Source organism: Heteronotia binoei, chromosome 3, assembly GCF_032191835.1.
Source record: "Heteronotia binoei isolate CCM8104 ecotype False Entrance Well chromosome 3, APGP_CSIRO_Hbin_v1, whole genome shotgun sequence".
In the NCBI taxonomy this organism is placed as follows: domain Eukaryota; kingdom Metazoa; phylum Chordata; class Lepidosauria; order Squamata; family Gekkonidae; genus Heteronotia; species Heteronotia binoei.
In genome coordinates, this window is record NC_083225.1 from 188,166,202 (window position 1) to 188,226,724 (window position 60,523).

General features: G+C 50.0%; 2 protein-coding genes and 1 non-coding gene across 3 annotated transcripts; 2 read left to right on the plus strand and 1 right to left on the minus strand.

Moving 5' to 3' along the window:
- Nucleotides 1-6,653: 6,653 nt before the first annotated feature.
- TRNAM-CAU (transfer RNA methionine (anticodon CAU)) lies at nucleotides 6,654-6,726 on the minus strand. The gene has a single exon. It is a non-coding gene; the product is annotated as a tRNA-Met (tRNA).
- A 9,122-nt stretch (nucleotides 6,727-15,848) lies between these two features.
- KCTD21 (potassium channel tetramerization domain containing 21) lies at nucleotides 15,849-44,219 on the plus strand. Its single transcript, XM_060235011.1, has 2 exons — nucleotides 15,849-16,018; nucleotides 40,483-44,219. The coding sequence occupies exon 2, from the start codon at nucleotides 40,515-40,517 to the stop codon at nucleotides 41,295-41,297; it is 783 nt and encodes a 260-aa protein (XP_060090994.1). The 5' UTR covers nucleotides 15,849-16,018; nucleotides 40,483-40,514; the 3' UTR covers nucleotides 41,298-44,219.
- Nucleotides 44,220-48,507: 4,288 nt separating this feature from the next.
- Nucleotides 48,508-57,868, plus strand: LOC132568868 (probable dolichyl pyrophosphate Glc1Man9GlcNAc2 alpha-1,3-glucosyltransferase). Its single transcript, XM_060235054.1, has 4 exons — nucleotides 48,508-48,608; nucleotides 55,269-55,347; nucleotides 56,526-56,717; nucleotides 57,860-57,868. Exons 1-4 carry the CDS (start codon nucleotides 48,514-48,516, stop codon nucleotides 57,866-57,868), a joined length of 375 nt encoding a protein of 124 aa, XP_060091037.1. The 5' UTR covers nucleotides 48,508-48,513.
- Nucleotides 57,869-60,523: the final 2,655 nt, after the last annotated feature.

Sequence of the window (60,523 nt, forward strand, 5' to 3'; positions counted from 1 at the left end):
GAGATCAATTCCCATAGGTATAATAGAGAATTGATCTGCGGGTATCTGGGGCTCGGGAGGGGGGCTGTATTTTGAGGTAGAGGCACCAAATTTTCAGCACAGCATCCAGTGCCTCTCCCCAAAGTACCCTCCAAGTTTCAAAAGGATTGAGCCAGGGGCCCCAAAAGAAGATGGCCTTATCCTTCATTATTTCCAACGGAGGGAAGGCATTTAAAAGGTGTGCGGTCCCTTTCAATGTGATGGCCAGAACTCCCTTGGAGTTCAATTCTGCTTATCACACCCTTGCTCCTGGCTCCGCCCCCAATGTCTCCTGGCTCCACCCCCAAAGTCCCCAGATATTTCTTGAATTGGACTTGGCAACCCTACACAGGACGGGGTCACTAGATTGGCTGCGTATTTGGGACTTGCATGACACAGTCCATTATCTGCAACCCGTTGACTGGGGGTAGGGACTGTTGGAAGGGCTGCAGCTCAGTGGCAGAGCATCTGCTTGGCATGCCGAAGACCCCAGGTTTGGAATTATTAGGAAGGGAATTGAAAACAAATCAGCCAGTATCATAATGCCCCTGTATAAATCGATGCTGTGGCCTCATTTGGTATACTGCGTACATGGGGAGGGACGGTGGCTCAGTGGCAGAGCATCTGCTTGGGAAGCAGAAGGTCCCTCCCAGGTTCAATCCCTGGCATCTCCAAAAAAGGGTCCAGGCAAATAGGTGTGAACAACCTCAGCTTGAGACCCTGGAGAGCCACTGCCAGTCTGAGAAGACAATACTGACTTTGATGGACCAAAGGTCTGATTCAGTATAAGGCAGCTTCATATGTTCATATGTTCATGCGTACAATTCTGGTCACCGCACCTCAAAAAGGATGTTATAGCATTGCAAAAAGTCCAGAAAAGAGTGACTAGAATGATTCAAGGGCTGGAACGCTTTCCCTATGAAGAAAGGTTAAAGCACTTGGGGCTCATTAGCTTGGAGAAACGTCGACTGCGGGGTGACATAGAGGATTATTCATGGGATAGAACAGGGGTGGGGAACCTTTTTTCTGCCAAGGGCCATGTGGATATTTATAACATCGTTCGTGGGCCATAAAAAGGATCAACTTAAAAAACAGTGCTCCACTGAGGCCAGCAAAATTAATGCAAATGATTGTTTTTCTATTTGAAGTCATGTGGGGAGAGCCTAATCTCACACACACACACACACACACACGGCCCGCTGCTCTAAGCAAATGCCTACGTCCAGGGCTTTTTTGTAGAAAAAGCCTAGCAGGAACTCAGTAGCATATTAGACCACATCCCCTAATGTTAGCATATTAGGTCACACACTCATTAGCATCTTAGGCCACACTGTCTGAGATAACCAAGTGCAAACTGAACTGTGACTAACTTTTCCAGGCCCTGCAGCAATTCTGGCCGGCCAGCCTGGCCCCAGGGAGGCTGCTGCACAGCGTGGCTAGACCTCACGATCCTCGCTGGCCAGCCAGGCCCCAGGGAAGCTGCCACGTGGCTCGGTTTGGTCCAGCAATCCCCGAGGGCCACACCAAGTGACCTCAAGGGCCATATACGGCCCTCAGGAAGGAGATTCCCCACCCCTGCGATAGAGAGAGGGTAGAGAAGGAAGTACTTTTCTTGCTTTCTCACAATACAAGAACTCGTGGGCACTCCATGAAATTGCTGAGCAGTCAGTAGGGTTTCCAAGTCCAACTCAAGAAATATCTGGGGGCTTTGGGGGTGGAGCCAGGAGACATTGGAGGTGGAGCCAGGAGCAAGGCTGTGGCAAGCATAACTGAACTCCAAAGGGAGTTCTGGTCATCACACTGAAAGGGACCGCACATCTTTTAAATGCCTTCCTTCCATTGGAAATAATGAAGGATAGGGGCACCTTCTTTTGGAGCTCATAGAACTGGACCCCCTGATCTGATCTTTTTGAAACTTGGAAGGTATTTTGGAGGGAAGCACTGGATGCTATGCTGAAAATTTGGTGCACCTACCTTAAAAAACAGCCCTTCCAGAGCATCACATACCCATGGATCAATTCTCCATTATACCCTAGGAATCAGTCTCCACAGGGAATAATGGAGTGCCCGGCAGACATTTCCCTCCCACCCACCTGCTTTCTGATTACCCTGAAGCAGGGGGAACGCCTCCAAACCGGGGGATCTCCGACCCCACCTGGGAATTGGCAGCAGTCGGATTAGAACAGAAAAAAGGAAGTACTTCTTCACCAAAAGGGTGATTAACACATGGCATTCACTGCCACAGGGGGTGAGCAAAAATTCTACTTTGTGAGCTACTGGCATTAAAGTTGTGAGCGGCTGCCTAAATTAGTTTGGTCTGTGGCCATTTCTCCTGAGCGGAGACAAAAATGTGTGAGCCGGGGGCTAAAAAACTGTGAGCTAGCTCACACTAGATCAGCTAAGAGAGAACACTGCCCACAACCATTCTGCTTGCATTGTGCTGTCCGTACAGTAAACAAATCTTAACGCTCTACCAGTTGCACTGTTCAATTTTACAGAAATGCACTCTGCCGCAATGATTATTGTACGTCTCGTTTGGCTTTTACTGCATCATCTTTGACCTTTGCAGTCCACTTTATCCATTATGGTATGTCTTGCTTTAGACGATTTTTTGCCTGTGTCTATACACTAATAGCAAAGTTGGCCAAATCTAAGGATACTTAAATCCCGTGGTTGAAGTTGTGAACAGATGACCTTAAAGCCTGAACAATACCCCAGGTTTGCGGGGAAAATCTGAATTAAAAAAAACAACAACATTGAGGGGGGGTTTCAAAAACCCAAATGATAAGAGGAGCGCATATAGCAGAGATGGCTAATGTAAGAGCTGCACAGAATAAACACTGGATGTTTAAGAGCCACAAGATATGAACATCAGATGTTTCAGAGCTACAAGGAAGGAAGGGAGGAAGGAAGGAAGGAAGGAAGGAAGGGAGGAAGGAAGAAAGGAAGGAAGGAAGAAAGGAAGGAAGGGAGGGAGGAAGGACGGACGGAAGGACGGAAGGAAGGGAGGGAGGGAGGGAGGGAGGAAGGAAGGGAGGGAGGGGAGGAAGGAAGGAAGGAAGGAAGGAAGGAAGGAAGGAAGGAAGGAAGGAAGGAAGGAAGGAAGGAGGGAGGGAGGGAGGGAGGGAGGGAGGGAGGGAGGAAGGAAGGAAGGAAGGAAGGAAGGAAGGAAGGAAGAAGGAAGGAAGGAAGGAAGGAAGGAAGGAAGGAAGGAAGGAAGGAAGGAAGGAAGGAAGGAAGGAAGGAAGGAAGGAAGGAAAATAGATGGGGAAGGGAAGGAGATGTGGAAAGAAAGCAGCTTCAACTTTAAATGCATTCTCCAAGCTGTCAGCTGGCTTGGCTTGGAGAAGTGGTTTAAAGAGAGAAATGTCTTCTCCAAGCCAGCCAATGGGGCGGTGGGGGCTTCAAGAGCCACACAATATGTGTGAAAGAACCACATGTGGCTCCCAAGCCACAGTTTGGCCACCCCTGGCCTATGGCTTTAACAAATGGATCCCCACAGTAGCTATTACTAGGCAACCGCAGTATTCCAAGGCTTTGTTTCTCTGAGTCAAAGGCAGGGGCGGGGGCTGTTTTGGCCTTTGAGGGAAGCCTCATTGGAGCCAGGCCTGACAGCAACTGCCTAGTGACTTGATACCATCTGACTCACCTAGGCCGAGCTGCTTGCTACTCTTCAACGGCAGCCACCCTATGAAAGTCAGCCTGGTACAGCAGTTAGACCAGGGGTGTCAAACATGTGGCCCGGGGGCCAAATCAGCCCCCCCCTCCGAGGGTTCCTATCAGGCCCCCGAGCAACTGGCTGTCGACTGCTTCCTTCTCCCTCTCTCTTGCTTCCTTCTGCATCACAGCTTGCTTTGCAAGGCTTGGTCAATCGCACAGGAGCTACAGAACAAAACCTCTATTTCAGGGGTGGCCAACAGTAGCTCTCCAGATGCTTTTTGCCTACAACTCCTATCAGCCCCAGCCATTGGCCATACTGGCTAGGGCTGATGGGAGTTGTAGGCAAAAAACATCTGGAGAGCTACCGCGGCCAATGGTAGCTCCCAGATGTTTTTGCCTACAATTCCTATCAGCCCCAGCCATTGGCCATACTAGCTAGGGCTGATGGGAGTTGTAAGCAAAAAACATCTGGAGAGCTACCGCTGGCCACCCCTGCTCTATTTTCTCCATTGGCTAAGGCTCCTCCCGTGGGGAGGAAGGGGGGAGGCAGAGTTTGCTTTGCCAGGCTCTCTCAATTGCACACCAGAGTTATTGAGCAAGGCCTCTCCTCCTTCTATTGGGTGAGGCTCCTCCCCCTCCTCATCCCCTGGGGAAGGAAGGAAAGAGCCAGAGCTTCCTTTGCCCAGTTCCCTGGATCCCATGGGAGAAATACAAAGAAAGTACCTTTAAGACCAACGAGTGCTAATGTTTTAAGCATGTGTTAAGTTTTTAAAAAAAATCTTTGTGCTTGTCCGTGTCCTTTATAAAGTTTATATCTCTGCTACCTAATCTTAAATAGGTAACCACATGGTCAGGTCCGGCATGGCCCAGCCCGACAAGGTCTCATTTATGTCAGAGCCGGCCCTCATAACAAATCAGCCTGACACCCCTGCGTTAGAGCTTCAGAGTAAAGACTGGGAGACCCGGGTTCGAATCTCGATCTTGCTGTGGAAGCGCATTGGGCGATATGGGACCAGTCACCTGCTTCCAAGCTTAACCTACGTACCTCCCAGGATTGTTGTGAGGATAAAAAAAAGAGGATGGCAGCCTCTCGGTGGGACCCGGGGATCCCCCAGAATCACAGCTCATCCTTGCTCAAATAGAAGCCCTGGGCAAATCTTCCGGGGGACACAATGCACCCCACTGGAGCTGCTCTAAGATCGGGGAAGCCATGTGTGAAACAAGTCCTGTTTATACAGGCAGGGAATGCCCGAGAACTTTAGCAATCCACCCGCAGGTGACTATCACATGCCTCTAAACAGACGGCTCTGAACTCCCTGGCAAAGAAGCCAGACACAGGATTTGGGAAGAAATTACTTGCACAAGTTTAATTTTTTAAAAAAAAAAACTTCAAAGGGATTAACTCGGCCCGTTGGCAGCTAAATGGGAATTAGGAGGGGATTGGTGGATACATCGCATATCAACGGAAAATAGGAAAAATTGCTAAAACATGTAATAGTAATAAAACATGTAATAAAACATGTAATAGTAGGAGATTGCTAAAACATGTAATAGTAGGAGATTTCCAGCGGCCTCCTGGAGGTGGGCAACCATAATTACAGTGTTGGAGTAGGCGAGGGGTGGCCAAACCGTGGCTTGGAAGCCACATGTGTCTCTTTCACACATACTTTGTGGCTCTTGAAGCCCCCACTGCTCCACAGGCTGGGCTGGAGAAGGCATTTGTCTCTATAAATCACTTCTCAAGCCAGCCAATGGCTCAGAGAACGCATTTAAAGTTGCTTTCTTTCCACCTTATGGAAGAACATAAGAGAAGCCATGTTGGATTAGGCCAATGGCCCATCCAGTCCAACACTCTGTGTCACATAAGAACATAAGAGAAGCCATGTTGGATCAGGCCAATGGCCCATCCAGTCCAATATTCTGCATCACACAGTGGCCAAAAAAACCCAAGCACCATCAGGAAGTCCACCAGTGTAGCCAGGACACTAGAAGCCCTCTCACTGTCCCCCTCCCCAAGCACCCAGAATACAGAGCATCACTGCCACAGACAGAGAGTTCCAACGATAAGCTGTGGACCTCTGCTCCATATGCTTATCCAGTCTCCTCTTAAAGCTGTCTATGACTGCAGCCGCCGCCACCTCCTGTGGCAATGAATTTCCCGTGTTAATTACCCTTTGGGTGAAGAAGGACTTCCTTTTGTCTGTTCTAACTCGACTGCTCAACGATTTCATTGAATGTCCACAAGTTCTCATATTGTGAGAAAAGGACTTCTTCCTCGGCCTTCTCTATCCCATGCATAATCTTGTAAACCTTTACAGGGGTGGCCAAAGGTAGCTCTCCAGATGTTTTTTGCTTACCACTCCCATCAGCCCCAGCCATTGGCCATGCTGACTGGGGCTGATGAGAGTTGTAGGCAAAAACATCTGGAGAGCTACCGTTGGCCACCCCTGTATCATGTCACCCCTCAGTTGACGTTTCTCCAAGCTAAAGAGTCCCAAGTGTTTTAACTTTTCTTCATAGGGAAAGTGTTCCAACCCTTTCTTTCCCCATCCCATCTGTTTTCCTTCCTTCCTTCCTTCCTTCCTTCCTTCCTTCCTTCCTTCCTTCCTTCCTTCCTTCCTTCCTTCCTTCCTTCCTTCCTTCCTTCCTTCCTTCCTTCCCCTTCCCTTCCCTATGAACATATGAAGCTGCCTTATACTGAATCAGATCCTCGGTCCATCAAAGTCAGTATTGTCTACTCCAACTGGCAGCGGCTCTCCAGGGTCTCAAGCTGCGGTTTTTCACTCCTATTTGCCTGGACCCTTTTTAGTTGGAGATGCTGGGGATTAAACCTGGGACCTTCTGCTTAACAAGCAGATGCTCTACCACTGAGCCACCGTCCATCCCCAATCAGTATGGTCTACTCAGACTGGCAGCGGCTCTCCAGGGTCTCAAGCTGAGGTTTTTCACGCCTCTTTGCCTGGACCCTTTTTAGTTGGAGATGCCGGGGATTGAACCTGGGACCTTCTGCTTATGAAGCAGACGCTCTAGCACTGAGCCACCATCCCTTTTCTTCCATGTGGCTTTCAAATATCCGACATTCATGTCTTGCAGCTCTCAAACATCTGCCATTTATTGAAATTCCCACTCTGCCATGGAAGCTCACTTGGGGGGGGGGGGGCCTTGGGCCTGTCCCACACTCTCAGGCTAATGTACCTTTCAGGGTTGTTGTGGGGGGGGGGGAAATGAAAGAGAAGGGGGTAAAGCCGCTTTGGATCATAATGGGGTGGGTGGGAGAGAGAGAGAAAGGCGAGGTGTGCGTGCAATAACCAGGCCTGTAGCCACAGGGGGGCCTGTGGGGGCACTGCCCCCCGACTTCCAGGGGACCTCCAGCATGCCGTCTGCTCTTTTCATTTTCTTTTTGCCGTGGCTGAGCCAGTGAAGCGTCATCAGTGGCAGCCAGAGCTGGGAGAGCTGAGCAGGGCATAGGGCACTGCAGCTGCAAAAGGAACAGAGAAAGAGGCAGCGGAAGCCGTGTAGAATGGGCCGGGGGCTGGATGGAACGCCAGGCTGCAACGTGCCAGGGTGGGAGAGAGGGAGGCGGAAGAAACCCCCTCTGCTAGCACACAAGGTGCAGTACTTCACTCCCAAAATGTTAGGGTCGGCTGCTTTCACTTGGCCACTTTCAGAGCCTCCGGCTTTTGCCCCTACCCCAGAAAGCTTCTGAGAAGTGGCAAGCCCAGCCAGCAGTAGATGGAAAAGGGTGCCCCCTGACTTTTTAAAAAGCCTCCCCAACTTGTAAAATTCTGGCTACGGTCCTGGCAATAACCAAATAAATAAGAACAGTTGTTGGCCACCTCCTGGCTTTCTCAAGCTGGTTAGTGCCTGTAAGAACTGGAGAACCTCCAGTCTCAGTCAAGTCCCAGAGAGAAGAAGAAGAAGAAGATATTGGATTTATATCCCGCCCTCCACTCCGAAGAGTCTCAGAGCGGCTCACAATCTCCTTTCCCTTCCTCCCCCACAACAGACACCCTGTGAGGTAGATGAAGACATTGGATTTATATCCCGCCCTCCACTCCGAAGAGTCTCAGAGCGGCTCACAATCTCCTTTCCCTTCCTCCCCCACAACAGACACCCTGTGAGGTAGATGAAGACATTGGATTTATATCCCGCCCTCCACTCCGAAGAGTCTCAGAGCGGCTCACAATCTCCTTTCCCTTCCTCCCCCACAACAGACACCCTGTGAGGTAGATGAAGACATTGGATTTATATCCCGCCCTCCACTCCGAAGAGTCTCAGAGCGGCTCACAATCTCCTTTCCCTTCCTCCCCCACAACAGACACCCTGTGAGGTAGATGAAGACATTGGATTTATATCCCGCCCTCCACTCCAAAGAGTCTCAGAGCGGCTCACAATCTCCTTTCCCTTCCTCCCCCACAACAGACACCCTGTGAGGTAGATGAAGACATTGGATTTATATCCCGCCCTCCACTCCGAAGAGTCTCAGAGCGGCTCACAATCTCCTTTCCCTTCCTCCCCCACAACAGACACCCTGTGAGGTAGATGAAGACATTGGATTTATATCCCGCCCTCCACTCCGAAGAGTCTCAGAGCGGCTCACAATCTCCTTTCCCTTCCTCCCCCACAACAGACACCCTGTGAGGTAGATGAAGATATTGGATTTATATCCCGCCCTCCACTCCGAAGAGTCTCAGAGCGGCTCACAATCTCCTTTCCCTTCCTCCCCCACAACAGACACCCTGTGAGGTAGATGAAGATATTGGATTTATATCCCGCCCTCCACTCCGAAGAGTCTCAGAGCGGCTCACAATCTCCTTTCCCTTCCTCCCCCACAACAGACACCCTGTGAGGTAGATGAAGACATTGGATTTATATCCCACCCTCCACTCCGAAGAGTCTCAGAGCGGCTCACAATCTCCTTTCCCTTCCTCCCCCACAACAGACACCCTGTGAGGTAGATGAAGACATTGGATTTATATCCCGCCCTCCACTCCGAAGAGTCTCAGAGCGGCTCACAATCTCCTTTCCCTTCCTCCCCCACAACAGACACCCTGTGAGGTAGATGAAGACATTGGATTTATATCCCGCCCTCCACTCCGAAGAGTCTCAGAGCGGCTCACAATCTCCTTTCCCTTCCTCCCCCACAACAGACACCCTGTGAGGTAGATGAAGATATTGGATTTATATCCCGCCCTCCACTCCGAAGAGTCTCAGAGCGGCTCACAATCTCCTTTCCCTTCCTCCCCCACAACAGACACCCTGTGAGGTAGATGAAGATATTGGATTTATATCCCGCCCTCCACTCCGAAGAGTCTCAGAGCGGCTCACAATCTCCTTTCCCTTCCTCCCCCACAACAGACACCCTGTGAGGTAGATGAAGATATTGGATTTATATCCCGCCCTCCACTCCGAAGAGTCTCAGAGCGGCTCACAATCTCCTTTCCCTTCCTCCCCCACAACAGACACCCTGTGAGGTAGATGAAGACATTGGATTTATATCCCACCCTCCACTCCGAAGAGTCTCAGAGCGGCTCACAATCTCCTTTCCCTTCCTCCCCCACAACAGACACCCTGTGAGGTAGATGAAGACATTGGATTTATATCCCGCCCTCCACTCCGAAGAGTCTCAGAGCGGCTCACAATCTCCTTTCCCTTCCTCCCCCACAACAGACACCCTGTGAGGTAGATGAAGACATTGGATTTATATCCCGCCCTCCACTCCGAAGAGTCTCAGAGCGGCTCACAATCTCCTTTCCCTTCCTCCCCCACAACAGACACCCTGTGAGGTAGATGAAGATATTGGATTTATATCCCGCCCTCCACTCCGAAGAGTCTCAGAGCGGCTCACAATCTCCTTTCCCTTCCTCCCCCACAACAGACACCCTGTGAGGTAGATGAAGATATTGGATTTATATCCCGCCCTCCACTCCGAAGAGTCTCAGAGCGGCTCACAATCTCCTTTCCCTTCCTCCCCCACAACAGACACCCTGTGAGGTAGATGAAGACATTGGATTTATATCCCACCCTCCACTCCGAAGAGTCTCAGAGCGGCTCACAATCTCCTTTCCCTTCCTCCCCCACAACAGACACCCTGTGAGGTAGATGAAGACATTGGATTTATATCCCGCCCTCCACTCAGAAGAGTCTCAGAGCGGCTCACAATCTCCTTTCCCTTCCTCCCCCACAACAGACACCCTGTGAGGTAGATGAAGACATTGGATTTATATCCCACCCTCCACTCCGAAGAGTCTCAGAGCGGCTCACAATCTCCTTTCCCTTCCTCCCCCACAACAGACACCCTGTGAGGTAGATGAAGACATTGGATTTATATCCCGCCCTCCACTCCGAAGAGTCTCAGAGCGGCTCACAATCTCCTTTCCCTTCCTCCCCCACAACAGACACCCTGTGAGGTAGATGAAGACATTGGATTTATATCCCGCCCTCCACTCCGAAGAGTCTCAGAGCGGCTCACAATCTCCTTTCCCTTCCTCCCCCACAACAGACACCCTGTGAGGTAGATGAAGACATTGGATTTATATCCCACCCTCCACTCCGAAGAGTCTCAGAGCGGCTCACAATCTCCTTTCCCTTCCTCCCCCACAACAGACACCCTGTGAGGTAGATGAAGACATTGGATTTATATCCCGCCCTCCACTCCGAAGAGTCTCAGAGCGGCTCACAATCTCCTTTCCCTTCCTCCCCCACAACAGACACCCTGTGAGGTAGATGAAGACATTGGATTTATATCCCGCCCTCCACTCCGAAGAGTCTCAGAGCGGCTCACAATCTCCTTTCCCTTCCTCCCCCACAACAGACACCCTGTGAGGTAGATGAAGACATTGGATTTATATCCCGCCCTCCACTCCAAAGAGTCTCAGAGCGGCTCACAATCTCCTTTCCCTTCCTCCCCCACAACAGACACCCTGTGAGGTAGATGAAGACATTGGATTTATATCCCGCCCTCCACTCCGAAGAGTCTCAGAGCGGCTCACAATCTCCTTTACCTTCCTCCCCCACAAGAGACACCCTGTGAGGTGGGACTGGAGAAGGCTCTCACAGCAGCAGCCCTTTCAAGGACAACCTCTGCCAGAGCTATGGCTGACCCAAGGCCATGCTAGCAGCTGCAAGTGGAGGAGTGGGGAATCAAACCTGGTTCTCCCAGATAAGAGAGCTATGGCTGACCCAAGGCCATTCCAGCAGGTGCAAGTGGAGGAGTGGGGAATCAAACCCGGTTCTCCCACATAAGAGTCCGCACACTTAACCACTACACCAAACTGGCTCTCCAGATGGTATCAATAGGGTGATCTTAATTCAGTGATCTCTAGTCTTAATCAGGGCTTTTTTTTGGTAGAAAAAGCCCAGCAGGAACTCATTTGAATATTATGCTACAGCACCATTGTTTCGCACAGAAACAATGCCCAAACAGGAACTCATTTGTGCATGAGGCCACACCCCCTGACACCAAGCTACCCGGAACTGCGTTCCTGCTCAAATAAAGCCCTGGTCTTAATAAAATGGGAAGGGAGGAACAACGCTCTCATTCACAGTTCTCAAATTCAATAGAGGCATCTTTTTCCAAGGACAGCTCATTCGCGGTCCCACCTAGGAGCCAGCAAACAAACTCCACCGCAACCAGCGCAGAAGAACAACCGAATTCCCCACCCCCGGCAGAGGCTGACTAGAAAAAGAGAGGCAAGACAAGGCCAGAACGGTGACTCATGCAGAGACACAGCAGGTGGGCGGGTATTCGGGACTTGCCTATCGTTTCAATTCATTCATTCATTTGGGAATTACCACTTGAGTATTGAGAGGGTTTCACTGCTTGTACAGCTTTTGTTACACAAGGAACATGGGGGGGGGGAGCAAACAATCGCAAAGCCTTTTGGAGAAAGCCCTGGGTCTCTGTAGGTCAAGAAATCAAGTGCTAACTTTTTGTTGTTGTTCCAAGCTGGTTTTGTGTGATGGAAACAAACCATCTTTCCCCATCAGCCTCTCCCTCTCATCTAGCTCTGATCGTCCTCCGAAGAGAGGTAACACGTCAGGAACCAGAAAAGAAGCAAGAAAAGCAAAATTTAAGTCGAGCTTGGAGGCAGGTTTTTGAGTACCAGGGTGTTCAGGTTCAGAAACCGGGGGGGGGGAGAAATTCTCCCAGACAAAAGACCTTGCAGAAAGCGTCCCATACAACTAGAGCAGGGGTGGCCAAACTGTGGCTCGGGAGCCACATGTGGCTCTTTCACACATATTGTGTGGCTCTCGAAGCCCCCACCGCCCTGAAAGCTGACTTGGAGAAGGCATTTGTCTCTTGAAATCACTTCTCCAAGCCAAGCTAGTTGCCAGCTTGGAAAATGCATTTAAAGTTGCTTTCTTTCCACCTCTGCCTCACTCCCCCTCCCCCATCTCTTTATCTTCCTTCCTTCCAGTTTGGTGTAGTGGTTAAGTGCATGGGCTCTTATCTGGGAGAACTGGATTTGATTCCCCACTCCTCCTCTTGCAGCTGCTGCTGGAATGGCCTTGGGTCAGCCAGAGCTCTCGCAAGAGTTGTCCTTGAAAGGGCAGAAGAAGAAGATGATATTGGATTTATATCCCGTCCTCCACTCTGAAGAATCTCAGAGCAGCTCACAATCTCCTTTATCTTCCTCCCCCACAACAGACACCCTGTGAGGTAGATGAAGATATTGGTTTATATCCCGCCCTCCACTCCGAAGAGTCTCAGAGCGGCTCACAATTTCCTTTACCTTCCCCCCCCCCCCCCCACAACAGACACCCTGTGAGGTAGATGAAGATATTGGATTTATATCCCGCCCTCCACTCCGAAGAGTCTCAGAGCGGCTCACAATCTCCTTTATCTTCCTCCCCCACAACAGACACCCTGTGAGGTAAATGAAGATATTGGATTTATATCCCGCCCTCCACTCCGAAGAGTCTCAGAGCGGCTCACAATCTCCTTTATCTTCCTTCCCCACAACGGACACCCCGTGAGGTGGGTGGGGCTGGAAAGGGCTCTCACAGCAGCTGCCCTTTCAAGGACAACCTCTGCCAGAGCTATGGCTGACCCAAGGCCATTCCAGCAGCTGCAAGTGGAGGAGTGGGGAATCAAACCCCGTTCTCCCAGATAAGAGTCCGCACACTTAACCACTACACCAACTGACTCTCCAGGGCAGCTTCTGGGAGAGCTCTCTCAGCCTCACCCTTCTCACAGGGTGGGGAAGGTAAAGGAGACTGTGAGCTGCTTTGAGACTCTGTGATTCGGAGTGAAGGGTGGGGTATAAATCCAATATCATCATCTCCTTCCCCTCCCTCCTTCCCCTCTCGCATCTCTCAAACATCGGACAGTTATTCCACGTGGCTCTTATGTTAGGCAAGTTTGGCCGCCCCTGAGCTAGGGCAAAGACATTGGAAAGCAATTGGTCAGGATCAAACCCCGGTCCACCCAAAATGCTTGACCAGCTAGATGGCTTTGGGAAAACCTTCTCCTACCAGCTCCCCTCCTGCATCAATACACCCTGCATTGGTCACGCCCACATATGACTCAGTGATGTTATCAGTGCTGGGGTGGGGGGTGGGCACCAGAAGTTAGCCTTGCCTAGGGTGCCAGTCAGTCTAGGGCTGTCCCTGACTGAAGACGCTGGAGATTGGACCAGAGATCTTCCGGCGTGCATGCTGAACCACAGCATGCTGAAATTAGATCCTTGTTCCACCAAAGTTCTGTATCGTCTAACTCAGGCTGGCAGCCGCTCTCCAGGGTCTCAGGTTGAGGTCTTTCCCACCGCCTACTGCCTGGTCCTTTTAACTGGAGATGCCGGGGATTGAACCTGGGACCTTCTGCTTACTAAGCAGATGCTCTACCACTGAGGTACAGCCCCACTGTATGTCTCTCCGGGGTCTCAGGCTGAGGTCTTTCCCATCGCCTACTGCCTGGTTCTTTTAACTGAAGATGCTGGGGATTGAACCTAGGACCTTCTGCTTACCAAGCAGATGCTCTACCACTGAGCTAGAGCCCCACTGTATGTCTCTCCAGGGTCTCAGGCTGAGATCTTTCCCATCGCCTACTGCCTGGTCCTTTTAACTGGAAATGCCGGGGATTGAACCTGGGACCTTCTGCTTACCAAGCAGATGCTCTACCACTGAGCTACAGCCCCACTGTATGTCTCTCCAGGGTCTCAGACTGAGGTCTTTCCCATTGCCTACTGCTTGGTCCTTTTAACTGGAGATGCTGGGGATTGAACCTGGGACCTTCTGGCTACCAAGCAGATGCTCTACCACTGAGCTACAGCCCCACTGTATGTCTCTCCAGGGTCTCAGGCTGAGGTCTTTCCCATCACCTACAGCCTGGTCCTTTCCACATTTGCTAATATGGGAGCCCAGCAATTAATTCTACTACGAAAAAGATCTGAAGGTAGAAAGTGAGGTCCCGAAGCCTTCCCTAGTTTCATTTTATTAAGACTTTCTGTTTCCTGCGTAGTAACTTCGGGCCATAAAGGTAGTTCTTGAACACTAATTTGAGGTAAAGCTATTATTGGGTATGTATATAGATAAAGCTCAGAGAAACACCAAGCCCAAGTTTGGAGGCAGATGGAATTCCTCATGCTAGACTGAGAACCTGCTTTAGAAACCAGGGACCAAAACCATTTTGCATCCTTCCTCCTAGAGGCATCAAAAAGAAGATCCCATTATTTTTGTATGTGCTGGTGTGTGTGTTTTTTTCTCGTTTTTATTAGATTTCTGTATACCCTTTTAAGCTGAAGTAGAGATCTTAAATTTTCCTAATTCCCGGAGGACCTAAAACATAAGAACCTAAGAGAAGTCATGTTGGATCAGGTCAATGGCCCATCCAGTCCAACACTTGGCGTCACACGGTGGTCAAAAAAACCCAAGTGCCATCAGGAGGTCCGCCAGTGGGGCCAGGACACTAGAAGCCCTCCCACTGTGCCCCCCCCCAGCACCAAGAATACAGAGCATCATTGCCCCAGACAGAAGAATGTAAGAGAAGCCATGCTGGATCAGGCCAATGGCCCATCCAGTCCAATACTCGGTGTCACGTAGTGGCCAAAAAAACCCAAGTGCCATCAGGAGGTCCGCCAGTGGGGCCAGGACACTAGAAGCCCTCCCACTGTGCCCCCCCCCCAGCACCAAGAATACAGAGCATCACTGCCCCAGACAGAGAGTTCCAAAAATACATTGTGGCTAACAGCCCCTGATGAACCTCTGCTCCAAATGTTGATCCAATCCTCCACAGGGGTGGGGAACAGTGGCTCTCCAGAGGTTTTTTGCCTACAACTCCCATCCGCCCCAGCCATTGGCCATGCTGGCTGGGGCGGATGGGAGTTGTAGGCAAAAAAAAAACATCTGGAGAGCCACTGTTCCAAAAGTTCCCTACCGCGCCAGCACCACTCAATATTTTTTCCTAGATAAAAGTTGTCGCGGGGAGGGGAGGGGGGGCCTTCTCTAGCAGAGCCACACTGCCCCAACTCCGACCCAGTCTTTGGACAGGTAGACTGCCTCTAAAAGTGGAGGCTCCATTCCACAACCCCGCAGCCATTTCCCACGAATCTCGGGAAAAGTCGGGGGGGCGGGGGGGGGGCTTTTCTTACCAATGCATTCCTCCGGCCGGCGAGAGACCTTCGTGCACGCCCCTCTCCCCCCCTTCCTTACTCCCGAGTAAACAGGCAGGGAATCAGGCGGTGCAAGCAATTGTTGGGGCCCAAAACTCACCTCTTTTTCCTTTTTTTTTTTTTTTGCAGGCGCCGCAAAGGGGCTTGGCGGGAGGGCGAGGGAGGGGGGGGGGCGCGTTGGGATTTCTCCCCCTCTCCGATTTGCACAGCAAAGCAACGCCGCTTTCCCTCGCTCAGCCCCGCCGTCTGCAGGTCTTCGCCCTTTTTCTCCCCACGCTGCCAAAATCCCCCGAGGTTGGTGCAGAGCCAGGGGCTTGCCGCAAGCCAGCGCTCAACTGCAGGGATCACCTCCGGCTCCTCTGCTGCGAGATGCATTCGCGATTCCCCTCCTCTCCTCCTCCCCTTTGCTGCTCCCCCTCCGCCGGTCTATTCCAAAGCGGCGTCCCCTTTAACACCAGCTGATACCTTCCCCCGCCGGCCCCTCGGCCTCTTGGGAGTTGTAGTCCGAGCGCCCTTTGCCGATGATGGCAGGGAGGAAGGCTGGGGACTACAATCCCCAGCGTGCCACGCGAGGTGCCGGAGTTGCTTTGCTCCTGCCCGGGATTTCATCTCTCTCTCTCCCCCTTTACCCCACCCTTGGTCTTTTCTCTCTCTCTCTCTCTCTCTTTTTTTATTTTGCAACCCTCCCCCCCTCCTGGGGTGGTGGTGGACCCGGACCGGGCGCAGAGGTAAGCGGTGCAGTGGTTCCAGATGTGCTGGGGCCGGAGGGGCAGGCAGCACCGGTGGAGCAGGTAGAGGCGGCAGTGGGAGCCGCGGGGATGTAGGGGGGAGAAGAGATCCGGGGCCCGGAGAGCCCAAGGCTATGGATGGGCAGTGCCCCCTGGAAAAGAAGGTGGCCTTTTCAAGCCACCGTTTGCCCTTTCGAGGGGAGAAAAGGAATTAAGGGAGTTGGGTTTTTCTTTTCCTGGAAAAAAACCCTGTTTACACTTGCCGGAGCGAGAAAGCGAATTTTAGGAACCCCGGTGGCCAAAAGTTCCTTTTTTCGTTGCTTTTTTGTTAAGGAAAAACGTTAGGGCGAGGGTGGCCAAACTTGCTTAACGTAAAGCCACATAATATAAATGTCAGATGTTTGAAAGCCAGAAAGAAGGAAGAAAAATAGATTTTTTGGGGGGGAGAGGTGGAAAGAAAGCAACTTTAACTTTAAATGCATCCTCCAAGCCAACTGACGGGGCAGTGGGGGCTTTCAGAGCCACAAAATATGTGTGAAAGAGTCACAGTCTGGCCATCCCTGCATTAGGGGTTTCTTCTTTCGCTCTCTGCTACTTTTCCTTTTTCCCTCCCCATGAACAGAAATCCAAGCTGAGCTTTTTCCTATCACTGCCTGCCCATGTTTGGGAAGGGGGTAGCAGCACCTGTTGAGTTTCTGCCTGTGTTGAAGCCCGAGGGGGCCTTGCTAGGGGGAAAAGGGAGTTGGGCTTAGGAAATGCACTGTGAATCCTTTTAAATGTTGATAATATCCTTCGACATCGCTGTCTAGTCATTCTGGGGCGGGGGGGGGGGAGAGGGAGGGACCGCTGCACCTGTTGAGTTTCTGCCTGTCTGTGTTAACATCCGAAGGGCCTTGCTAGGGAAAAAAACGGGGTGGACCTAGGGAATGCCTTTCATATTTTGATCCACTTGCTAGGGGGGAAGGGAGGGATAGCAGCACCTGTTGAGTTTCTGCCTGGCTGTGTTAACATCCGAAGGGCCTTGCTAGTGGAAAAACAGGGTGGACCTAGGGAATGCCTTTGATATTTTACTCCTATTCTTCCACTTGCTAGGGGAGAAGGGAGGGATAGCAGCACCTGTTGAGTTTCTTCCTGTCACTCAAGTGTTGGAAGTCTGAGGAACCTTGGTAGCAGGTGGACCTAGGCGAATGCTCTGTGAACCTGTTATGTTCTGATAATGCCCTTCCACATCAGTGCCCCAAATCTTAACAAGGTATTTATTTACTTAGACAAGTCGTTACCCTTATGCCGCCTTTCCAACTTACAGACCAACTAGCAACGATTTGCGAATAGCTTTTTTAAAATGCAATTTTAAAAGACATTAGATTGCGTTTTCCACCCCACTGGAGAGACAGTGTCGTAGAGTGACATGGAGCGTTGTGCTTGGAATTAGGGAAAGTGTACTTTGTGTTCCTGTTTTAGAATACATCGTTCAAAGTGACCTGGGCCAGCCCAGAGTACTTTGTGTTCCTGTTTTAGAATAGAGTGTTCAAAGTGCCTTGGGTCAGCCACAGTGCTCTTCTGCGTTGCCTACCTCATAGGGATGTTGTTTACCAAAGTACTACCCTGGGCCGGTCACCCAGGCTCAGGCTGCCCTACCTTGCAGGGGTGTTGTGAGGACAAAGCGGAGGAAGGGAGAATTATGTAAGCCATTTTGGGTCCCTGTAGTGGAGAAAAAAGAGTCCCGTGGCGCAGAGTGGTAAAGCCGCAGTACTGCAGTCAGAGCCCTCTGCTCACGACCTGAGTTCGATCTCAGCGGAAGCTGGTTCAGGTAGCCGGCTCGAGGTTGACTCAGCCTTCCATCCTTCCGAGGTCGGTAAAATGAGTCCCCAGCTTGCTGGGGGGGGAAGTGTAGGTGACTGGGGAAGGCAATGGCAAACCACCCCGTAAAAAGTCTGCCGGGAAAACGTTGTGAAAGCAACGTCACCCCAGAGTCGAAAACGACTGGTGCTTGCACAGGGGACTACCTTTACCTTTTAGAGGAGAAAAGAAGGGTATAAGGGGTATAAGAGAAGTAAAGAAAAGAATAAATAAATGCTTCAAAGAAGTCCAAGTCATGAACAAAACATAAACTCTGGAAAAAGTCACTGTTATTCCTGTTTGTAGATTAATCCATGGCGGTTTGCCCCAGGCAATACAGTAAATCAGTGGCAGAGATAGTGTTAAAGCCAATTCCCCCCCCCCCCATCCAGCAGACTGCACTACTGCCATTATAATAAGAAGCAGGGGTTATTTTGTAGAAAAAGAGGTGCCGGAGCTCATTAGCACTTGCATATGCCACACACCCCAGACGTCACCGGTAGGTGTACTAATTACATCAGCTCAGCATCTACCTTAAAAGGCTTCTTGAATTAGAATTCTCATCATAAAACCTTGCTCTCCCCATACTTTTAAAATTATTTTCTACTATGCGGCCACAGTGGCGGGATGAAGATTTCCATCTGTCCTCTTGATATGTTTTGAAGACGTAAAAACTATACTTTCTGCTTCTTGAACTATAATTGTCATCATAAAACCTTACTCCCATCATACTTTTTAATTTTTTTCTCCCATGTGGCCACAGTGGCATGATGAAGATTTTCATCTGTCTGCTTTATATGTTTTGAAGAAGTAAAAACTATACTTTCTGCTCCTTGAACTATAATTGTCATAATAAAACCTTACTCCCATCGTAATTTTAAAAAAAATTTCTCCTATGCGGCCACAGTGGCAGGATGAAGATTTCCATCTGTCTGCTTTATACGTTTTGAAGAAGTAAAAACTATACTTTCTGTTTCTTGAACTATAATTGTCATAATAAAATCTTACTCCCATCGTAATTTTAAAAATTATTTTCTCCCATGTGTCCACAGTGGCATGATGAAGATCCATCTGTCTGCTTTATACGTTTTGAAGAAGTAAAAACTATACTTTCTGCTCCTTGAACTATAATTGTCATAATAAACCTTACTCCCATCGTAATTTTAAAAATTATTTCTCCTATGCGGCCACAGTGGGTGGATGAAGATTTCCATCTGTCTGCTTTATATGTTTTGAAGAAGTAGAAAATAGACTTTCTGACTGATTAGCTTTCATATAGCTCCTGGATTTGATATACTATCTTCAGATTAGCCTGAATCTAGAAAACCTGGGATCTAGAAAACCCAGGTTCAAATGTGCAGCCTGCCATGAAGACTTGCTGGGTGACCTAGGATCAGTCACACACTCTCAGCCTAACCCATTTCATTGGATTGAGAGTAGGGGAGAGTGTGCTAAACCACTTTAGACCCCCTTTGGGGTATAAATGAAGTAAAACAAAATTCTTCACAAGGCCGTTGGAAGGTAAGACAGTGCAACCCCACCCCCCATACTTCCTTGAATCTCACAACGCTAGAAGGGCCTTTACCTTAGCTAGGAGTATGTCCCTGCCATCTGCAGTTGTAGAGGGGAGGTATAAAGGAACTCCTTATGCACTTAGACTCTCTTCCTCTTCCCAGCCTGAAATAGATTCTCTGGAGCATATATTCTTTAATTGATCTTTTCATACGGCGAGTCAAAGGGAAATGGGCAATCTTCGCAGTGGAAGACGGTAAGCAGTGGGGTGCCACAGGGCTCAGTACTAGGTCCCATGTTCTTTAGTTTGGTGTGGAGAGCCAGTTTGGTGTAGTGGTTAAGTGTGTGGACTCTTATCTGGGAGAACTAGGTTTGATTCCCCTCTCCTCCACTTGCACCTGCTAGCATGGCCTTGGGTCAGCCATAGCTCTGGCAGAGGTTGTCCTTGAAAGGACAGCTGCTGTGAGAGCCCTCTCAGCCCCACCCACCTCACAGGGTGTCTGTTGTGGGGGAGGAAGGGAAAGGAGATTGTAGGCCGCTCTAAGCCTCTGCCCTTGAAAGGGCAGCTGCTGTGAGAGCCCTCTCAGCCCCACCCTCCTCACAGGGTGTCTGTTGTGGGGGAGGAAGGGAAAGGAGATTGTGAGCCGCTCTGAAACTCTTCGGAGTGGAGGGCGGGATATAAATCCAATATCATCTTCATCTTCTTATTGATTAATTATTTGGAGTTGGGAGTAAGCAGTGAAGTGGCCAAGTTTGCAGATGACACTAAATTGTTCAGGGTGGTGAGAACCAGCAAGGATTGGGAGGCACTCCAAAAGGAGCAGAGGTCCATCAGTGGCTATTAGCAACAGTGTATTGTTGGAACTGTCTGGGGCAGTGATGGTTTTGGGGGTTTTTGGCCACTGTGTGACAGAGTGTTGGACTGGATGGGCCATTGACCTGATCCAACATGGCTTCTCTTATGTTCTTATTATCAGCCCACTGTTGGAAGGGTTCCCTGGCAGATCAAATAAACTCAAATTAGATTATCTTCTATCAGGTAGGAACCACCAGACAACAACACAGGTGACTAGGTTCTGTTCCCAGATTTATAAAGAACGCAAAAAGTGAGACAAATAGGCCAAACTGTAAATCCTTTAACAAATTTTAAAGTGACTTTTTAAAAAGGTTTAAAGGTTAAACCATAATCTTTTATATTCTTTTTTACTGTTATAACCCTCAAGTCATCAAATCGTAATATGTAGACTCTTTGTGGGACTTTTTATAAGGTACTTTTAAGGTTGTTCTAAATGTCTTATATGTTCTGGTCAATGACTGTAATAATAAACTGAGTGAGTGACAGTGCAAACTTCGCTGCTCACCTGAGCGCAAGCTCTGTTATTTTGCTATCAAAACACATTAGAAAGGCATAGTTCAGTGGTACAGGGAAATTAAAGGAAGGCAGCGATCCTGTGCAAACCTACTTAGGAGCAAGTCCTATTGGATTTAGTAGGACTCCCTTCTGAGGAAACGTGACCTGGACCAGGCAGTTAAGATAAGAATTAGCAAACAGACAAGTCGTACTCCGATTCCGCAAGCGTCTTGCAACTTTTCAGTTCCAACGCCGGCGTTGGTAGATCATCTATTAATATACAGCCGGATGTCCTTATCTAGCAGCGAGAGGATGGATTATGATCTTATCTATAAAGGTAGGGCCGGCTTGTGGGACGAAAGGTAGGATGGGGTGAAGATATCATCTGAGGTCCGCGCAGGGTCACAATTAGCAATGCTTTGAGCTAGCTCTAAAAATAAAGGAAAGAAGGTTTTTCTTACATCAGCTCTTGAATATCATTATATCGTTATATACCAGGGGTGGCCAAACTGTGGCTCTTTCACACATATTGTATGGCTCTTGAAGCCCCTGCCACCCAATCTTCTGTCAGGTAGGAACCACCAGACAACAAGACAGGTGACTAGGTTCTGTTCCCAAGTTTATAAAGAACGCAAAAAGTGAGACAAATAGGCCAAACTGTAAATCCTTTAACAAATTTTAAAGTGACTTTTTTAAAAGGTTTAAGGGGTTAAACCATAATCTTTTATATTCGGCTGGCTTGGAAGGCATTTGTCTTTTTAAATCATTACACCAAGTCAAGCAAGCCGACAACTCGGAGAATGCATTTAAAGTTGCTTTCTTCTCACCTCTCCTCTCCATCTATTTGCCTGCTTGCCTTCACTCTTCCCCTCCCTCCCAGCTCTCAAACATCTGCCTTTCGTGTCTTGTGGCTCTCAAACATCTGATGTTCATCTCTTGTGGCTCTCAAACATCTGATGTTTAGTCTATGTGGCTCTTACAAGCTAGTTTGGCCACCCCTTTTATATACCCTGATCTGGGTAGCCCAGGCTAGTCTGATCTCTTCAGATCTTGGAAGCTAAGCAGGGTCACCCTGGTTAGTATTTGGATGGGAGACCACCAAGAAAGTCCAGGGCTGCTAGGTGGAGGCAGGCAACGGCAAACCACCTCTGAATGTCTCTTGTCTTGAAAACGGGGAATCGCCATAAATCACCTGATGGATTCCACCACTGTTGTTATATACATATTCTCGGTATTCCAAGCTTTTGGGGTTGGTTTTTTTAAAAATAATTATCTAGACCCTTTCCTTGTGAAGATATAAGGGGAAAGGTATATCTCCTCAATAAAATAAGACCAGGGGTGTCAGGCATGCAGCCCAGGGGCTGAATCAGGCCCTCAGAAGGCTCCTATCAGGCCCCTGAGCAATTGCTGTCATCTGCTTCCTTCTCCCTCTCTCTTGCTTCCTTCTGCATAACAGTTTGCTATGCAAGGCTTGCTCAATCGCACAGGAGCTACAGAGCAAAGTCTCTTTTTTTCTCCATTGGCTGAGGTTATTTCCTTATCTAATAGAAGAGATTTAGAAGAAGATATTGGATTTATATCCTGCCCTCCACTCCGAAGAGTCTCAGAGCGGCTCACAATCTCCTTTACCTTCCTCCCCCACAACAGACACCCTGTGAGGTGGATGGGGCTGGAGAGGGCTCTCACAGCAGCTGCCCTTTCAAGGACAACCTCTGCCAGAGCTATGGTTGACCCAAGGCCATGCTAGCAGGTGCAAGTGGAGGAGTGGCTCTCCAGTAGCGAGGGCATGGATTATAATCTTATCTATAAAGGCAGGACCGGATTGTGGGAGGGAGAGCTTGCTTTGCCAGGCTCTCTCAATTGCACAGCAGAGCTCCCGATCCAAACCTCTCTTCCTTCTATTGGCTGAGGCTCCCCCCCCTCCGGGCCCCCTGGGGAAGGAAGGCAAGAGCCAGAGCTTCCTTTGCCCAGTTCCCTGGATCCCATGGGAGAGATACAAAGAAAGCACCTTTAAGACCGAGTGGTTAATGTTTTAAGCATGTTTTATTTTATTTTATTTTTTAAAAAATCTTTAATTGTGTTTGGTCTATGTCCTTTATAAAGTTTATATCTCTTCTACCTAATCTTAAATAGGTACACACATGGCCCAGCCTGACAAGGTCTCATTTATGTCGACATCCCTGGGTTAGACATTTACTTAAAAGAAAAGAAAGCTCTGAGAATTTAGAGAACTTTATATGCATGTGGCTATAAAGTTATATCAGTATTCAGGATGGCCCAGGCAAGCCTGATGTTGTCGGATCTCAGAAGCTCAGCAGGGTCGACTCTGGCAAGTCCTTGGATAGAGAAGGAAGCCCTTTTCTCCCTTTCTCACAATATGAAAACTTGTGGACATTCAATAAAATTGCTGAGCAGTCAAGATAGAATGGATAAAAGGAAGTCCTTCTTCACCAAGGGGTGATTGACATGGGGAATTCACTGCCACAGGAGGTGGCGGCGGCTCAAGCATAGACAGCTTCAAGAGGGGATTGGATAAGCATGTGGAGCTGAGGTCCATCAGTGGCTATTGGCCACAGGATATCGTTGGAACTCTGTCTGGGGCACTGATACTTTGTATTTGGGGGGGCACAGTAGGAGGGCTTCTAGTGTCCTGGCCCCACTGGTGGACCTCCTGATGGCACTTGGGGTTTTTTAGTCACAGTGTGACACAGATTGTTGGACTGGGTGGGCCATTGGCCTGATCCAACATGGCTTCTCTTATGTTCTTATGTGACCCAGATTGTTGGACTGGGTGGGCCATTGGCCTGATCCAACATGGCTTCTCTTATGTTCTTATGTGACCCAGATTGTTGGACTGGGTGGGCCATTGGCCTGATCCAACATGGCTTCTCTTATGTTCTTATGCGACACAGATTGTTGGACTGGGTGGGCCATTGGTCCGATCCAACATGGCTTCTCTTATGTTCTTATGTGACACAGATTGTTGGACTAGGTGGGCCATTGGTCCGATCCAACATGGCTTCTCTTATGTTCTTATGTGACACAGATTGTTGGACTGGGTGGGCCACTGGTCCGATCCAACATGGCTTCTCTTATGTTCTTATGTGACACAGAGTGTTGGACTGGGTGGGCCATTGGTCTGATCCAACATGGGGCTTCTCTTATGATCTTATGTGACACCGATTGTTGGACTGGGTGGGCCATTGGTCCGATCCAACATGGCTTCTCTTATGTTCTTATGTGACACAGATTGTTGGACTGGGTGGGCCATTGGTCCGATCCAACATGGCTTCTCTTATGTTCTTATGTGACACAGATTGTTGGACTGGGTGGGCCATTGGTCCGATCCAACATGGCTTCTCTTATGTTCTTATGTGACACAGATTGTTGGACTGGGTGGGCCATTGGTCCAATCCAACATGCCTTCTCTTATGTTCTTATGTGACACAGAGTGTTGGACTGGGTGGGCCATTGGCCTGATCCAACATGGCTTCTCTTATGTTCTTGGATGGGAGACCTCATTGGAATACCGTCAGGAGGTAGGGGCAGGTTTTGGCCACCATGGGACACGAAGTGTTGGATTGGATGAGCCAGTGGCTTGATCCAACATGGCTTTTCTTACGTTCTTAACCCAGAGAACCAGGGTTACAATGTCGGACTAGGATCATCATCCGGGAGGTCCAGATTCAAATCTCCGCAAGTGTCATGAACGTTTACTGGATGACCACTCATGCCCTGTCAGCCTAGCCTACCTCACAGAGTTGTTGTGAGAAAAACAGAGAGGGAAATGATGTAGGTTGCTTTGGGTCCCCACCTTGAATTGGGAGTGGATTGGTAGCCAGTGTAATTTGCAGTAGTATTGGGGTCGCATGCTCCTGTGGCAGCTGGCCCCAACCAACAGTCTTGCCGCAGCCATTCTACACTAGCCTTCGAATACTCTTCAAAGGTAGCCCTAAGTAGACAGGATTGCAGTAGTCCAGCCAGGATGTAACTATGGCAGGGATCACTGTAGCTAGATCAGACTAAAGGGAGCCTCCGAATCCCAGTACTAGGAGACAACACCAGGGAAAAGCCTCACCTTTTAGGCCCTGTTGTTGGCCGTCCAGAGGAACTGGCTGGCCACTGTGTGAGGCAGGATGCTGGACTAGATGGACCACTGGTCTGATCAACAGGGCTCTTCTGATGTTCTTCTCAGGGGAAGGCCTCAGCCTCTGTGCCCTGTTGTTGGCCCTCCAGAGGGACTGGTTGGCCAGTGTGTGAAGCAGCATGCTGGACTAGATGGACCACTGGTCTGATCCAGCAGAGCTCTTCGGATTTTCTTCTCAGGGGAAGGCCTCAGCCTCTGTGCCCTGTTGTTGTTGGCCCTCCAGAGGAACTGGCTGTCCACTGTGTGAGACTGGATGCTGGACTAGATGGACCACTGGTCTGATCCAGCAGGGCTCTTCTGATGTTCTTCTCAGGGGAAGGCCTCAGCCTCTGTGCCCTGTTGTTGGCCCTACAGAGGAACTGGTTGGCCACTGTGTGAGGCAGGATGCTGGACTAGATGGACCACTGGTCTGATCCAGCAGGGCTCTTCTGATGTTCTTCTCAGGGGAAGGCCTCAGCCTCTGTGCCCTGTTGTTGGCCGTCCAGAGGAACTGGCTGGCCACTGTGTGAGGCAGGATGCTGGACTAGATGGACCACTGGTCTGATCCAGCAGGGCTTTTCTTATAGTCTTAGCAGGGAAAGGCCTCGCCTTTTAGTCCCTGTTGTTGGCCGTCCAGAGGGACTGGTTGGCCATTATGTGATACAAGATGCTGGACTGGATGGATCCCTGGTCTGATTCAGGAGGGCTTTTGTTATTTTTTTTTCAAGGTAAGGCCTCGGCCTCTGTGTCCTTTTGTTGGCTGTCCAGAGAAACTGGTTAGCCACTGTGCAAGTGGTTGGCTACTATGTAAGACAGGATGCCAAACTGGAGCCAGTTTGGTGTAGTGAAGTCAAGTGAGAATCGGGTTTGATTCCCCACTCACCACTTGCAGCTGCTGGAATGGCCTTGGGTCAGCCATAGCTTTCATAGGAGTTGTCCTTGAAAGGGCAGCTGCTGTAAGAGCTCTCTTAGCCCCACCTACCTCGCAGGGTGTCTGTTGTGTGGGGGGGAAGGTAAAGGAGATTGAGACTGCTCTGAGACTCTGAGATGACTTCCAGCGGCATCTGGAACGAGGTGGCGTGGCGGTGCTGATGTTGTTAGATCTGTCGGCGGCGTTCGATACGGTCGACCATCAGCTACTGACCCGCCGCCTCGCCGACATAGGGGTTAGGGGATTGGCCTTACAATGGCTTTCCTCCTTCCTCAAGGGACGGGGACAAAGGGTGGCAATCGGGGGTGAGCTGTCCCAGAGGCGCACACTAGACTGTGGGGTGCCTCAGGGAGCAGTTCTCTCCCCGATGTTATTCAATATCTACATGCGCCCCCCCTTGCCCAGATTGCCCGGAGGTATGGGCTCGGGTGTCATCAATATGCTGATGACACCCAGCTCTATCTGCTAATGGATGGCCGGCCTGACTGCGTCCCAGGGAATCTGGGCCAGGCATTGCAAGCCGTGGCAACTTGGCTTAGGCTGAGTGGGCTGAAGCTGAACCCGACAAAGACAGAGGTGCTTTGCGTGGGCCGCGGCGCTCTGGGGAGGGAAATACCTCTCCCGGTTTTTGACGGTGTGCCGCTGAAAGCGGCGCACCAGGTCAGGAGCCTGGGAGTTCTACTGGAGCCTTCGCTATCAATGGCAGCCCAGATAGCAGCCACTGCCAAGTCGGCGTTCTTTCATCTGAAGCGAGCAAGGCAGCTGGCCCCCTTTCCTAGAGCATCGAGACTTAGCAACAGTGATCCATGCGACGGTCACCTCAAGATTGGACTACTGTAATGCCCTCTACATGGGGCTGCCTCTGTGCCGAACCCGGAGGCTGCAGCTAGTGCAGAACGCGGCGGCTAGGCTATTATTAGGGCTCCCGAAGTGGGAGCACATACAGCCAGGGCTGCGCGGACTGCACTGGCTGCCAGTTACATACCGGGTTCACTACAAAGTGCTGGTTATTACTTTTAAAGCCCTATATGGTCGAGGACCCTGCCTACCTGAGGGACCGTCTTTCCCCATATGAGCCCCAGAGAGCACTGAGGTCAGCGGGGAAGAACAAGCTGACTATCCCTGGGCCAAAGGAGGCGAAACTGCAGAACACCCGCGCACGGGCCTTCTCCGTTGCAGCTCCATGCCTGTGGAACCAGCTCCCGGAAGAGGTGCGGGCCCTGCGGAGCCTCGACCAATTCCGCAGGGCCTGCAAGACCACCCTGTTCAGGATGGCCTTTGCGGACTGCTGATTGAAGGATTGATGGGTTCATCTAAGTGTGACTCTCGCCTAAGTGACTCTCGCCATATTGCTAACCGACAGATTAGCACCAGAAATGCCTATTGTTATTGCCAATTTATGTTAATTGTAAATTAGAATGGTTTTAAGACTAATGTTGATTTTAAAGTTTTGTATAAAATTACTGTATGGACATGTTGTTAGCCGCCCTGAGCCTGCCTCTGCGGGGAGGGCGGGATATAAATAAAATTTTATTATTATTATTACAGGGCAGGATATATATCTTCTCCTTCTTCTCCTCCTCCTCCTTCTCCTCTTCCTTCTTCTTCTCCTCCTCCTTCTTCTTCTCCTCCTCCTCCTCCTTCTTCTTCTGCTGCTGGTTCGATCCAGCAGGGTTATTCTGATGTTCTTATCAGGAGAAGGCCTCCGCCTCTCTGCCCTGTTGTTGGCCACTGTGTGAGACAGGATGCTGGACTAGATGAGCCACTGATCTGATCCAGCAATGGCTTGTCTTACATTCTCATGAAAAAGGCCAGCGGTTTCTTTAGCTTTGCCCACAAAATCATGCCTTGCTTTTAAGAATAAATTTGTGCAGACACTGTGTTTTGGCAGGGGTGAGGGCACCATTTCAAAACATTACTGAAATATCAGCTGAGGTAATGGTGCAGTCGTGAGGGTTCTTGCGTTTATGACCTAGAACATTGCCTTCTGACAAGGCTCAGAAGGGGAAATTTCATTAGCTTTGAGACAATCGGGCGACTGGCTGTGTTCTGTCAGGCGGGACTGCTCTGTCCTTCGCTAGGGATGATTCACAATGAGCTTTGTACTTCGCTTGATTTTTCCTCAGACCCTTGAAGGCCGAGTTTATGACTCCGTTGAAAAGTGCCACGATTTGTGGCGAAGTCGGTCACTGAGAAAGTTTTGTCTGTGGCTGCTCGTTCAAACCTTAATGCTCAGTACTGTGGTCCCTGAGTATTTGAATTAAATGCTGATTTGTGGACAAACAAAGGCTATTTCAAGGATGGCCCAAAGGATCAGACTGTCATTCTGATAAAACAGGGTTCCCCCAAGATGGTGCCCGGGGCACCACATCACCCACTGACAGTGCCACCTGCCCAAGTGCCGATTTTTAAAAAATATCGCTGCCACCCCAGGACAGATCTTCACGGTCTGATTGAAGTAAGCTGCGGCAGCCATTTTGCAGTGGCCATTTTGTGCTGCACTCATCAGGCTGTGTTGGAATTCCAGAGGTGCCTTTAGGCTCAAAAAGGCCGGGGACTGCTATGATAATATGAAAAATGGTCTTAAGGTATTCCCTAAGTCCCACATAGCATCAGTTGTCATGAGTTCTGGTTTGTGCAGTCGAGCACATGGGGTGGTTAAACGAGCTGCACATGCCAGTTTGGGCTGCAGAGGAAAGTTTCTCATTTTATAATTCCTTTGGGTTAAAATGATCCCCATCTTCAAGTACTTGAAGGGCTGCCCTATAGAGAAGTGTGTGGAATTGTTTTCTGTGGCCCCAGAAGGTAGGACCAGAACCAATGGGTTGAAATTAAATCAAAAGAATTTCTGGCTCAACATTAGGAAGAACTTCCTGACCGTTAGAGCAATTCCTCTGTGGAACAGGCTTCCTTGGGAGGTGGTGGGCTCTCCTTCCTTGAAGGTTTTTAAACAGAGGCTAGATGGCCATCTGACAGCAATGAAGATCCTGTGAATTTGGGGAGAGGTATTTGTGAGTTTCCTGCATTGTGCAGGGGGTTGGACTAGATGACCCTGGAGGTCCATTCCAACTCTATGATTCTATGATTCCATACAAATAAGAAACTTGAAAAGGAGAAAAGGTTCTAGCCCTTCAGTTGCCTTCCTTTCTAGTGCAGTAAAACTGCAGGACCTGGACCGATAGGCCATGCCCATGAGGCTGAATCAGTTATTTTTAGCTTTGTCTAGTCCTGTAACTTTGGAATTTTTAAATCATTTTAATCTGGTTTTAACTGTTTGACTGTCTGTTTCTGTGACGTAACCCACCCTGAGCCTGTTCTACAGGAAGGGCAAGCTATAAATAGAATAAAATAAATTTTAAAAGTCTGTTTGCCAGGAGTTTATACAGAAGGATTCCAAAAGATGGCTAGGGTAGGTGGTGGAAGGAGCCCCGTGGCGCAGAGTGGTAAAGCTGCAGTACTGCAGTCTGAGCTCTCTGCTCTCTGCTCATGACCTGAGTTCGATCCCGGTGGAAGCTGGGTTCAGGTAGCCGCCTCAAGGTTGACTCAGCCTTCCATCCTTCTGAGGTCGGTCAAATGAGGGCCCAGCTTGCTGGAGGGAAACTGTAGATGGCTGGGGAAGGCAATGGCAAGCCACTTCGTAAAAAGTCTGCCGTGAAAACGTCATGATACAACATTACCCCAGAGTCAGAAATGACTGGTGCTTACACAGGGGACTACCTTTTACTTTTTAGGTGGTGGAAGTTGTGTCCAGGTGGAACTGACGTAGAAGAAGAAGATATTGGATTTATATCCTGCCCTCCACTCCGAAGAGTCTCAGAGCGGCTCACAATCTCCTTTACCTTCCTCCCCCCCACAACAGACGCCCTGTGAGGTGGGTGGGGCTGAAAAGGCTCTCACAGCAGCTGCGCTTTCCAGGACAACCTCTGCCAGAGCTATGGCTGACCCAAGGCCATTCCAGCAGCTGCAAGTGGAGGAGGGGGGAATCAAACCCAGTTCTCCCAGATAAGAGAGCTATGGCTGACCCAAGGCCATTCCAGCAGGTGCAAGTGGAGGAGCGGGGAATCAAACCCGGTTCTCCCAGATAAGAGAGCTCTGGCTGACCCAAGACTGTTCCAGCAGCTGCAAGTGGAGGAGTGGGGAATCAAACCCGGTTCTCCCAGAGAAGAGAGCTCTGGCTGACCCAAGGCCATTCCAGCAGCTGTAAGTGGAGGAGTGGGGAATCAAACCCGGTTCTCCCAGATAAGAGAGCTCTGGCTGACCCAAGGCCATTCCAGCAGCTGCAAGTGGAGGAGTGGGGAATCCAACCCGGTTCTCCCAGAGAAGAGAGCTCTGGCTGACCCAAGGCCATTCCAGCAGCTGTAAGTGGAGGAGTGGGGAATCAAACCCGGTTCTCCCAGATAAGAGAGCTCTGGCTGACCCAAGGCCATTCCAGCAGCTGTAAGTGGAGGAGTGGGGAATCAAACCCGGTTCTCCCAGATAAGAGAGCTGTGGCTGACCCCAAGGCCATTCCAGCAGCTGCAAGTGGAGGAGTGGGGAATCAAACCCGGTTCTCCCAGATAAGAGAGCTATGGCTGACCCAAGGCCATTCCAGCAGCTGCAAGTGGAGGAGTGGGGGAATCAAACCCAGTTCTCCCAGATAAGAGAGCTATGGCTGACCCAAGGCCATTCCAGCAGCTGTAAGTGGAGGAGTGGGGAATCAAACCCGGTTCTCCCAGATAAGAGAGCTCTGGCTGACCCAAGGCCATTCCAGCAGCTGCAAGTGGAGGAGTGGGGAATCAAACCCAGTTCTCCCAGATAAGAGCTATGGCTGACCCAAGGCCATTCCAGCAGCTGCAAGTGGAGGAGTGGGGGAATCAAACCCAGTTCTCCCAGATAAGAGAGCTATGGCTGACCCAAGGCCATTCCTGCAGCTGCAAGTGGAGGAGTGGGGGAATCAAACCCGGTTCTCCCAGATAAGAGAGCCCTGGCTGACCCAAGGCCATTCCAGCAGCTGTAAGTGGAGGAGTGGGGAATCAAACCCGGTTCTCCCAGATAAGAGCTATGGCTGACCCAAGGCCATTCCAGCAGCTGCAAGTGGAGGAGTGGGGAATCAAACCCGGTTCTCCCAGATAAGAGCTATGGCTGACCCAAGGCCATTCCAGCAGCTGTAAGTGGAGGAGTGGGGAATCAAACCCGGTTCTCCCAGATAAGAGCTATGGCTGACCCAAGGCCATTCCAGCAGCTGTAAGTGGAGGAGTGGGGAATCAAACCCGGTTCTCCCAGATAAGAGCTATGGCTGACCCAAGGCCATTCCAGCAGCTGTAAGTGGAGGAGTGGGGAATCAAACCCGGTTCTCCCAGATAAGAGAGCTCTGGCTGACCCAAGGCCATTCCAGCAGCTGTAAGTGGAGGAGTGGGGAATCAAACCCGGTTCTCCCAGATAAGAGCTATGGCTGACCCAAGGCCATTCCAGCAGCTGCAAGTGGAGGAGTGGGGAATCAAACCCGGTTCTCCCAGAGAAGAGCTATGGCTGACCCAAGGCCATTCCAGCAGCTGTAAGTGGAGGAGTGGGGAATCAAACCCGGTTCTCCCAGATAAGAGCTATGGCTGACCCAAGGCCATTCCAGCAGGTGCAAGTGGAGGAGTGGGGAATCAAACCCGGTTCTCCCAGATAAGAGCTATGGCTGACCCAAGGCCATTCCAGCAGCTGTAAGTGGAGGAGTGGGGAATCAAACCCGGTTCTCCCAGATAAGAGCTATGGCTGACCCAAGGCCATTCCAGCAGGTGCAAGTGGAGGAGTGGGGAATCAAACCCGGTTCTCCCAGATAAGAGCTATGGCTGACCCAAGGCCATTCCAGCAGCTGTAAGTGGAGGAGTGGGGAATCAAACCCGGTTCTCCCAGAGAAGAGAGCTATGGCTGACCCAAGGCCATTCCAGCAGCTGCAAGTGGAGGAGTGGGGAATCAAACCCGGTTCTCCCAGAGAAGAGAGCTATGGCTGACCCAAGGCCATTCCAGCAGCTGTAAGTGGAGGAGTGGGGAATCAAACCCGGTTCTCCCAGATAAGAGCTATGGCTGACCCAAGGCCATTCCAGCAGCTGTAAGTGGAGGAGTGGGGAATAAAACCCGGTTCTCCCAGATAAGAGCTATGGCTGACCCAAGGCCATTCCAGCAGCTGTAAGTGGAGGAGTAGGGAATCAAACCCGGTTCTCCCAGATAAGAGAGCTCTGGCTGACCCAAGGCCATTCCAGCAGCTGTAAGTGGAGGAGTGGGGAATCAAACCCGGTTCTCCCAGATAAGAGCTATGGCTGACCCAAGGCCATTCCAGCAGCTGCAAGTGGAGGAGTGGGGAATCAAACCCGGTTCTCCCAGATAAGAGCTATGGCTGACCCAAGGCCATTCCAGCAGCTGTAAGTGGAGGAGTGGGGAATCAAACCCGGTTCTCCCAGATAAGAGCTATGGCTGACCCAAGGCCATTCCAGCAGATGCAAGTGGAGGAGTGGGGAATCAAACCCGGTTCTCCCAGATAAGAGCTATGGCTGACCCAAGGCCATTCCAGCAGCTGTAAGTGGAGGAGTGGGGAATCAAACCCGGTTCTCCCAGATAAGAGCTATGGCTGACCCAAGGCCATTCCAGCAGGTGCAAGTGGAGGAGTGGGGAATCAAACCCGGTTCTCCCAGATAAGAGCTATGGCTGACCCAAGGCCATTCCAGCAGCTGTAAGTGGAGGAGTGGGGAATCAAACCCGGTTCTCCCAGAGAAGAGAGCTATGGCTGACCCAAGGCCATTCCAGCAGCTGCAAGTGGAGGAGTGGGGAATCAAACCCGGTTCTCCCAGAGAAGAGAGCTATGGCTGACCCAAGGCCATTCCAGCAGCTGTAAGTGGAGGAGTGGGGAATCAAACCCGGTTCTCCCAGATAAGAGCTATGGCTGACCCAAGGCCATTCCAGCAGCTGCAAGTGGAGGAGTGGGGAATCAAACCCGGTTCTCCCAGATAAGAGCTATGGCTGACCCAAGGCCATTCCAGCAGCTGTAAGTGGAGGAGTGGGGAATCAAACCCGGTTCTCCCAGATAAGAGCTATGGCTGACCCAAGGCCATTCCAGCAGGTGCAAGTGGAGGAGTGGGGAATCAAACCCGGTTCTCCCAGATAAGAGCTATGGCTGACCCAAGGCCATTCCAGCAGCTGTAAGTGGAGGAGTGGGGAATCAAACCCGGTTCTCCCAGATAAGAGCTATGGCTGACCCAAGGCCATTCCAGCAGGTGCAAGTGGAGGAGTGGGGAATCAAACCCGGTTCTCCCAGATAAGAGCTATGGCTGACCCAAGGCCATTCCAGCAGCTGTAAGTGGAGGAGTGGGGAATCAAACCCGGTTCTCCCAGAGAAGAGAGCTATGGCTGACCCAAGGCCATTCCAGCAGCTGCAAGTGGAGGAGTGGGGAATCAAACCCGGTTCTCCCAGAGAAGAGAGCTATGGCTGACCCAAGGCCATTCCAGCAGCTGTAAGTGGAGGAGTGGGGAATCAAACCCGGTTCTCCCAGATAAGAGCTATGGCTGACCCAAGGCCATTCCAGCAGCTGCAAGTGGAGGAGTGGGGAATCAAACCCGGTTCTCCCAGATAAGAGCTATGGCTGACCCAAGGCCATTCCAGCAGCTGTAAGTGGAGGAGTGGGGAATCAAACCCGGTTCTCCCAGATAAGAGCTATGGCTGACCCAAGGCCATTCCAGCAGGTGCAAGTGGAGGAGTGGGGAATCAAACCCGGTTCTCCCAGATAAGAGCTATGGCTGACCCAAGGCCATTCCAGCAGCTGTAAGTGGAGGAGTGGGGAATCAAACCCGGTTCTCCCAGATAAGAGCTATGGCTGACCCAAGGCCATTCCAGCAGGTGCAAGTGGAGGAGTGGGGAATCAAACCCGGTTCTCCCAGATAAGAGCTATGGCTGACCCAAGGCCATTCCAGCAGCTGTAAGTGGAGGAGTGGGGAATCAAACCCGGTTCTCCCAGAGAAGAGAGCTATGGCTGACCCAAGGCCATTCCAGCAGCTGCAAGTGGAGGAGTGGGGAATCAAACCCGGTTCTCCCAGAGAAGAGAGCTATGGCTGACCCAAGGCCATTCCAGCAGCTGTAAGTGGAGGAGTGGGGAATCAAACCCGTTTCTCCCAGATAAGAGCTATGGCTGACCCAAGGCCATTCCAGCAGCTGCAAGTGGAGGAGTGGGGAATCAAACCCGGTTCTCCCAGATAAGAGCTATGGCTGACCCAAGGCCATTCCAGCAGCTGCAAGTGGAGGAGTGGGGAATCAAACCCGGTTCTCCCAGATAAGAGTCTGCATACTTAACCACTACACCAAACTGGCTCTTACAACAGCCCCGTAGGTTTTTCAAGGCAAGAGATGAGCAGTGGTAGTTTGCCATTGCCTGCCTCTGCGTAGCAACCCTAGACTTCCTTGATAGTATCCCATTCAAACACTGACCAAGGCCCAGGTGAGTATTTGAATGGGAGATCACCAAGGAAGCCCAGGGCTGCTAGGCAGAGGCAGGCAATAGCCAACCACCTCTGATCGTTTCTTGCCTTGAGAACACTATGGGATTATGTCGGCTGCAACTTGACCACAGTTTCCACCACCATGGCAACATATACCAAGACATCTAGATCAGGGGCATCAAACATGGAGTTTGGGGGCCGAATCGGGTCCCTAGAGGGCTCCTATCAGGCCCCCGAGCAACTGGCTGTCATCTGCTCCCTTCTCTCTTGCTTCCTTCTGCATCACAGCTTGCTTTGCTCAACTGCACAGGAGCTACAGAGCAAAACCTCTGTTTTCTCCATTGGCTGAGGCTCCTCTCTTGGGAAGGAAAGGAAGGAGAGGAATAGCTTGCTTTGCCAGGCTCTCTCAGTCGCACAGCGGAGCTACTGAGCCAAACCTCTCTTCCTTCTATTGGCTGAGGCTCCCCCCCACCCAAGTCCACTGGGGAAGGAAGGAAAGAGCCAGAGCTTCCTTTGCCCAGTCCCCTGGATCCCGTGGGAGAAATACAAAGAAAGCACCTTTAAGACCAATGAGTGCTCATGTTTTAAGTTTTTTAAAAATGTATATTTGTTTGTCTGTGTCCTTTATAAAGTTTATATCTCTGCTACCTCATCTTGAATAGGTACACACATGGCCCAGCCTGACATGGCCCAGCCCCACAAGGTCTCATTTATGTCATATCCGTCCCTCATTAAAAAATGCGTTTGACATCCCTGTGGCTGCTGAGTGAGTTTAAAATGCAATCTCTTGTGAAAAATTAGGCATCTGAGGATCCAGGTATTTCAAAAATAACAGCAGCAAGTTCCTAATGTTAATGGATACAAAAACATGAGGGCCAAAATCTGTGAGTGGAATTGAGGGGGGGGGATTGACAAGAGGGGGTTAGATAAAAATATGGAGCAGAGGTCCATCAGTGGCTATTAGCCACAGTGTGTGTGTGTGTGTGTGTGTGTGTATTTTTGGCCGCTGTGTGACACAGAATGTTGGTCTGGATGGGCCATCAGCCTGATCTAACATGGCTTCTCTTATGTTCTTATGTGACACAGAGTGTTGGACTGGATGGGCCATTGGCCTGATCCAACATGGCTTCTCTTATGTTCTTATGTGACACAGAGTGTTGGACTGGATGGGCCATTGGCCTGATCCAACATGGCTTCTCTTATGTTCTTATGTGACACAGAGTGTTGGACTGGATGGGCCATTGGCCTGATCCAACATGGCTTCTCTTATGTTCTTATGTGACACAGAGTGTTGGACTGGATGGGCCATTGGCCTGATCCAACATGGCTTCTCTTATGTTCTTATGTGACACAGAGTGTTGGACTGGATGGGCCATTGGCCTGATCCAACATGGCTTCTCTTATGTTCTTATGTGACACAGAGTGTTGGGCTGGATGGGCCACTGGCCTGATCCAAAATGGCTTCCCTTATGTTCTTATGTGACACAGAGTGTTGGACTGGATGGGCCATTGGCCTGATCCAACATGGCTTCTCTGATGTTCTTATGTGACACAGAGTGTTGGGCTGGATGGGCCACTGGCCTGATCCAAAATGGCTTCCCTTATGTTCTTATGTGACACAGAGTGTTGGACTGGATGGGCCATTGGCCTGATCCAACATGGCTTCTCTTATGTTCTTATGTTCTGCTATGCACTAGAAGTGTTCCATTGCTCACAAAGAGTTTCCCAGATTTTCTAGATTCCTTATCCATATACCACTGTTGCCCAACGCTTGTTTCTAAATCCTTCTTTATAAGCCCACAATGGAGAGAACAAATCCTGTTGGTACCTGCCGTACCGGACTGCTTGCAGGTAAAAGGCGGGTAGATAAGGAAGAAGAGAAGGCGTCAAAGGGAACAGGCTATTAAAAGCGGTTATCTGAAGAGGTGAGCAGTGGCTCTCAAAAGCTCACACCCTGCCACAAATTTTGTTAGTCTTTAAGGTACTACTGGACTCTTACTCTTTTCTAAGGCTATTAACTGGGGAGGAGTTGGTGAATTTAGGCAAAGGCGTGTGTGGGTAGAAAGGTAAAGGTAGTCCCCTGTGCAAGCGCCAGTCGTTTCCGACTCTGGGGTGACGTCGCATCACGACGTTTTCACAGCAGACTTTTTACGGGATGCTTTGCCATTGCTTTCCCCAGTCATCTACACTTTCCCTCCAGCAAGCTGGGTGCTCATTTGACCAACCTTGGAAAGATGGAAGCCTGAGTCAACCTTGATTGCCGTAATTGCATCACTAGGAAGACACAGAACGAGTAAACGGTGGCAAATAAAGGATGCTACATCTGTTGAAATGGACTGGATCAAGGAGACGGGGGTGTAGTAGTTGGAAATCGACCTAATAATATTCATTAAGTAGTTCACCTTTTAAACTGGACCTGCTGGTGGACCTCTGGATAGCACCTGGGTTTTGGCCCCTGTGTGACACAGTGTTGGACTGGATGGGCCATTGGCCTGATCCAACATGGCTTCTCTTATGTGACACAGAGTGTTGGACTGGATGGGCCATTGGCCTGATCCAACGTGGCTTCTCTTATGTTCTTATGTGACACAGGGTGTTGGACTGGATGGGCCATTGGCCTGATCCAACATGGCTTCTCTTACGTTCTTATGTGACACAGAGTGTTGGACTGGATGGGCCACTGGCCTGATCCAACATGGCTTCTCTTATGTGATACAGAGTGTTGGACTGGATGGGCCATTGGCCTGATCCAACATGGCTTCTTTTATGTTCTTATGTGACACAGAGTGTTGGACTGGATGGGCCATTGGCCTGATCCAACATGGCTTGTCTTGTGTTCTTATGTGATACAGAGTGTTGGACTGGATGGGCCACTGGCCTGATCCATCATGGCTTCTCTTATGTTCTTATGTGACACAGAGTGTTGGGCTGGATGGGCCATTGGCCTGATCCAACATGGCTTCTCTTATAAGAACATAAGAGAAGCCATGTTGGATCAGGCCAATGGCCCATCCAGTCCAACATTCTGTGTCACACAGCAGCCAAATATATACACACACACACACACACACTGTGGCTAATAGCCACTGATGGACCTCTGCTCCATATTTTTATCTAACCCCCTCTTGAAGGTGGCTATGCTTGTGGCCGCCACCACCTCCTGTGGCAGTGAATTCCACATGTTAATCTCCCTATGGGTGAAGAAGTACTTCCTTTTATCCGTTTTAACCTGTCTGCTCAGCAATTTCATAGAATGCCCACGAGTTCTTATGTGACTCAGAGTGTTGGACTGGATGGGTCATTGGCGTGATCCAACATGGCTTCTCTTATGTTCTTAAACTGGGAAGGGGCTGTTATCTTCTTGTCTGCTATCCCGTGCAGGAGTGATTGATTTACCTCACTTATACCCCTCCTTCCTCCCCAATAGGGGCCCTAGGTGTCTTAGAATCACAGAATCAGAGAATTGGAAGGTACCTCCAGGGCAGGCCTCAGATCCAGCAGGAGCTCACAGGAGCACAGCTCCTGAACCTTTCTGAGGTTCCCCCTCTTCCTCCCCACCTACTTTGTCCATTGAATAGTAAGTGCAGCCGCATAACAATCCCTGGATTAGGGCAGCGGGCAGCTAGCCAGCCACCAGGGGCTTTACCACACCCCCAGCAGCCCTCATTAACTCTTGGAGAAGCCCACACCACCCTCTCTCCACTTCTTATATGATTTTGGGTAGTGTGTGGCTTGCTGGCCTTTTGACTGTGGAGGTGGGTGGCCAAGGAGAGCCCCAGGTGAGTGAGGCCTGCTTGGGCTGGCTGGATCTCTAGCCAGCCCAAGCAGACCTCGCTCGCCTGTGGCTCTCCTTTCTTGTGTCGGGTTGCTTTTGGCTGGGGGGCATATGCTAATGAGTTATGCTGATGAACTCCGCCACCTATTTTTCTACAAAACGACCCCTGCTCCAGGGCCATGTAGTCCAGGGGTGGCCAACGCTAGCTCTCCAGATGTTTTTTGCCTACAACGCCCATCAGCCTCAGCCATTGGCCATGCTGGCTGGGGCTGATGGGAGTTGTAGGCAAAAAACATCTGGAGAGTTACCGTTGGCCACCCCTGATCTAGTCCAACCCCCCTGCACAATGCAGGAACTGCACAAATATCTCCCCCATGTACCCCCTTCCTGCCCTCCTCCTCGTGCTCTGCCTAAATTCGCAGGATCCTCATTGCTGTCAGATGGCCATCTAGCCTCTGTTTGAAAACCTCCAAGGAAGGAGAGCCCACCACCTCCCGAGGAAGCCTGTTCCACTGAGGAACCGCTCTAAACTCACAGATCTCTCTCTCTCTCTCTCTCTCTCGGCTTGGCTTTGCGAACAAAGATTTAAGAAGGGTGCAATAGTCCACGTCTGCTGCAGGCTCGCTGGTGGCTGACAAGACCAATGCGGGACAGGCAGGTCCGGCCACAGTGGCTGCAGGGAAAAGTCTGATTTAGGGTTGGTGCTGTAGCAGTGCGATTCTTCCTCAATCTCCTTTTGTCTTCAAGACCAGCTATGCGTGCGTTCTCAAAGGAAGAGACAGCCTGGTGGATGGTGTGCCTCCATGCTTTGCGATCTGAGGCTAGGTCAGACCACTGGTGATGGTTGATGCGACAGGTGCCAAGGGATTTCTTCAAGGAGTCCTTGTACCTCTTTGGTGCCCCTCTATTTCGAGGATCCTCACTGCTGTCAGATGGCCATCTAGCCTCTGTTTAAAAACCTCCAAGGAAGGAGAGCCCACCACCTCCCCAGGAAGCCTGTTCCACTGAGGAACCGCTCTAACAGTCAGGAAGTTCTTCCTCACGTTGAGCCGGAAACTCTTTTGATTTCATTTCAACCCGTTACATCTTTCTCCTCTCTTCCGTTTTATCTTCAAAACCAACCCGTGAGGTAAGTTAGGCTGAGTGTGTGTGAGAGGTCACCCAGCAATATTCCATACCAGAGTGGCAATTCAAACTTGCTTCTCCCATATTCTAGTGCAGGGGTGGCCAAACTGCGACTCGGGAACCACGTGTGGCTCTTTCACACATACTGTGTGGCTCTCAAAGCCCCCACTGCCCAGTCAGCCAGCTTGGAGAAGCCATTTGTCTCTTTATCTATCTATCTATCTATCTATCTATCTATCTATCTATCTATCTATCTATCTATCTATCTATCTATCTATCTATCTATCTATCTATCTATCTATCTATCTATCTATCTATCTATCTATCTACATATCTATCTATCTGAGATTTATATCCCGCCCTTCCCACCAGGTGGCTCAGGGCGGCTTACAACATAAATCACTTTTCTAAGCCAGCCGGTGGCTTGGAGAAGGCATTAAAGTTAAAGTTTCTTTCTTTCCACCTCTCCCTCCCTCATCTATTTGCCTTCCTGGATGACCCTCGGGGTCCCTTCCAGCTCTGTGTTTCTGTGGTTCCAGAATGCGGCGGCACAAGTCCTGACGGGAACACCATGGACAGTACACATTCTACCTGTGCTGCATCAGCTACACTGGCTTCCAACTGAGTACCATGTTAGTTTCAAGGTTCTGGTTATGACCTTGAGCGGTCTGGGACTGACATATCTATGGGACCACCTCCTCCACTATGTCCCTTGAAGAGCACTACACTCTACTGGTCAAAATCTACTGGTGATCCCCGGCCCTAAAGAGGTCCAGCTGTCCTCAACGAGGGCCAGGACTTTTTCAGTCTTGACCCCAACCTGTTGAAACTCTCTGCCGGAAGACACTAGGGCCCTGTGGGATCCTTTACAATTCCGCAGGGCCTTCAAAGCAGAGATGTTCCGCCAGGCTTTTGTTTGAGGACAGTGACGGCTGCTGGGCTGGCACCCCCCTTCTCCCCTCTACTTAAGGGGGGAGCTGCTCCTAATGCCTGGAAAGCAGAATTACAGCACGGGACGGTGGCTCAGTGGTAGAGCATCTGCTTGGGAAGCAGAAGGTCCCAGGTTCAATCCCTGGCATCTCCAAAAAGGTCTGATTCAGTATAAGGCAGCTTCATATGTTCATTATAAAGTATGTTAATTGGGTTGCAGCTGTTTTAAATTACTGGTTTTATTGACTTTATGTGTACCATTTGTTGTACGTCGCCTAGAGCCCGGCATTGGCCGGGGTGAGGCGATTCATAAGTTTAATAAATAATAATAATTAATGAACTCAAGAGTATTTTGTACCTCCAACCCTAAACAAATGACATGATTTGATTTTGTTGGTTATCTGTTGTCCTTTTCCCTCCCCAGGACGTTTCCTGAAGCTGTCCCGTTAACGCACCATGTCAGAGCCCATCACGCTCAACGTTGGTGGGAAGCTGTACACCACGTCGCTGTCCACCTTGACCAGTTTCCCAGACTCCATGCTGGGCGCCATGTTCAGCGGGAAAATGCCAACCAAGAGGGACAGCCAAGGCAACTGCTTCATCGACAGAGACGGGAAGGTCTTCCGCTATATCCTCAACTTCCTGAGGACCTCTCACCTGGACCTCCCCGAGGACTTCCAAGAAATGGGCCTCCTGCGGCGGGAAGCGGATTTTTACCAGGTGCAACCATTGATTGAGGCCTTGCAGGAGAAGGAGGTGGAGCTCTCGAAAGCGGAGAAGAACGCTATGCTCAACATCACCCTGGATCAGAGGACTCAGACGGTTCACTTCACCGTCCGGGAAGCCCCGCAGATCTACAGTCTGTCCTCGTCCAACATGGAAGTGTTTAGCGCCCACATTTTCAGCACCTCTAGCTTGTTCTTGAAGCTGCTGGGCTCCAAACTGTACTACTGTTTCAACGGCAACCTATCATCGATATCGAGCTACTTGCAGGATCCTTACCATGTCACCTTGGACTGGGTGGCGAGCGTGGAGGGCCTACCAGAGGAGGAGTACACCAGGCAAAACTTGAAGAGGTTGTGGGTCCTGCCGTCCAAGAAGCAAATTAACACTTTCCAGGTGTTTGTGGAGGAGGTCTTGAAAATCGCCATGAGCGACGGGTTTTGCGTCGACTCCTCTCACCCGCACGCCTCGGATTTCATGAATAATAAGATTATCCGACTCATTCGGTACAAGTAGACTCATTATCTCTGACCTCTCGTTCCTCTGTAACTATACCGATGTGTCACAGTGATACCTTGACACACAGTTATGTATTCACACTCCATGAAATGCCATGCTAATCTGAATCTCTAACGGGGTTCACTAACCTAGGCAGAAACTCTAGAACCGGGAGGGGTAATAAACCTATACGAGTAGGTCATGCAAGGGAACTGATCGTCTCCATTAGGCTTCATGGGGATTTTGGGCCCCATTTGCGCTGGTTCCCGTTCCTCCAAGGAGCATTACGGGGAAGCGCCTTGTTCGTTATTTCACTGCGGTGTTGGCACCGGCTATGACGTCCAGATTTATGAGGGGAAGGAAACAGCGTGTGCTTCTTTCTTCTCTTTTGCGGGATTGATGCCGCCGTGCCCTGGCAGACAAAAGATTGAAGTCAGGGCAGGAGTTATGGTGAGGAACACATGTACTTGTAGTATAATAAATGCGCCCACGTCTGCTTTGGAAAAAATCAGCAATTCTGATAGTTTACGTAAAGATTCCGCTAAAAATGTGACTCGCTTTAACCTCTCTGCCTCAGCTTTCTCAGTGGACAACGAAGTACCAGAAAAGATCAGTCGGGAGGCTCAAATTGGGGATCTAGGTGTTGCATAGCAATTAATGAGATCACGAGTGGTAGAGACTCTTGAAATAGGCACGTCGTGATAATCACTAGAGTAGATTCCCTCTTCTGTTACATTGTACCTCCCCTGGCACACGGACAGAAAATCGCTCTTGCGTTCTGGAGAGCATCAGTTTTGACTTTACGTTCTTTTGAACCTGGCCACCAGGGGTGGAATTCTAGCAGGAGCTCCTTTGCATATTAGGCCACACACCCTTGATGTAGCCAATCCTCCAAGAGCTTACAAGGCTTCTTTTTGTAAGCTCTTGGAGGATTGGCTACATCAGGGGTTTGCGGCCTAATATGCAAAGGAGCGCCTGCTAGAATTCCACCCCTGCTGGCCATTAATCATTACTATGTTTAAGCCGGGTAGAGGAAATGTCCCACCACAACTGATATATCCCCTGTGATCAAAAAATGGGACATGTCTCAATTGATGTCAATCTGCCTGCTTTTTTCTCGCCCCCCGCCCACCAAGTAGAAAGGTGTTAGTAACCTTCAAATTTTACAAACAGCGTGCGTGAATAATATAGATCTAGTTAAATCCTGATGTGGTTTTGGAGTCTAATTTTATCACCTTCCCTTAGAATTGCCCCTGCTGTTTTAATGTTCCCCTGCGGTACTTTTCACCACACTTGATTTCTGTTGCTTCTCTTCGGTGACTTCCTTCTGCTTGGGTGTCAACATGACCAAAAAAGTTCCCCCTTCCTTGTCTGGTCCCCGTACCTTTTCTGAAGGCGACGTCTCATGCCTCTTTCAAACATGGTGGACAATGTGCAAGTCTGGCACATCTCTATGCCAACATCCTGATGAACTCCAAAGAAATGTTAAGTCACAGGCTTCACCTGTGGCACAGGTGTGTGGGAGAGATCACAAGACTTATCCATAAAGTCCAGGGCTTTTTGTTGTTGCAGGAACTCTTTGCATATTAGGCCACACCCCCTTGATGTAGCCAATCCTCCTGGAGCTTACAGTAGGTCCTGTGCTAAGAGCCCTGGAAGCTCTTGGAGGATTGGCTACATCAGGGGGTATGGCCTAATATGCAAAGCAGTTCCTGCTACAAGAAAAGCCCTGTTATAGCAGTGGAACCACCATGAAAGTTGATGCTGTGAACTGACCCTTAAGGCTACCACGTCTGAGTAGAGAATGAGGCGATGCCATAATCCATTTGATTTAAACGAAACCAAGGATAAGCGTGAAGTGTAGAGAGAAGTGGAGGAGTTAACTGTCGGTGACAACTGACCTAGAGAAAACAAAATGCAATTTGCAATTCACTTAATTCTTGCTAAGGTGCTAAAACCTTTCTCTGGCCTGTGCAGTTTTGGAATGCAAGTGGGAACGCAGCTGATAATATCCTTTTAAGAAAAGGAAAAGAACACCTCCTGCATAAAGAAAACCAGCATCTCAGGGAGACGGCTAGGCCCTTCTTCCTCCCAACTACTTTTCTGCATACAGAGGACTTTGAAACAAAGCAATGATCAAGTCGGTCCCCTACCCGCCATTTGAAGTGGTACAGTCCTGACAGAGGTCAACTATTTCGGTGGCCACGTTGGCGAAGCGCAAACTAATAACGCAAAGAACTCCAGTTGTAAAATGACGTGCCTTCGTCAAGTTTTGAATAATTGCACAAGGGTTGTGGTGGCAGGAGATGACACGTTAGAAGCACTCCGAATAGCGGGAGCTCATAGTGACGCCGTCCTAGGGCAGCATGCCCCGTCGTTACCGTTGCTTCCAATAATTTTAGCCAAGCCGATTTGTTGCAGGGCAACTGTTCTTGGGAAAGCACTGAGTTCACCATGGCCTGGAAAACTGTCAAAAATATGGTTCGGGCCACGAGACAGGAAACTTTGCCCCATCAAAGCCTCCTCCAGAACCAGGGGTGGAATTCTAGCAGGAGCTCCTTTGCATATTAGGCCACACACCTCTGATGTAGCCAATCCTCCAAGACCTTACAAGGCTCTTTTTGTAAGCTCTTGGAGGTTCGGCTACATCAGGGGGCGTGGCCTAATGTGCAATGGCGCCCCTGCTAGAATTTCACCCCTGGCCAGAACAATCACCATCCACTACTAAATCTTTGTTTCGACGGTGTGTCTGAGCTGCTTTTCTGAATTAGTCGTTACCCACTCATGATGCTAGGTGCGTCGCTGCTGTGGAAAGACTGTGGGTGCCATTCAGTTTCGATGTCTGTTATTGCACAAATACAGGTTCTGTGAGACACGGAATGGGAGCATTTGGGGTCTCACAGATGTTTACAAAATAAATTGACTTGATAACTTTGGAAACGCGTCTCTGAGAATTCAAAATGTGTTTAAGAGGGACTGTGACTTCCCACGGGTGGTTTGGGATTGGAAGACTGCTTAAAACTCCCTGCTACAAGTCTGACAGCATAGTGTGAAATGTAGTAAATAATCTCAGCTTCTGACAAGATAGCATTTCTTTCTCTATACATTTTAGACCATCCTTTCTCCAAGGTGCTGAACTTGTAGTGTAGCGGTCCCCAACCTTTTTGGTACAGGGGCTGGTTTTGTGGAAGACAATTTCTCCACAGACTGGTGTGAGGGTGTGGGGGGAGGCGATGGTTTTGGGATGATATAGTTGTGTATTTTATTTTTATTCGTTTGGTGTGGTGGTTAAGTGTGCGGACTCTTCACTCCTCCACTTGCAGCTGCTGGAATTGTTGTATGTAGCTTTGTTGTATGAGAGCTTGGGTCAGCCATAGCTCTCACAGAGTTGTCCTTGAAAGGGCAGCTTCTGGGGAGAGCTCTTTCAGCCCCACCCACCTCACAGGGTGTCTGTTGTGTGTGGGGGGGAGAAGGTAAAGGAGATTGTGAGGTGCTCTGAGACTCTGAAATTCAGAGTGGGGGGCAGGATATAAATCCAATGTTGTCGTCTTATTATTATTACTACATTGCAATGTATAATGAAATAATTATACAACTCACAGCCCGGTTGCTAACAGGCCACAGACTGGTACTGGTCCACGGACTGGGTGTTGGGGACCGCTGACGTAGTGTACATGTTTTCCCTATCACTCCCAGTTTGGTGTAGTGGTTAAGTGCGTGGACTCTTATCTGGGAGAACCGGGTTTGATTCCCCACTCCTCCACTTGCAGCTGCTAGCATGGCCTTGGGTCAGCCATAGCTCTGAAAGGAGTTGTCCTTGAAAGGGCAGCTGCTGTGAGAGCCCTCTCAGCCCTACCTACCTCACAGGGTGTCTGTTGTGGGGGAGGAAGGGAAAGGAGACTCAGAGTATAGGGTGGGATATAAATCCAATATCCTCTTCTTCCCCACCCTCATGATGCCTTAACTCTAGATACCTTAGATACTGATCCAGCAGTTCTGATGTTCTTAGGAAGGCCTCAGCCTCTGTGCCCTGTTGTTGGCCCTCCAGAGGAACCGGCTGGCCACTATGTGAGACAATGCTGGACTAGATGGACCACTGGTCTGGTTCAGCAGGGCTTTTCTGATGTTCTCAGGAAGGCCTCAGCCTCTCTGACCTGCTGTTGGCCCTCCAGGGGAACTGGTAGACCACTCTGTGAGACAGAATGCTGGACCGGATGGACCACTGGGCTGATTGAGCAGAACTAAGTTCTTGAGGTGTTTTCTGCTCCTGTTCGAAATCGATGAGCTTTTTGCTGCACCGATGGGGAGTCCCCTGAGTAGCTTTGTCTGTGGACTTTGAGCTGCTCTTGGCATTCCAAGCCCATGAAGCATGTTCTGTCCTTCTAGTGGCAGGGTTTTGTGAGGGGAGGGATCTTTCTGGTTCATTTGTATTTTTCTGCTTACATGGGGAGCTCTCTGTGCATGTAGACACCACTATCTTGAATGGCGGTGCTGTGATAAATTAACACTAACAGCAGAAATAACTACCGTATGTTTTGCGCACACAGTGAAGTTGCATTCATTTATACTGGGGCTGCCCTCTGGGAGCAGGGTGGCTAGTAGGGTTGCCAATCCCCAGGTGGGGGCAGGGGATCCCCCGGTTTGGAGGCGCTCCCCCTGCTTCAGGGTCATCAGAAAGCGGGGGGGGGGGAGGGAAATGTCTTCTGGGAACTCTGTTATTCCCTATGGAGATTTATTCCCATAGAAAATCATGGAGAATTGATCCGCAGGTATCTGGGGTTCTGGAGGGGCTGTTTTTGGGGTAGAGGCACCAAATTTTCAGTATAGTATCTAGTGCCTCTCCCCAAAATACCCCCCAAGTTTCAAAAAGATTGGACCAGGGGATCCAATTCTGTGAGCCCCAAAAGAAGGTGCCCCTATCCATTATTTCCTATGGAAGGAAGGCATTGAAAAGGTGTGCCATCCCTTTAAATGTGATGGCCAGAACTCCCTTTGGAGTTCAATTATGCTTGTCACAGCCTTGATCTTGGCTCCACCCCTAATGTCTCCTGGCCCCACCCCCAAAGTCTCCTGGCTCCACCCCCCAAAGTCCCCAGATATTTCTTGAATTGGACTTGACAACCCTAGTGGCTAGTTCTAGGTTAGGAAAGACCTGGAGATTTAGTGGGTGGAGCAGGAGTAGGGTTATCAATTCCAGATTGGTGAATTCCTGGAGAGTTGGGGAGGGCGGGGTTTGGTCCAAAAGGAACCAGGAGATCTCCAGCCTGGAGATAACCATGTCAACAAAGCTACATACAACAATTCAATGCACTTCCAGATATTATATAACAAAAACTATTTCTGAATTCGTTCAATTTCAATATAGATATTAATCACAGCAACGATAAATAGAGTAGTAATACAAATTCAGTCACTATTTGTTTAAATTCAGCCACTTCATTTAAGGATACAGAGTCCACAAGATGAAAAATGTCTTTTTTCTTCGGTACAGAAGTACCCAACAGGTACAGACAGTTCCTCCAGGGTAGGAACGAGCTTCAGAATTAAAGTGACACGCTTCCTAGGTTAAATGGGCTTCTGTTTCGGTCGATCCTTCATCTGACGATCTTTTTTCTAGAACTAATATAAAAATACCATTACAAGTACTTAACATATATCACAAAATTACTCACACCGACTGAAAAACAAAAGCAAAAAATGCAACTCACCCAGTGCTCCGTATACGAAATGCAAGCAATAGTCAAATTCATTCACTGGGCACAAGCTGTTCTCCTAATTTACGTTACCGGTAAATACAACCAGGAACTAAATACAAACATTTTCTATATTCAAATCCATCAACACTCGTTTTTTTTTAAAAAAAAATTTCCCCAGAAAATGCATTCTAAACACCCATTTTACCTAGGAAACCTATTCCGTGTTTTTCACTTATTTACCACCACCTGGAGGTTGGCAACCCAAAGGCATTATACCCTCCAGCGGTTCCTCCCCAATCCTCATCCTCCCAATGCTCCCTCCCCAACTTTCCAGGAATTTCCCAATTGGGTTGCCAGCCACCAGGTGGGGCCTGGAGATCTCCATTTTTACAACTGATCTCCAACTGGCAGAGAGCAGCTCCCCTGGAGAAAATGGCTGCTTGGAAGGGTGGAGTCTATGGCACTGTACCCTGTTGAGGCCTCTCCTGGATCCACCCCCCAAAGTCTCCAGGTACTTCCCAACACAAACCTGGCAACCCTATCTGGAATTGATAACCCTACTATATTTATTTTATTTATTCCGTCTCTCTCCGCAATGGGAAACCAAAGCAGCCCACATATCAGTCCAATGTAATAGACGTAATATGGTAAATAAATACTAAATACTTCGTTCTCTCCATGTTGTCCTCACAACAACCCAGTGAGGTAGGCAGGGCTGAGAGTAATTTCCATTTATATCAGTTGTGCTTACTTCATATTCAACACTCTTAATTGTAAATAATAATATATACAGAGGTGGGTTGCTCTCTCCCCCTCCCTCCATGCCGATGGAACACATAGCAGGGGTGGCAAACGGTAGCTCTCCTGATATTTTTTTTTGCCTACAACTCCCATCAGCCCCACCTATTGGCTATGCTGGCTGGGGCTGATGGGATTGTAGGCAAAAAAATCTGGAGAGCTACCGTTGGCCACCCCTGCATTAGTTCATTAAAATCCTAAAACCAGCAATAAGAACTTGCCATTTAACAATATTAGCTAACACAAGATGGCTATATTCCAGGGGTGGCCAACAGTAACTCTCCAGATGTTTTTTGACTACAACTCCCATCAACCCCAGCCATTGGCCATGCTGACTGGGGCTGATGGGATTGTAGGCAAAAAAATCTGGAGAGCTACCATTGGCCACCCCTGCATTAGTTCATTAAAATCCTAAAACCAGCAATAAGAACTTGCCATTTAACAATATTAGCTAACACAAGATGGCTATATTCCAGGGGTGACCAACGGTAGCTCTCCAGATTTTTTTTGCCTACAACTCCCATCAGCCCCAGCCATTGGCCATGCTGGCTGGCGCTGATGGGAGTTGTAGGCAAAAAAAAAAAAACTGGAGAGCTGCTCCTGGAAAGAATGAATGAAACCACACCAACGCGCAGGCGCAGCACTCCAATTCGGCGCAAGCGCCTTGAGGCGAACGGCCAGCCAACGCTATCCTCTAGCGGCGCAGGCGCAGTACCGCCGGACCCGTCAGGCGGCCTGTCATGGCGGCGCACCGAGGCGGGAGCAACGGCCGAGGCTGGTTCTGGGCTTTGGCCGTTGGGGTCACGCTGCTCAAATTGCTCCTCATACCGACCTAGTAAGGAATCCATATTCGTTGTTTCTCGTCCGGCTCTCAGAAAGGGGCGGCGGTGGGGATGGGAGGGCTCAGCCGTGGACCTGGCTGTTGCCACGAGGCGTCTCTCCCCCTCCGCTCCCAGGCCGGCTGTTCCGTCTTTGGATTGCTTCCCCCCCTCGCTTCTCCCAGGAACGCTCCTTGTTGGTCCGAGTCAGTAGAACAAAGCAGGAGTCAAGCGCATCTTTAAGACCAACAAAGTTTTCTGCAGAACCTAAGCTTTCCTGTGCTCCAAGCACCCTTCATCAGACGAGGAATCAGGTACAGTGAGCAGAGCTACATATAGCTGGCAGGCAGTGGTTTAGAATGCAAAATGGTACAAATTTAACATCCAATGACAGAATAGTAAAATGAACAAATTGAGCAAACCTTTGATCTGGGTCAGCCAGAGCTCTCTTATCTGGGAGAACCGGGTTTGATTCCCCCACTCCTTCACAAGCAGCTGCTGGAATGGCCTTGGGTCAGCCAGAGCTCTCTTCTCTGGGAGAACCGGGTTGGATTCCCCACTCCTCCACTTGCAGCTGCTGGAATGGCCTTGGGTCAGCCAGAGCTCTCTTCTCTGGAAGAACCGGGTTTGATTCCCCACTCCTCCACTTGCAGGTGCTAGAATGGCCTTGGGTCAGCCATAGCTCTCTTATCTGGGAGAACCAGGTTTGATTCCCCACTCCTCCACTCGCAGCTGCTGGAATGGCCTTGGGTCAGCCATAGCTCTCTTATCTGGGAGAACCAGGTTTGATTCCCCACTCCTCCACTTGCACCTGCTGGCATGGCCTTGGGTCAGCCATAGCTCTCTTATCTGGGAGAACCGGGTTTGATTCCCCACTCCTCCACTTGCACCTGCTGGAATGGCCTTGGGTCAGCCAGAGCTCTCACAGGAGTTGTCCTTGAAAGGGCAGCTTCTGGGAGAGCTCTCTCAGCCCCACCCACCTCACAGAGTGTCTGTTGTGGGGGAAGAAGATAAAGGAGATTGTAAGCCGCTCTAAGGACTCTGATTCAGAGAGAAGGGCGGGGTATAAAGCAATAAAACAGTAACGTGTAAAAAAATGTGAGATCGACGTTTTGCTCAATTTGTTCATTTTACTATTCTGTCATTGGATCTGAGCGTCCCCGTGGCGCAGAGTGGTAAAGCTGCAGTACTGTGATCTGAACTCTCTGCTCACGACCTGAGTTCGATTCCGGCGGAAGCTGGATTCAGGTAGCCGGCCCAGGGTCGACTCAGCCTTCCATCCTTCCGAGGTTGGTCAAATGAGTCACCAGCTTGCTGGGGGGGAAGCGTAGATGACTGGGGGAGGTGATGGCAAACCACCCTGTAAAAAGTCTTCCGTGAAAGCGTTGTGAAAGCAATGTCACCCCAGAGTCAGAAACGACTGGTGCTTGCGCAGAGGACTTTCCCTTTCCATTGGATCTTAAATTTGTGCCAGTTTGCATTCTGAGCCACTGACTACCAGTTATGTGTGGCTTTGTTCCTTGTACCGGATTCCTCGTGTGATGAAGTGTGCTCGGAGCACAGGAAAGCTTAAGTTCTGAATAAAACTTTGTTGGTTCTAAACTTTGTTCTACTGCTCATTTGCCCGTCTCGCCCGTGGCTTGTCTTTGTGTTATGCGAGCTTCAGAGTTGCCTCAAGATAAATGTTAAGGGAGGGGAGGGGTGAACCTTGCTCAAACCGGCTCAAGGGTTGGGGTTGTGTAGAAATAAGAAGGGGCTCTGAGCAGTGTTCCCAATAAGCTGAGGTTTTTTTAGCCTCTGGCTCACAAATCTTTGTCTTAGCTCAGCTTAGCTGTATTTCATGCAGCGGCCAAATAGATAGCTCACATCTTTAAGAGCCGGTTTGGTGTAGTGGTTAAGTGTGTGGACTCTTATCTGGGAGAACCGGGTTTGATTCCCCACTCCTCCACTTGCAGCTGCTGGAATGGCCTTGGGTCAGCCAGAGCTCTCTTATCTGGGAGAACCAGGTTTGATTCCCCACTCCTCCACTTGCAGCTGCTGGAATGGCCTTGGGTCAGCCAGAGCTCTCTTCTCTGGGAGAACCAGGTTTGATTCCCCACTCCTCCACTTGCAGCTGCTGGAATGGCCTTGGGTCAGCCAGAGCTCTCTTATCTGGGAGAACCAGGTTTGATTCCCCACTCCTCCACTTGCAGCTGCTGGAATGGCCTTGGGTCAGCCAGAGCTCTCTTATCTGGGAGAACCAGGTTTGATTCCCCACTCCTCCACTTGCAGCTGCTGGAATGGCCTTGGGTCAGCCAGAGCTCTCTTATCTGGGAGAACCAGGTTTGATTCCCCACTCCTCCACTTGCAGCTGCTGGAATGGCCTTGGGTCAGCCAGAGCTCTCTTATCTGGGAGAACCAGGTTTGATTCCCCACTCCTCCACTTGCACCTGCTAGCATGGCCTTGGGTCAGCCATAGCTCTGGCAGAGGTTGTCCTTGAAAGGGCACCCGCTGTGAGAGCCCTCTCCAGCCCCACCCACCTCACAGGGTGTCTGTTGTGGGGGAGGAAGGGAAAGGAGATTGTGAGCCGCTCTGAGACTCTTCGGAGTGGAGGGCGGGATATAAATCCAATGTCTTCATCTACCTCACAGGGTGTCTGTTGTGGGGAAGGAAGGGAAAGGAGATTGTAGGCCGCTCTGAGCCTCTGTCCTTGAAAGGGCAGCTGCTGTGAGAGCCCTCTCCAGCCCCACCCACCTCACAGGGTGTCTGTTGTGGGGGAGGAAGGGAAAAGAGATTGTGAGCCGCTCTGAGACTCTTCGGAGTGGAGGGCGGGATATAAATCCAATATCTTCTTCTTCTTAATGCCAATTGCTCACAAAGTAGAATTTTTGCTCATAAGACTCCACAGCCTAGAGCAGGGGTGTCAAACACGTGGCCCCGGGGGCTGCATCAGGCCCCTGGAGGGCTCCTATCAGGCCCACGAGCAGCTGGCTTTTGTCTGCTTCCTTCTCCCTCTCTCTTGCTTCCTTCTGCATCTCCACTTGCTTTGCAAGGCTTGCTCAGTCGCACAGGAGCTACAGAGCAGAACCTCGATTTCTCTACTGGCTGAGGCTCCTCCCCCTCCTGGTCCCCTGAGGAGGGAGGGAAAGAGCCAGAGCTTCCTTTGCCCAGTTCCCTGGATCCCATGAGAGAAATACAAAGAAAGCACCTTTAAGACCATCAAGTGCTAATGTTTTAAGTTTTAAAAAAGAAAAAAAAATCTTTAGTTGTGTTTGTCTGTGTCCTTTAAAAAGTTTAGATCTCTGCCGCCTAACCTTAAATAGGTTCACAGATGGCCCGGCCCGACATGGCTCAACCCGGCCCATCAAGGTCTCATTTAGGTCAGATAACAAATGAATTCGATACCCCTGACTTAGAGGGAGCATTAGAGAGCAGTTTGTAAAGTCTGCAGACTCTCAGTCCCCTGTTCAAGTCTCTTGGGGCTATAGTGGAAAAGCCCATACTGCGGCAATCCCAGCAAGCGTCCATTAGTTTTAATAATGCAGGAAGCTCCTCAGGGGCATCTCTATTTTGAGGGGAATGGGCATCTTTTCAAGCCATGCTTTGTTTCCGATGCCCTTTCAAAATATAGGCGGAGGAAGAACTGACTTTGAGTGGAAAGCTTTCTTGAAAGAAGTGTGGTTATGGATTGATTTTTTCTTTTCTCTTTTCGGCCAGCGCGTGTGCGTTAAGTGCCTTCAGGTTGCTTCCGACCTATCGCTCAGGCTTGGCATAGTGAAGGCCATGGCTTCCTTTAAGTTGTCAGTTTGGTGCAGTTGTTATATGTGCGGATTCTTCTCTGGGAGAATCGGATTTGATTCCCCCCTCCTCCGCTTGCAGCTTCTGGAATGGCCTTGGGTCAGCCAGAGCTCTCTTATCTGGGAGACCCGGGTTTGATTCCCCACACCTCCACTTATAGCTGCTGGAATGGCCTTGGGTCAGCCATAGCTCTCTTATCTGGGAGAACCGGGTTTGATTCCCCACTCCTCCACTTGCAGCTGCTGGAATGGCCTTGGGTCAGCCATAGCTCTCTTATCTGGGAGACCCGGGTTTGATTCCCCACACCTCCACTTATAGCTGCTGGAATGGCCTTGGGTCAGCCATAGCTCTCTTATCTGGGAGAACCGGGTTTGATTCCCCACTCCTCCACTTGCAGCTGCTGGAATGGCCTTGGGTCAGCCATAGCTCTCTTATCTGGGAGAACCGGGTTTGATTCCCCACTCCTCCACTTGCAGCTGCTGGAATGGCCTTGGGTCAGCCATAGCTCTCTTATCTGGGAAAATTGGGTTTGATTCCCCACTCCTCCGCTTGCAGCTGCTGGAGTGGCCTTGGGTCAGGCAGAGCTCTCTTATCTGGGAGAACCGGGTTTGATTCCCCACTCCTCCACTTGCAGCTGCTGGAATGGCCTTGGGTCAGCCATAGCTCTCTTATCTGGGAGAACCGGGTTTGATTCCCCACTCCTCCACTTGCAGCTGCTGGAATGGCCTTGGGTCAGCCATAGCTCTCTTATCTGGGAGAACCGGGTTTGATTCCCCACTCCTCCACTTGCAGCTGCTGGAATGGCCTTGGGTCAGCCATAGCTCTCTTATCTGGGAAAATTGGGTTTGATTCCCCACTCCTCCGCTTGCAGCTGCTGGAATGGCCTTGGGTCAGCCATAGCTCTCTTATCTGGGAGAACCGGGTTTGATTCCCCACTCCTCCACTTGCAGCTGCTGGAATGGCCTTGGGTCAGCCATAGCTCTCTTATCTGGGAAAATTGGGTTTGATTCCCCACTCCTCCGCTTGCAGCTGCTGGAATGGCCTTGGGTCAGCCAGAGCTCTCTTATCTGGGAGAACCGGGTTTGATTCCCCACTCCTCCACTTGCAGCTGCTGGAATGGCCTTGGGTCAGCCAGAGCTCTCTTATCTGGGAGAACCGGGTTTGATTCCCCACTCCTCCACTTGCAGCTGCTGGAATGGCCTTGGGTCAGCCAGAGCTCTCTTATCTGGGAGAACTGGGTTTGATTCTCCACTCCTCCACTTGCAGCTGCTGGAGTGGCCTTGGGTTAGCCATAGCTCTCTTATTTGGGTTTGATTCCCCGCTTCTCCGCTTGCAGCTGCTGGAATGGCCTTAGGTCAGTCATAACTTTCGTAGGAGTTGTCCTTGAAAGGGCAGCTGCTGTAAGAGCTCTCTCAGCCCCATCTACCTCACGGGGTGTCTGTTGTGGGGGAGGAAGATGAAGGAGACTGTAAGCCGCTCTGAGACTGAGATTCAGAGTGAATGGCAGGATATAAATCTAATATCTCCTTCCTCTATCTTCTTCTTTATCGAGAATGTAAGCTTTCATGTGCTTACATTCCCAATAAAACTTTGTTGGTCTTAAAGGTGCTACTGGACTCCTACATTGTTTTAGAGGACATTCATTCATAGAAAAGTTTGAGTCTGTTAGCATCTTTAAGACCCTCCAGGCTTAATTCTGCGTATCAGCTTGTGTTTCACTGGATTCAAACTGTGTTCTGCGGCTTCAGATCAACGCGGCTACCCACCTGAATTGATTCCTAGAGTTGTTGTAAGTCTGAAGCAATTTGACAGCATTTAACTCTCTCTCTCTCACACACACACACACAAACACACACACACACAGAGCTGAGAATGTCTTTCCTGGCCTTCGTTACCCCTTGTCACTAAAAGGCCTCCATTGTGTGCTATCCAGGCCTCAGATTCAGCAGGAGCTCACAGGAGCGCAGCCCCTGAACCTTTCTGAGGGTTCCCCCTCTTCCTCCCCACCTACCTTGTCCATTGAATAGGAGGTGCAGCTGCATAACAATGTCAAGAATGCGGGTTCAATGACAGAGTCGAAGTTGATACAAAGACTATGTTTATTGATAAACCGATACTTTCTGTGCAACAGGTTCTTGAGAGTAATGCTGCCAATACATTGATACGATACTTTTAAGGCTTACTTCAAAAGGATTCCAAGGGATGGGGGTGCGGGGTAGCTCTCACACATAAACTATCATAAATGTCTGCATTCTCATAGTGTTATCAGGACTCTGTCCTTGCTTTCCCCAGATGTACCATACTCCCTACCAGGAATGTATGGAAAGGTGCTGATTACTTCTCATGTTAGTTTCAGTTCTCACTACTTCTACTTTTAGGCAATAAAGCAAGACGGGGGAAGGGAAAGAATAACAAAGCTGGATCCTCCATGATACTTCACAGACCAGGTTTAGACAGGACCCTATGACAATCAATTATCAATGGAATTTCACCATGCTTGACAAACAATCCCTGGATTAGGAGAGCGGGCAGCCAGCCATCCAGTTTTGCCACTCCCCCAGCAGCCCCTATTAACCCCCGGAAAAGCCCGCACGACCCTTTCTCCACTTCTTATGTGATTTTGAACGGCTGGTGGCTTGCTGGCCTTTTGACTGGGGGGGGGGAGGCGGCCAAGGAGAGCCCCAGGCAAGCGAGGCCTGTTCGGACTGGCTGGATCTCTAGCCAGCCCAAGCAGGCCTCGCTCACCCGGGGCTCTCCTTTCCTGCGTTGGGTTGCTTTTGACTGGGGACAGGAATATGCTAATGAGTTATGCTAACGAGCCCCCCGACCTATTTCTTCTACAAAACGACCCCTGGTGATATCCTTGTGTCCCGTTACTAACAGGCTATCATTTTTGTAGTCATTCCACAGATTTTGAGGTGCACAGGAACTGGCTGGCCGTCACCCATAGCTTACCAGTCTCCCAGTGGTATTACGAAGTAAGTGAATCGGTGCTGCGGTGTTGTTGTTGTTTTTTTCTTCCAGACTTTAATGTCGTTTTTATCTTCTGCTTCTGACCCTCAAGGAGGGGCCGTGGCTCAGTGGCAGAGCACCAGCTTGGCATGCAGAACATCCCAGGCTCAATCCCCAAGCACCTCCTGTTCAAACAACCAGGCAGGAGGTGATGGGAAAGACCTCCGCCTGAAACCCCGGGAGAGCTGCTGCCATTCCGAATAGACAATACTGGCCTTGATGGACCGACAGTCTGTTTCAGGATAAGATGGCTTCATCTGTGTTGAAGGGGGCACCATGGCTCAGTGGCAGAGCCTTTCCTTTGCACGCAGAAGGTCCCAGCTCCAGTCCCCAGCTTCTGAAGTTTAAAGAGACCTTGCAGGAGGTGATGGGAAAGACCCTTGTCTGAGACCTGGAGAAGAAGACAACGACGACGATGATATTGGATTTATATTCAACCCTCCACTCTGAATCTCAGATTCTAAGAGCAGCTCACAATCTCCTTTACTTAGGGTTTGTAGAATCTTTCGGGCTCAAGTGCCGTGTTCTACTGGAGAAAGTTTTTCTTCCAGACGTTTCGTTGTCTGGAAGAAAAACTTTCTCCAGTAGAACACGGCACTTGAGGCCGAAAGATTCTACAAACCCTAATGATGATGCCAGCTGTGAAAACCTGAAATCTTTGATAAATCTCCTTTACCTTCTTCCCCCACAATAGGCACTCTGTGAGGTGGGTGGGGCTGAGGGAGCTCTCACAGAAGCCACCCTTTCAAGGACAGTTCTGCGAGACCTATGGCTGGCCCAAGGCCATTCCAGCAGGTGCAAGTGGAGGAGTGGGGAATTGAATCTGGTTCTCCCAGATAAGAGAGCTATGGCTGACCCCAAGGCCATTTCAGCAGCTGCAAGTGGAGGAGTGGGGAATCAAAACCTGGTTCTCCCAGATAATAGTCCGCGCACTTAACCACTACATTAAACTACCAGTCTGAGTAATAGTACTGACTTTGATTAACCAAAGGTCTGTTTCAGTAGAAGGCAGCCTCATGGGTCATATAAGCATTTTAAGCTGCTGAATGCTGGATTTTTTTTTAAATGCCTTGACCATCCAGTTTGACGGTCTCCCCAAAATCAGCTCTTTCCTCATGTGCTTCTTTCTAAATCTTACCTTCAGGCAACTTCTGAGTGGACCTTGGACTACCCACCTTTCTTCGCTTGGTTTGAGTATGCACTTTCCCACATTGCCAAATACTTGACGAGAGATGCTCGTGATCCAAAACCTCAACTATTCCAGCCAGGCAACTGTTCTCTTCCAGAGGCTTTCAGTCATCTTTACAGACGTGCTTTTTATCTATGCGGCTCACGAGTAAGTCTCAGTGCACTCGTTTGGGTGAGGCTGGCTGTCTTGGGGGGTGGTATGGCAGGGAGAAAAGTTGTCAGTTCCTGAAAGGAGTTCAGAACAAAATTCGAGTCCAGTGGTATCTTTTAGCACTAGGTATGGTCAGACTGTGGCTCGGGAGCCACATGTGGCTCTTTCACACATATTGTGTGGCTCTCAAAGCTCCCACTGGCTGACTTGGAGAACGTATTTCTCTCTTTAAATCACTTCCTCTAAGCCAGGTCAGCAGCAGCTTAGAGAGCACATTTAAAGTTAAAGTTGCTTTCTTTCTACCTCTCCCTCCCTCTCCCATTTATTTTCCTTCCTCCCTCCCTTCCTTCCTTCTTCCCCTTCCCCCACCTCCCTCCTTCCTTCCTTCCTTCCTCCCTCCCTCCCTCCCTTCCTTCCTTCCTCCCTTCCTCCCCCATCTCCCTCCCTCCCTTCCTCTATCCCTTGCCTTCCTTCCTCCTTCCCCCGTTTAATCCCTCCCTCCCTCCCTCCCTTCCTTCCTTCCTTCCTTCCTTCCTTCCTTCCTTCCTTCCTTCCTTCCTTCCTTCCTTCCTTCCTTCCTTCCTTCCTTCCTTCCTTCCTTCCTCCCTCCCTCCCTCCCTCCCTCCCTCCCTCCCTCCCCTCCTTCCTTCCTTCCTTCCTTCCTTCCTTCCTTCCTTCCTTCCTTCCTTCCTTCCTTCCTTCCTTCCTTCCTTCCTTCCTTCCCTTCCTTCTTCCTCCTTCCCCTATCTCCCTCCCTTCCTCCCTCCCTCCCTTCCTTCCTTCATCCTTCCCCCATTTAATTCCTCCCTCCCTCCCCCATCTCCCTCCCTTCTCCTCCCTTCCTCCCTTCCTTTAAGGATATGCCTTCCATGAAGGATAAGCCTAAAGCAGGGATGTCCAAACTGTGACTCCGGAGACACATGCACTGCATTGTGTGACTCCTTCATTCCTTCTTTCCTCCCTTCCTCCAACATCTGGCATTCATGTCTTGCGCCTCTCAAATGTCTGATGTTTAAATCTATGTGGCTCTTGCGTTAAGCGAGTTTGCCCCCCCCCCCCCTGGACCGGAGCCTTAAAGAATTGTATGCACAAAAGAAGAAGGCTGCACTCTTCAGTCCCTGGATTTCTCCTCTCTACAGATGCTGTAAGTGTGTAAAATGGAAAGCGAGCCGGGAAAGAGACCCTGGAGAGCCCTCCCTTTGTTCTCGCTGTTCTCCTGCTGTGGAACTTCGGTCCTCTTGGTTGTGGATCGTATCCTTCCGGGTTGGTCGCTGAAAGAAACCACGGCAGGCTGAAATAACCAAACACAAAAGCTGGCAGGACATTCCCCTCCTTGCGTTTGAGAAGCTGGCAGGACATAGACGTGTGCCGTTTGAAAAGAACCGGTTGGCGGTTGCTGGTAGCAACACAAGGTTCAAGGAACAATGTTAAGAGTGCTACTTTAGTTAAATGCTCCTTTGATTAAGAGCCACAAAAGAGTCCTGCTGGATCAGACCAGTGGGGCACCTAGTCCAGCAGGCAGCCAGTTGTCCTGGAGGGCCAGTAAAGTGAGCGTAGAGACCAGTGCTTTCCCCGGTGTTGCCTCCTGCCACTGGGATTCAGAGGCTGACGGCCAAAAGCCATGGACAGACCTGTGCTCCAGGAATCGTTCTAATCCAGGGGTGTCAAACATGCAGCCCAGGGGCGAATGAGCCGCTTGGAGGGCTCCCATCAGGCCCCCGAGCCACTGGCTGTCGTCTGCTTCCTTCTCCTCTCTCTTGCTCCCTTCTGCTTCACAGTTTGCTTTGCCAAGCTTGCTCAATCGCACAGGAGCTACAGCCCTCTGTTTTCTCCGTAGGCTGAGGCTCCTCCTTGGGGAGGAAGGGGGGGGAGGGATAGCTTGCTTTGCCAGGCTCTCATTCACACAGCAGAGCTATTCAGCCAAGCCTCTCTTCCTTCTGTTGGCTGAGGCTCCTCCCCGTCCTGGACCCCTGGGGAGGGAGGGAAAGAGCCAGAGCTTCCTTTGGCCAGTTCCTGGATCCCATGGGAGAGATAGAAAGAAACCATCTTTAAGACCAACGAGTGCTAATGTTTTAGATCCAAATGGGCAGCTGTGTTGGTCTGAAGCAGTAGAACAAAGTAGTAGTCAAGTATACCTTTAAGATTAACAAAGTTTTATTCATATATTTCAGCCCGGCCTGACAAGGTCGCATTTATGTCAGATTTGGCCCTCATAACAAATGAGCTCGACACTTTTAAAACATCTGTGCCAGTGACATTCCTCCTCTGGCAGAGAATTCCACATTTTATTCGCTCATTGTGTAAAGAAGATACTTCTTTTGTCTGTCCTGAATCTACTGCCAATCCACGTCGTTGGACACCCTCGAATTCTAGTGTTTTGGGGGGCGTGAGAAAAAGTTCTCTCTGTCCGCCCTGTTTAATCCTTCTAAGTTTAAGGCTTCCTTGAATCTCGACTCAGATATTCACTTCCAGTACAACGGCTTCCTATTTGGATTAATGCTCCTTTCCATCGCACCGACTTTTCCAGGTAAGAAAGAGATAAATAAGAACATAAGAGAAGCCATGTTGGATCAGGCCAATGGCCCATCCAGTCCAACACTCTGTGTCACATAAGAACATAAGAGAAGCCATGTTGGATCAGGCCAGTGGCCCATCCAGTCCAACACTCTGTGTCACATAAGAACATAAGAGAAGCCCTGTTGGATCAGGCCAAGTGGCCCTTCCAGTCCAACACTCTGTGTCACATAAGAACATAAGAGAAGCCCTGTTGGATCAGGCCAATGGGCCCATCCAATCCAGCACTCTGTGTCACACAAGAACATAAGAGAAGCCCTGTTGGATCAGGCCAATGGCCCATCCAGTCCAACACTCTGTGTCACAGAAGAACATAAGAGAAGCCATGTTGGATTAGGCCAATGGCCCATCCAGTCCAACACTCTGTGTCACATAAGAACATAAGAGAAGCCCTGTTGGATCAGGCCAATGGCCCATCCAGTCCAACACTCTGTGTCACAGAAGAACATAAGAGAAGCCATGTTGGATTAGGCCAATGGCCCATCCAGTCCAACACTCTGTGTCACATAAGAACATAAGAGAAGCCCTGTTGGATCAGGCCAATGGCCCATCCAGTCCAACACTCTGTGTCACAGAAGAACATAAGAGAAGCCATGTTGGATTAGGCCAATGGCCCCATCCAGTCCAACACTCTGTGTCGCATAGTGGCCAGAAAAACCCAGGTACCATCAGGAGATCTATCAGTGGGGCCAGGACACTAGACGCCCTCCCACTGTTGTCCCTCCCAAGCTCCAAGAAATTGGGAAGATCCATAATTTGAGTGCTAGAGTTTGTGCCTTGCAACCAGTGGGTCCAGGTGCAAGAAATTAAAAGAAGCCATGTTGGATCAGGCCAATGGGCCATCCAGTCCAACACATCTTTGTCACGCAGTGGCCAAAACCCAGACGCCCTCAGGAGCTCTACCAGCGGGGCCAGAACTCCAGAATCCCTCCATTGTTGCCCCTCGAAGCACCAAGAAGACAGAGCATCACTGCCCCAGACATAAGAACATAAGAGAAGCCATGTTGGATCAGGCCAGGGCTTTTGTCTGTAGCAGGAAGTCCTTTGTGTATTCGGCCCAGCTCCCCCTGATGCTAGCCAATCCTCCCAGGAGCTTACGGGAAGCTCTGTAAGGACAACTGCAGATTTATATCCGCTCTCTACTCTCCTGAATCGGACAGCGGCCCTTACAAATCACAACCAGGGGTGGCCACGGTAGCTCTCCAGATGTTTTCTTTGCCCTACACACT

Coding starts and splice junctions, on each gene's coding strand:
- KCTD21 (XM_060235011.1), top strand. CDS start 40,515: ATGTCAGAGCCCATCACGCTCAACGTTGGTGGGAAGCTGTACACCACG.
- LOC132568868 (XM_060235054.1), top strand. CDS start 48,514: ATGGCGGCGCACCGAGGCGGGAGCAACGGCCGAGGCTGGTTCTGGGCT. Junction 48,609..55,268: donor TTGCTCCTCATACCGACCTA/GTAAGGAATCCA, acceptor TCATTTTTGTAG/TCATTCCACAGATTTTGAGG. Junction 55,348..56,525: donor TCTCCCAGTGGTATTACGAA/GTAAGTGAATCG, acceptor TCTTACCTTCAG/GCAACTTCTGAGTGGACCTT.